At 37.7% G+C, this 69,210-nt stretch overlaps 1 non-coding gene and 2 pseudogenes across 2 annotated transcripts; 2 read left to right on the forward strand and 1 right to left on the reverse strand.

Moving 5' to 3' along the window:
* Positions 1–7,208: 7,208 nt before the first annotated feature.
* LOC143605439 (protein NRT1/ PTR FAMILY 5.5-like) lies at positions 7,209–29,235 on the reverse strand (annotated as a pseudogene).
* Positions 29,236–35,464: 6,229 nt separating this feature from the next.
* On the forward strand, positions 35,465–37,784 carry LOC143605440 (fluoride export protein 1-like; annotated as a pseudogene). Its single transcript, XR_013148536.1, has 6 exons — positions 35,465–35,860; positions 35,958–36,032; positions 36,111–36,209; positions 36,293–36,484; positions 36,955–37,368; positions 37,445–37,784. The product of XR_013148536.1 is annotated as a fluoride export protein 1-like (transcript).
* A 217-nt stretch (positions 37,785–38,001) lies between these two features.
* LOC143605442 (U4 spliceosomal RNA) lies at positions 38,002–38,154 on the forward strand. Its single transcript, XR_013148537.1, has one exon. It is a non-coding gene; the product is annotated as a U4 spliceosomal RNA (small nuclear RNA).
* The last annotated feature ends 31,056 nt before the right edge of the window (positions 38,155–69,210 follow it).

The following is a 69,210-nucleotide window of genomic DNA, read 5'->3' on the forward strand; positions in this document are numbered from 1 at the left end:
ATTGATTGTTTGATTTGACTAACTGCTTAAGTAGAACCAGCACAAATAGACTCATAAAGGGAAGCGAATAGGACACGGAAAGCAACGTGATCAGCTAGTCACAGCTGGCCACTGTTATTACCTGTTAGCCTTGCTATCCTTGTACTAAATAGTTCCTTGAGTGATGATGTTTGTGTTGTCCCTTTAAGAATACTGATGGCTGGAGCTGGAGAAGTTGTGGGAACTGGGGGTCGCACTGGACGTCGTGGCAGGCCTCGTCTTGTCCGGCAACCCTCGGTAGAAGAAGTTTCCCACACCGAAGATGAAGGGAGCGCCGCATGAGGAGACCAGAACAACAACGAAGAAGTTCAACTTAGCCCTGCAGTTCAAGCAGCCATTGTTCAAGCTGTAGTTGCTGCTGTGAAGAACCTGAATCCCGAAGGATCTGCTGGAAGCCGTGAACGAACCGTTGAAGGGGCAGGTGGGTAATAATAGAAAGGATGACGAGAGGGAAAGGGGTGACTCGAGTGAGGTAAAGTCTGTGAAAGATGATGATAGGAAGAGGGGCCGAGGCGGTTGCAACTATAAGTCCTTCAAAGGTTGTGACCCGCCTAAGCTGACTGGTTTAGGAGACGCAATCGCTACTCTTCAGTGGATAACCGCCATGGATAAGGTTATCCGCATTAGCGAGTGCCGTCCTGACCAAGCTGTCGGTTATGCCACTCAATCTTTTGAAGATGAGGCTATGTATTGGTGGGAGAGTGTGGAGCAGAGGAAGACCCGTGAAGAGATCAAGGCGATGAGTTGGAATGACCTAAAGGACATGGTGATGAAGAGGTTCTGCGCTGATACAGAAGTTGAAAGAGTGGAGATGAAGTTTCTGAATTTGAAAGCGGGAGAGATGACACAACGGGAGTATACTACTGAATTCAACCGCATGTCTAGGTTGGTACCTGACATGGTGAACACCGAGGCTAAAAGGATCAAGTGTTACGTAAGGGGACTTCCACGGAATGTTCGCACTTTGGTTAAGTCTAGTAAGCCCGCAACATTTGACTCGGCCGTGGAATTGGCCGAGATGATTTATGAGGACCTTGCCAACTGTGAAGGGGAGAAGATGGAACCGAAGAAAAAGAACCCAACCCCAGAACCAGAGGAAGCCAATGAGGTGGATCCACGCAAAAAGAAGGCAAGGCAAGAGGGGTTCACTGCTTGTGAAAAATGTGGGAAGAGACACCCCGGAGAGTGCAGAAAGGGATTAGGTATTTGCTACAGGTGTGGAAGAGCAGGACATTCCTCTTGGGAATGTAATGATTACCATAGGTGTCACAACTGTGGAGGACGTGGGCACCTAGCGAGGGATTGTAAGAAGCCAAAGGGGGGACATGAAGGAGAGAAGAGTGCTTGAGGTTAAACAGATTTCTCCGTATGCTTAGAGAAGCCATTCAAGAAGGCTAGATGCTAGCCATAAGTATTAAATCTATGTGTAACTTATTGATGACTCGATGCGTGTTGATTTATGTTGAAATTTAGACTGGTGTTTATTAATTATGGTACGAATTGTCTGAATGCATGTTAGTCATGATAAATTGACGTGTTGTGATAGAGTGTCGACTTAGGCTTTAGCATTAATATGATATAAGACAAAGCCTCTTAAAGATCGAAACGAGACTTGGTACATTGAGGGCGTCATGGACAAGCTACCTTAAATAGCTAATACACGTGACCACAATTCGATGACTGCAAAGTCGGAAGTAAGAAGGGTAACTCAGAAAACGAAGGCGATTCAATAAAGCGTGTAAATATAAGAAGTTTTCCTTTTATAGGGAATAAGTTAGGTTTCAGGGACGTAACCTCTTTAAGGAGGGAAGACTTGTAACATCCCGAAATTTCAAGATAATATTAATTATATTACTTAATAATAGAGGGAAAGTTTACTCGGGTTATCAGGAAATAAATAAAAGAATATGAGTTGGTATGGGTCGGGCTAGTGTCGGGTAATGGATGTGGGTTATGGACTTGGATTAATAGAGATGGGTTAAATGAGAATGGGCCTTAGGTCCATGGGATTTCAGGGATATAAATACCCTAACACCCCAAAATATCTTCATTTCTATCATTATCCAAACACACACACGCCCACACACACACGCCACAACTCCGCCGGCCGACCGAGCCAAGGGAAGAATCGGGCAGGACCGAGAGAGAGAGCGATTAGTGTGCTAGCAAGTTAAACAAGATCCAAACAAGCTCAAAAAGGTATGATTCTTGACCTTTAAGGTTTAAAGATCCAAGCTTTTTAGTGTATAAGCGACCAAAAATGGTCGGGAAGCGTAGTGGGTGATATTGAACCATAGCAAGGGTGTTAAAATCGCTCAAAATGCTGAAAAGAAACCGAACAGCGGCTGTCTGGGTAACTTCGCCTGCATCTGGGCAACTTCGCCTTCAACGCGATGAACTTCGCCTGCAAGCTAAGTTCGCCTGATGAACTTCGCCTGCAAGCTAAGTTCGCCTAATGGCAACTTCGCTGTAAAGTTAAGTTCGCCTAACGGGTAACTTCGCCTGAGGCCAAGTTCGCCTGATGACAACTTCGCCTGAAGCCAAGTTCGCCTGATGGCAACTTCGCTGTAAAGCTAAGTTCGCCTAGCTGGTAACTTCGCCTACAGCTAAGTTCGCCTAAGGTTAACTTCGCCTAGAGCTAAGTTTGATTAGAAAATAAATTAAAAAGCGATAAGTTAAGTAAGCCACTACTAGGCCACCAGATTAGATCAGGCGAGTATTGATACGTGTAACTTGTACAGTTAGCCGAGCTCTGATAGAGAAGGGATTTACAGCTATCAGAAAAAGAAGCAGAATTCAGGTGAGTTTCTAGCCCCATTTATGTGTTACGTTTTCGGGGCTGTGTGCATACTCAATATGTTTGTTAATACACTTATCCTAAGAGATAAGTGTATGCCTTATATGGATAATGTGAAATATATGAATGATTGCTTGATGGTACGTGAACGATCTTCGGATATTGCACGTACTGTCAGGTTGCAGCGCTAAGAATAAGGTAAGTATGTTATGTAGGTTTATGTGTATGAATATGATAGAGATAGTAGAAGAAAGAAATGATAACGTATGGTTGTATGGTTACGAAGAGGGTACCGAGCCCTAGTAATACTCGAGGAATGTAGGGCGTAATGCTCTTTATAACGTAAGATATGAAAGTAAGATAATACAAAAGAAAGTAAGAAAGTATGAACGAAAGGATATAATTTTATGTGTATGCCGTGTATGGTATATGTGATCGATATGAATGATTGCTTGACGGTACGTGAACGATCTTCGGATATTGCACGTATCGTCAAGGGAAGTGACTAGCTCCTTACATGGATATTAAATAATAAAGTATAGTGTTCCTTTTATGGAAGGTATAGTGTTCCTTTTATGGATAGTAAAGTGTTCCTTCTATGGATAGTATAGTGTTCCTCCTATGGAAATTATATATGATAGGGTAATGGTAATGGTTCTTTTAATAGATATTACGTGACGATCCTCCTATGGATATTTATACAAGGTTAAGGTAGTAATATGTGTCTTCGGATACGGGAAGTAATATATGAGAATAGATTGTATGTTGCCTGATTAACTAGAACTCACTCAGCGTAGCTGACTTTTAGTATGCACGCAGGTAAGCCGATTACAGAGCTAGCAAGAGGATAACTCATGGCATGGATTGAACGGCTGGCATCTGAAGAAAGAAGTAAAAATGTTTTGAATATAAAGTTTTGTGTTATGGTATCAAAGAAAAGATTTAATGTTTTGTAACAAATGATTGATGTTTTATATTCCGCGAAAAGTTTTAATAAACTCTGATTTGAAGGACTGTGTTTATGAGTAAATCCGACGTTAAAGTAGGGCTACCGGGTTCGGGGCCTTACATCCGGGATCTATTTTAATTTCACCCTTAAAACGTTTCTCTATAAAGTTTTAAAATTTTACCTTAAAACACACAAACGATTGAATTTTATATCCAAAACCTTTTGGGTAAGTTTGACCCGACCCTTATCTTTCACACCATTTAGGGACGACAATGAAACCTTAAGCCGATGGGAATACCCAAAAATTTTTAGTATATCTTAAGCATTATTATGTTTCTACAAATTACTTCCAAAATTTCTTTGTGGGTGGAAATTATTAATATTAACAGATTATTATGATCTATTTCAACCGCTGTTACAGTGTCTAAAATTATAATCAGAATGTCAAAATGAAGAAAGGTAAAAGAATGCTTCCGGAATATTTTGCGTGTTTGTTTTATAAATCTGTATTTTACACGGTTCCATTCATCTAGTTAAAACTCTTTATGCATTTTTATATAAAATTATATATTTTGTAACTGATTAAGATACCCAACACCCAAATACCCTATGGGTTTTGGGCCGGGTTTGGGACCAAGGCTGGCTATGAGGCATGGCCGAGTCCCTAGACTGGCCCTGGCCCAACACCCAGATAGATCCGATTTTTTTTTTAAATTATATTATATATTTTTTTGAAAAAAAATATATAATTTTAATGTTTAACCCAATTACTTAGATGTCAACTAATTTAAGGCCCAAACATTTTCGTCTTCGGCCAAAAATATTTCACTATTCTCGAGAAGACCCTGTTTGGGATGAGCAAGTTTGGAGCCGGGAATACCTAAACCTGTCCCAAACCCGATCATTGCCATCCCAAAATGTAATAAAACCGCGATAAAGCAAAGCCAAAGTAACGTAACAACAGAGCAATCAATCACCTCCGATCAAAGTTGCGATCCTAACGATGTGCACCATTGTTTCCTTGTTTTGATGAAGCTCACAGTTTCACCTGCACACATATAGTAAATTATATTACTAATTTAAAGATGAAATTAGAAGGGTTTTTTAAATAGTTGCAGAGAAAGTGGCGTGGAAGATGATAAAACACAAACATGAAAGTTACAATTTTTTATTTTTAAAAAAAGTTTTAGCTTTGAAGATGTTAACAAAAAGCAAATAGGATCGAGAGCTCAACACCTCAAACTAACTATCTTTTAATAATGCTTAGAAGAAGAAGAAGAAGTCTAATGATCTACACTATAAAACATTATTACATAAACAATAACTATACAACTACTTACTTTTGTAGAAATAGATGATGATTATAATAATAATAATAATAATAATAATAATAATGATAATGCCAGAGATCTTATAGAGAAAATAAGTGGTGATTTGATTCTCTTTTGAGTGTCAAAGAAGATGAAGTTGATGTTTTAAAGAAGATGAAGTTGATGGATATGTGGGTTGTTGTTCATGAACCCTAACTATTAAATGGGCCTTTTTTTTAAAGACATGTTACACGAACACACGATGCGTACCTATATGACTTTAACATGTATCAGGTATGGTGTTAATTGTTAACATGTTTCGTGTATTAAACATATAGACACAAATCGACCTGTTAATACCCATGAAACAGATAAAATATTGGTTACTTGTTAAGTACCCGTTTGTACCTGATTATATATTTTTATAAATAAAAATATAAAATAATATAATATGTTATATGGGTTAAATCTGTTGTGTATTTTTTTAGTTATAATTGTGTCTTTTGTTCATTTTCGTCATTATGTCTTTGATCTCGGCATTGTGTCTTTTCGTCATTTTTTTTGTATTTTTTTATTGAACAGGAATGATGGCGGAAATATTTTAGTTTTTTAAATTTTTTCGTTTTTTATTTATATTTTGAGTTATAATTTTTTTAAAAAGTTTATTTTTAAGGGTTTTTTATGTGGTCACAAATCCTTCTCACACTTCTCATTTTTGTCTCCCTTTGTATTTTAACTTTACCATAAGTTATATACCCTAAATAGTTTATGTGTTTGTGTCTTATCGTGTACGGGTATACACGATATGTCAGCGTTAATTCTTCCTAGTTGAACGAATAACTATTTGTGATGAGTAATTCGTTATATCAAAGTTTACTTTATTAAGACTATAATATAGAGTTTTCAGTGATTCAAGTTGTCGGACCTCCAACGTCACATTAAATTTTTAATGGTCGTGATATGGAGTTAACAACTTTTAGTTCACTTATGAGATTTCTTAACATCTAATGGCAAGTTGCATTATGCACCACAACGTGCTATGCCAATATTGTCGAGCTTGTTAATTTTTTATTATGACTCCTCTGTGAAGTTGTCTGCCTAGTTGTCCGTCTGACAATATAAAGATGTACACTGAAGTTGATTTCTTATCATTTTTGCATTTAGTAAAGTCATAGTCAGATTAGCCAATACTTCAAATTACCGGTTCTTATGTTTGCCAATTTTTAGTTGTATGTTTCTCGTAGATATCCAATACTCTTTGATGCTTTCCAATGATCTACGCCAATATTTAAATGATATTGGTCTAGCATTTCAACTAAGTATGCGATATTAGGACGAGTATAGACTTGAACATATATCACATTTCCAACTAAAGTAGTATAACGTATCAATCTCACTTGTTCTCTTTTTTAACCTTGTTATACTACCTTATGCATAAAGTGATTTTACATGGTGATAACCTTTCGATTAATAGTTCACCACAACAACTGTTGTATAACTCTTTACCTATAGTAAGTTAACACATTGGTTTTGTATCAATAATCTAGATCTATACAAGATCTAGTTTTATAAGTTTAAGCATTATATAAAACATAATCACAACTTTGATTAGGTTATATAAACCATAATTAATCTAATCAAATCTCAAAAATTAATAAATATAACTTATTTAATTTATCCCTAACTAATTTAATTAATTGACCCAATTCCATAACATAAAACCCGACACCGTCTTGTTTTCGAGAGGAATTTATATCCAACAGTGCTAAATGCAGGCAATGAGTATGTGTTAATTGGCGTTAAAGTTTTAGGACTTATTATTAAACAATTATTTTGTGAGTGCCCATCAGAACTAATAATTTAGCTTCTTGATCGTATGAAGATTACATTTTTTTAATTTTCTTTAATCGAAAGATCTCAACTTATATTAATGATGTAGTTTTCTTGTCCTCATAATGCCATCTATCACAATATATGGTCAATGGGCATCTATGAAGTTACACTATACTCAAAGTTGATACTATGATAATTCTATGACTAGACTATACTTGCATTAAATACTAAAGAGCATATATATCATCAAGCTCTATACAATAATCAAAAACTTTGACATCTAAACTAAGGCATTCTCCTGTAAATCTTCTACACCATCACCATTAGGGGATTCTTTGTAGTTGTAGAAACACGCGACGACGACGACGTACATGTAACATCACGGAAAATATCGGGTCAATAATGTCAAAATTCTAAAGTCAAAGGACTAATTCTGTCAATTTTCAAGCTCAAGGGTTAAAATTGTAAATTCTGTTTTCCTAACCCATCGCGATACGCGATGGATCAGAAGAGAGACCCATCGCGTAGCGCGTTGGGTTGTCTGACATATTTTGACACGTGTGCCACGTGGCACATGGTGGCACCGTCTGCCGCCACGTGTCGCCACGCGACACAACGCCTGCCACGTGTCGCCACACGTGGCAGGTCTACTATGTGACTGGCCCAGCCTACGTCGCAATACGCGACGGGCTAAGCCAAAGGCTGTCGCGTACCGCGACGGGCTTCAAAAATTGCCTATAAATAGAAGGCCACGGGTTCATGTCCATCACACCTCAATTCACACATACATATCTCTCTCTAGTCTCTCTCTAAAGCATATAAATCCGACCCTTGATACACCTCGAAACTCGTGCCCCGATTCCTCGTATTCCGTGCCATTATCTCAATATTCGTGCCACTACCCGACAAAGTTATATCAAGAAGGAGATACTATCCCGAAGTTCCGACGATTATCTCGAAGTACGTGCCATGAAGCATTAGTGTCTCGATTTGCGTGCTCAAGCGAAGTGTTGATCAAAGAGAGTCGAAAAGAGCAAAAGGAGTCGAAGTGCTGCTCAATTCCCTAGGGTTATTATAAGCCGACAAAGGTAGGAATAATGCCCGAATGAAATAATAATAAAATATTATAAAGGCTTAACACCCTAAGTCGAGATTATACTCAATACCTCGAGAATAAATGAAATTTATAACAAACAAAAGAAAGAAAGAGAAAAGAAACATATAAATATATGTGTGTTGTATAAATATTCTTTGTTATAGATATTATTTAAGTATAATGTGTATACTTAAATATTAAAGAAAAGAATACGTTTCTTAAAGATGAAGAAACGTAGGGTTTTATAAATAAACTAAAGGTTTATAAACTACTATTAAAACTAAAGGTTTTAAAGTAAAAGAGATTTACGAACTAAAGGTTCGTCGAGGTAAAGTTTATAAAACTAAGACTAAAGGTCTTAAGCCGAATTGAATATCCGACTAACAAAAGTTATACCCGTACTATAGGTGCGGGATAGCAAGGGAAAGACTCACGGACGGTGTTGGAAACCGATCCCAATCAAAAGGTGAATACGCCCCACTTTTACAAACTTGTTTTTAAACAATCAAACGTGTTATGTGTAAAACTTTACAAGATACTAAGTGTCTCTAAAAACATTGTAAATAAGAGTATAAGCCTAGCCCTCAGGCTGTAGTATACGTTTGTCTGGATCCTTACATATGTGGAATGTGGTGGGCACATCGCACCACGCTTGGTCACGACCTCCAGCCACGATGGGCCGGACCTAAGTTACGTTCGAGTGAGGCTGACCATGTGTATATTTATGGTACCTAAGTTATGTCGAAATGCTGCGGTGTTTTGCTGAGGTGACCTAGTGTAGAGACTCGAGTTTATAATGATGTTGTTTAACTTTATTATTCCTAAGCCAAGATGGGCCGAGACTTACGTGGTCTCGAGGGGTAATTAAGTAAAGAAAATATTTTAGCGTCAGCATATTCACCAGCATTCGTTGCTGACGTATTTTCTAATATTTTGCAGGTAACCAAGATTAGAGCTTGAAGGATGAAGGGCTCAAGAATCGGATGGCTCGGATATTTTGTTTAAATATTAAATATGACGTTTTTATAAAACTTATAAACAAGTAAAACTAAACGAGACTTTCGTCTCGTCTTTTGTAATGTAAATATTTATAATTTCGATCCTTATGTTTTTATAATACTTACGCTAAAAACCGTAACTTTGATTTATTTACAAAGTGTTGGTACCAACTATTAGACACACTCCTAGGCCTAAGATTTTAACATCCCAAAAGTTTTCATACCAATTTTGTCAATTTAGGAAGTTGAGGGACCATTTAGTCATTTAGCTAAAATAAATATATAAAACTCTCATGAAGCGACACATGTCCGATGACTAATCGCATAAAACCGACATGTGTCCAATGATTAATCATATGGAATGACATGTGTCGCCACATGTCAACATGAAGGACACGTGTCATCATAAGAATGAAAGGTGGCAAGAGACGGTCTCGACCGAGGGTGTGAGTTTCAACTATAAATAGTGGTCATATGTTGCTCATTTGTGACATCCCGAACACCAAACCACTCTCACTTTCTCGAAGTTTGTGCCACCGAGTTGGAGTCCCGACGCCACTATAGAGTTTTGACGTTTCATACCCCGACACCCTACGTATAGTCGAAGTAGTCCTCGTTCGTCCTTAAGCGTTATACTCATTTTAAGGTAACAGTTATGTTTAAGATATTTCAATTCATAGCTTAGATCTTAGTCGAGGGTATAGCCTAAACCTTGGAAAGTTTATAGACGTATTTAAACTTTTTATATATATAAAGGCTTACAAAAATAAACATTTCTTTATTATTAAGAAATATAAAGTTTTACATGCAAAGATTATTGTTAATTGATTTTCTTCTAGAAGAAGAAACATTAACTTTTATATAAAAGATATTTATAAATAATTAAAAAAGAGAAGCGTGACGGGCATGTAGTAACTGGAAGGGTGACAATACCGATAGTCGAGTTTCTTGTCTAGAGAAAGTAATTCGTATAAATCCCAATCAACCGCGGGACTCGTTTACTTTCCTGGAGAGCTTGATGAGATTGTTCGAACCTATTAGGCCAAAACATGCCACATCATACGTTATGCGAACTAAAATAGCATTTTGAATAAAAATGACTTTTATATCAAAATAAATGCTTATCAAGGTTTAAAGCTACAAATTAGACTAAAGGTCTAAAGCTAGATCAATTGATCTAGATATTCATACAAAGATATTCTCGTAACTACAAGTTCGAGATAACACGCGCAACATAAATCAGTAAAAACATTTTGAACATAATAAAGGTGAGTACATTAACTCCAAAACTAACGCGAAGGCGTTAAGCATTTTTACATATGATTTAAAAATCAAACACGTGGCTTGAATGGTTTTCAAAATGTTTGATGCGTAAAGGTAATCTAACGACATAGCATTCAGGCCATAAGTGCGCGTATAGTTGGATCCAATTTTATACACGTGTTGCGGATGAAAGGCCGTAACATGGCTAGTAAAGAGACTCAGTTGTAGGCATACGTAAAACTACGGTCAATCTTAGTAAAAAGACTAGTGTGCTCCGTGGTTGTACACTCGGGTGAAACAGTCCTGCTGAATGTGTAGATATACTAATACAAATAACGATTGAACGGGTTTTAAATTCTTGCCAACATTAAATACTTTGTGTCTGTTAATATTATTCACCAGCTTTTAGCTGACGTAGTATTTTAAATATTTTCAGGTAATCAGTAGTAAGTGATAAAGACAACAGAGTAATTGGGAGACAGCTCATTGGAGATATAGAATGATCTGTGGGCTCATTTTGTTAAACTCCTTATAAAATATGATTATGTTAAAATAAATGTTTTATATTGTCAAGGGTATTTAAATCCCTGTTTATATAAAGAAATATTTTGTCAAAAGAATTTTCCGCTGCAACAAAATAAACTCTGATATATTTTCTAAACCGATACCAACTATTGGTCATACGTCTAGGCCCATATGGCCGGGTGTGACAAAGATGGGGGTGTAACAGTAGACGACAAGATTGATCGCGTTTAAGACAGCCAACACCTAATAGTACTGATCCAGGCGGCTCTTGTTTAACGTATGCTGGAACCAGTTAGGCTTCCCGTTTCTCTCGCTCACCTTTCCCAAGACATATACCGCCAAACCACTAGCTATTCTTCCTAACCCCAACATGAAATTTGTAAAATTAGTCAAACAGGCGTGCAAAGATTCAGGGGCTTGGTGCTTAAAGAAACCAACAATACTGTTACTAGCAATCCTCTCAGCAGCTGCTAACAACATAAACTATGAAAGCAATGCAAATATACTCATTGGGATATTGTTCTCAGGGTCATCTAGCAAACCGTGATCATTGATTCGATGCAGCCTTCGGGTTTCCACTATGGCAGCAGTAATGCAGCATAATACTAAGAGAATCATACTCGTGCCAATCCCGATTGGTGGCGTGTACCTTTTTGTACGCATTGAAACGGGCGAATAGAAGTGTGAGAATATCAAGCTCGTTGCATTATGGAACAGGAAGAAGAATGAGATGGTGATCTGGATTCGTCCAAGTGATTCGCTTGTTCCAAATAAAAACTGGTTCCGTTCGAAAGCACCATTCCAACAACAATGAAAGTTAACCACATTGGTAGCATACGGATACCGATCTTGGTGTCTTCCACTTCTCGTACACTGCAAGTTTTCCATTTGTTAGGGCGTTGCCCGTCTGCTAACTTAATTGCAGCTTTGTCAAACCACCTACAATGGATTATATATCATTCATCATCAGAGGGTACACTCATAATACTTGACTATGGTAATAAAATGTACCAAAGGGTGCTGCAGCTCAACCAAAACCGATCCAATATTATATCACATAATTCTGACTAAAAATGACTCGTTTAAAAAATTGAATTACCTGACTCGTTTAACTCACCCATCTTCCCACTTCTACACATAATCCATTATTTTTTTTCCTAAAGACAGACTCACCCATAGGCCATAGCCATAGGAGTGTTATTGTGTTAAATGGGTTGTGTTCACTGGCTGACGGGTCAGACCCAACATGAACCCGAAAATTTGACGCGAACAAAATCATGTTAGACACATAAACTCAAATACAACATGAATAATCATGGGTTGACACGAACACAATCCGTCTAACATGATTTTATATTTTTCTGTATATATATATATATATATATAATTAATACTCTAAAAGTTCATATTTTCAAAACAAATTACGTTTAAATTATAAAGTTTGATTTCAATTTTCTCTTTAAGTTTAAACTTTTGGCATATAGTGCGCATACCTAAAGTAACCCAAAGCTACCACATTTAGCTAAATGTGATTGCAGGTTTGGTCCCAAAATCGCGAATTTCATGTTAGATTTGTGCTGTTTCACATATTTGGTAGCACGACCACTTGGGCAAAACACATATTAATTTTAGTGTTCACTTTTCAATGAGAGAGTTAGTCAGACCTGAGGGTGCTCGTGGAATGAGTACCGTCTTCATTAAAGAGGTCGTTAGGATTAGGGATCGGTTTTGAAAAGTTACGAGCAGTTGCCACGAAAACTCTGACTGAGGTTGGTTGTTAACAGACTCCCCTTCAGATCGTTACGTGTGTACTCTACACATCCTATAAGAAACCAAAGTGTTGCCACCACGAAACATATGGCTGGAATCCCAAACCGAAGTTCCCACCGCTTTATATATGGAAGTCCAATACCTGCAAACGCTGCTGCAATCATCACCAAAGTTAAACCAGGAATTTGGAAAAATATTTTATTTCCCTCTTCAATTTCCTTTCCCAGTATTGCTTCCATTCCATTCTCATTTTCATTAACATTTTCATTTTCCCTTAACATTTTGCTTTGTAATTGTAGCTTCAAAAAAGGAATCAATGTGACCAGATGACCGGCTAATCGTGATCACTGATTCGATGCAGTCTTCGGGTTTCCACTTTGGCAGCAATAATGCAGCATAATACTGAGAGAATCATACTCGTGCGAATCATACTTGTGCCAATCCCGATTGGTGGCTCGTACCTTTTCTAAAGGTCAATGAAACCAAATCCACTATTATCATAAATAGCATAGATTTATACCATGTGATGTGCTAAAAACAGTCAATAAAATATTAACTAAATTAAACAAGTAATAAAAACTAGACCTAAGACTCAACTAAACAAAACACCGGCAAGTGAACCGATCAATTTTACTAAAGCTAAGTAAGTCCGGAATATCGAACCCACAGGACTCTATAAATTACGTAAATTAACTAATTAGACTCGACTTACGACACGACTATTTACTATTAATGTTTTAAGGGGGGTTTTAAACTAATATTAAACTAAGATTAAACTAAGAAAATAAATAACAAGCAAACGAGAAACAAGCAATCAAACACAAGATCGAAACCAACAAGAGAAGGAATCTACCTAGGTAAGAATCCCATGCATCAACAATCATCAAGAAATGGACATATAACATGATTATGGAAACTGATTTCTAAACATATTCATCTAACAAACCCTAAGGACCATTGACCGAATCAAACGACACCCAAAAGATAATTATTAGATTATTAAGCAATCAGTATTATTGATTTCCGCAAAGTCATCAATTAGGGTTAATTCATAGTATCTAAAGCAAGCAATCTCATGAAACACTAAACCTTAGAAAACTTGATAAATTAAACATGACATCATGAACATGGATCAACACAATAAGCAAGAATATTGTCACTATCTATCCTAGCATGCAATTGACCAAGACACATGAACAACTCCTCACCTTACAGTTATTAGAATTTAGCAAAACATTCAAAATCCTAATCAACAATCAACAAGCTTCTATGATCTAACGGGCCCATTTAATCACAAAAATCAAAACACCAAGTAATGATTAAACATAAACCCTAAATCTAAAGAACACAATCAAAAGATAAAAGATCTATGTGAAGCAATAGTTAATAATCAACCAAGATAATAAATACTTATACGCATCATGAAAACAAAACCAAGTCTTTACTATTAATATAACGAAACCATAATCAAACAATTGTCCAAAGCAAGAATCAAGTCAAAAACATGTTCATCAAACCTAGGTAGACATGAAATCTAGCCTAGCATAGTCATAATCAAAGATAAATAACTAAAACCAAGAACAAAGATAAACATCATGAAAGATAATGAATAAGAATAAAGATAAAGAACGAGAGAACCCGTCTTAATCGACCTTGAACAATTGTAAGAAAGCTCGATGACCCACTTTGCTTCCTAGCTCCAAAACACCTTCAATATTAGCTCTAACCTCTCCAAAATCGGCTGCCAAAGTCCCTTCAATCGGCTAGGTCTACACCCATTATTTATTAAATGAGCTGGGCCTTGAAATTGCGAAGATGGGCTGACCAAGCGCCCCCCCCCCCCCCCCGAGCATGCCTTCGTGCGGCGCGGCATACTTCTGGAGTGACCAACGATTTTTTCTTGTTATTTATTGCTTAAATATGTTAGATCTTTTTCTTGACTTCCAAGTAACGATAGGAACCTTCTAGATCTTCCTTCCCTAGATCACCAAGCCACCATCTACATGAACATAAATCAAAACTCGTAAGTGAAGTAATCATGTAATCAATAACGAACACAACAACATAAACTTCGCATGAAAAGATAGAAAGAATTAAGTTTATCATGCAAAACACCAAAAAGAGCTAAAACACGATAAATATATAAAACTTGACTCAAAACCTTAAATAATAAAAGATTACAAAACTCGAACTTAAACGAACTTAAAACATTAAATAAACATAAATTTACAAGGGATTCGAGATGTATAAATATATGTATATTAAATATCCCCACACTTACTCTTTTTTCGTCCCTGAAAAATTCTGATGCAGTTGGATTAGAATCGGAAAATATAGTCTTACAAACATATAGGTTAATTTTTAAAAGCTCAAAAAACGCAAAAATCGTGATCACCGATATTGTTGTCCACTTAAACCCATGCCTTAATCTTTACCGTGACAAATAAGATCCGACAATAATAGTGCTCAGTGGTTTACACAATTAAGACCCGCTTATTTTCAGCTTTTACCGGACCAGACCACCCCAACTTGACTTAAACCTCAAAATTAGCAGATTTAAAACTTTTGTTGCTCTATTTTTTATGAATAGTTAAGGGTATTGTTTATCCACCTAAGCTTAAGCATCAAAGTTTACCAAGCAGCCATTAGATATGATTAAGGTTCAATTAATTTATAGCTAGTGTTCCCCCACAACATGACATACCCCCGTTATCAAGCAATACATCGAACCATTACCATAGGTGAGTATGTAAAATTTCATTTGTAGGGCTTACATGTGGCGTGTCCCTTGTGGTCCATTTCTTAATGGTAATGGGATGCGAACAAGGGGACCCCACATGATAGGGTTGAGCAAAAAACGGTTCGGAACCGCCAGAACCGAGGAACCGGAACCGAACCGATGCCTCAAAACCGCTAATGTGTGTACCGGTTTGGTTCTCGGTTCTCAGATTTTGCATTAAAGGGTTCCCGGTTCGGTTCCGGGTAAAACCGGCGGTTCTAGACTTGGAACCGAAGAACCTGAATATTCAAAACGTTTTAAATAAATTTATCAATCCCCATTTTTTATAAAATAACTTATTAACCGACATCCATTCAATCATTTTTAATTCAAATTTTCTTTCTTTACGTTCAAGACCTAGCAACCATAATCAATTTTGATTTTAGCTATCAAGCTAATTTAATATAAAATGATATGATCTACCATTAATCTATCGTTGCCATGATTTATTTAACTTCAACACTTAGATTTTAATAAAAAATATAACGGATGTTCATGTTGTAATCTAAATTAGTTTTACCGTGAAAGAAGACATACAATTGTATAAACTTGTTTTGAAATTTGCAAAGTTTGCATAAATCATTTGATAAATAAACGTTTGAACCGGTTCTAGCTAGAACCGGTTTTAGCGGTTCTAGCGGTTCTAGAACCGAACCAGTTTACTATATTAGGTTCCGGTTCCGGTTCTCTCTTTCACTCATTTTCGGTTCCGGTTCGGTTCTCGCGGTTCTGAACCGTTGCACAGCCGTACCACATGACTAAAAGCGTGGATGATCAAGTCTGTAATGCATTTGTACTTTTGTACTCTTTGTGATCATGTTTAAAGACTTATGTGGCAGAAATCTGCGGGTTTGCTATTTTTAGCTTTATTTTAAATATTCGCAACCCCATATGGAATTGTGAATACCCCGATGAATAATCGGCATACAGACCTATGGTCTCCGGACCCGGGGCATCCCATCAATACAAGATTTAAGGTTATAAAACCATACGCCAATGATGTGTAAAACACTAAAACTAGCAGTTTAAGATTTATATCACAGGTTACACGGCATACTCTAACGTTAAACCTACCAAGCATCATATGATAACGTATTCAAATTTTTTAAACTTCATAATATTTCCACTTTTTCATACCAAGAATTGAGGCTTGAGTATGGCTGACCTTTCATTACTTATTTTCCACGGACAAAAAGCTTTACCCACAAGAGATTTCCGACCCATTTTATCAAATTTGCCCTTTCATTTTCAAGGCTGAGCCTACCGACACATCCCAAGTTAAGTGCGCTTTCTTTTATTTATCTCATATTATTAGTAGTTTGAAAAACCAATTTCTGATAAATATCATCATCTCCCACTTTAACGCAAAAAACTAACTTCAAGGGACATTTTTAAAACATTTTTCAATTTTTTTTAATTTTTTTTTATTTTTCTTAAATTAAAGCAAAATTAAACTACGACTCAAATATCATATCCCCACACTTAAATTATGCGATGTCCTCAATGCAAGGATAAGGACGACTTAAAATAAAAATAAAATTAAAAATAAAGTCGGACTACAAAAAACTAAAAACTAAAAATTAAAAACAAAAGCAAAAGCAAAAGCAAAAGCAAAAGCAAAATAAAAAGTTAACAAGCTAGATAATGGAAAAGACTTAGCTGGTAATATGTGCATGAAATATGATGCAAAAATCTTCTTCCATGAATGCCCTCCAACTACGAACGTGCTCAACAAATAGTAACTCCTTCCCTCACACACGAACGTACACAGCCAAACGAAACAAACATATCTAAAAATGTATCTTATCATAATGATAGATATTAAGCAATTAAAGTGTTTCATATCAACCGACAAATAACACATGAATAATTAGCAACAAATAATAATAAAATAAAGTATACGGCTCAGCTGCTCCATCCCCACACTTATCTTTTTCAATATATTATTCCTTGGGGATCATCTCTCTAGCTCATTCAATCTCTCCTTTACCTAGCAAAACTCAAAAACACAAAACTAAGAAGAACTACAAAAAAACTACGTTAGTGACTCAAAGAAAAAGAAAATAGAAATAAAAATAAAATAAAATATACAAACTCTACACTTGAGTATTCACTCAAGAACCCATGTTGTGCGAATCACGTGGCGGACCTAAGTAGAGCTTCCTCCACCTCGGTAGAACTCTAATGCCCTCAAAGATATCGAATCATGATCCGACCATTCGTCAATCTTGGTCTTCTTCTTTCTAACCCCACGAACCCTTTTAAACTTACGCTTCCCACCACCTTTTACTCTAACACACGTCACTATTACCCGAGAACTAGAAACCGCTCGCCCCTTTTTCACACTCATACTCACCGAACGGGAATCGTCAATACGTGGATCCATTCCCGAGATAACTGATTCAATCGAATAAACTGGGTGACATGGATCAATAAGACCGTCTTGACCACTCAGATGTCTCATAGACTTTGCCAAATAAGTGGCACTATCATCGCCGGCTCTAAGAGTTATCTTGCCTTCAAACACATCGATGATTGCCCTAGCAGTACGTAAAAACGGACGACCCAAAATGATAGGAACTCTCTCGTCGGCCTCCATATCCAAAACAACAAAATCCGCGGGAAAAACCAAATTATCTACCTTCACGAGCAAATTCTCCACGACATCCCTTGGATACTTAACGAAACGATCGGCTAAAGACAACGTCATACAAGTAGGGGTGATCTCTCCTAGGCCTAGCTTTTCATATAAAAATACAACATGAGGCTTATGCTAGCTCCTAGATCGGCTAATGCTTGACACGTCGTCTCACTCCCGAAAAGACATGGAATGGTAAAAACACCGGGGTCGGGTAATTTCTCCGGTACTTTATTAAGGACTACTGCAGAACACTCCCCATTTAGCGGTACAGTCTATAGCTCCTCCAACTTATCCTTCCTTTTAAGAAGATCTTTCAAAAACTTGGCGTACTTAGGCATATGCTGGAGGACTTCGACGAACGGGAGATTGACATTCAATAGGCTAAATATATTGAGAAAATGCCCTTGATCCTTCGTATACTGTTGATGCTTTAGACGAGCGGGATGCGGGGCATAAGCAGGGTTAATGAGGTGTGGTGGTGGCCGAACTCCAACCGGCTTCTTCTTAACTAATGGCTCAATAATCGGTGTTGTAACTTGTGACTTACCCGGAGCCTCTACCTCTATCTTCTCATCTACCAATTCATCGTCCCCATTTTTCCCAATTTCTTTACTAACTACCTCCGGACCAAAAACCCTACCACTACGAGTGGAGATGGCTTTCAATTGAGCAGCCGGATTAGTTTGAGGGGTACCCGAAAACTGACCTGGAGGCCTTTCTTCCAAACAACGAGCAATATCACCAACAGTTCTTTGAATATCAAGAATAGCAGATTGTTGATTCCTAAAAAGTAGGTCGTGCTCAGAAAACTTCTTCCGTGTAGCTTGGTATCTCTCCAGGATTTGCTTCATCATCTATTCCAAACGTCCAATTCCACCGTTCGAATCCTGCACATTATTTTGAACATTAGTTCTATTGGTATTATTATCATTAAAGTACTGATCTTGTGCTGGAGCATAAGAATTTTGAAATCCGGGTGGTGCGCCTGACGGACGCCAGTTGGAACTATTCTGATTTGGGTTTTTGTAGGTGTTCCAACGTTGATTATTGTTGTTGTAATTGTTGGGGGAACCTATTCTGACCAGCAACAAAATCGACCTGTTGATTCATCACCGGGCACTCCAATGTGTCATGTCCACCTCTACAAAACTCACACCTGTCCACCTTGGCCTTCAGCTCCTTAACCTCTCGAGTTAGTGATTCCAAAGCAGCTGTCACACTAGTATCCAGATTAACCTGGTGTACACCTCGATCGGATGAGGATGTACTGCTAACGGGAGTGGAATTCCCGCGATGTGGCTCTTTGGCAAGGTTCGATTGAGCAAAGCTCTCAAACATCTCGTTTCGTAGTTCAACCCATTGTAAAATTTCTCCACGAGAGCCCATGGTGTGAGACCATTCTGTGAGCATCGAGCTAGCATGTTTTGAAAACGCTCCCAGGCAATACAATATTGCTCCCCCGGCTCCATGTGAAATGAGTGAATCTGATCGCGAAGAATAACCGCTTTAGCCAGTGGGAAGTATCTTTTGATAAAAGCTAAACGCAATGCTTCCCAAGTCGTGAACGTGCTAGGTGGCTGAGTGTCAAGCCAAGTAGCTGCTTTACCTGCAAGTGAAAACATAAACAAATGTAAGCAAATAGCATCTTCGGTAGCACCTTGTAAACTAAAAGTTTTAAGAACGCGGTAAAGTCGGTTAATGTGAGCCGGTGCATCCTCGTCATCACGCCCATTAAACTGATTGGTTTGAACGATGTTGTTCATGATGTATGACAGAATTTGCCACGAGTTGGGGTTGTTGATCTCGGGAATGACGATGCATGATTGATTTCCGCTTAAGCCATCGAAGGCTTGAGCAGAAATTGTCCTATTGTCGGCCATTGGGATGTCTGGTTGACTTTTCGAACTTTCTGGTGGTGAACTGTGCGGAGATGATTTTTGTGACGAACTAGCCTCTGACTTCAATGGAGAAAATTCAATATCGGCTAGTGGTGGTCCTTGCGAGTGAAGATGTGGCATAAACCTGAAAAACGCAAAAGACCGAGTAAGTAGACTTGAATACTTAAAAATAAACTAAAAATTAAATTAGACTCCTACGAATCAAACAAAAATAAAACAAATAGCACGTATGTAGCAGACAAGTCCAAGTAAAGCTAAAAACGCAATTGCTAAGAGTCCCCGAAAACGGCGCCAAAAACTTGATGTGCTAAAAACAGTCGATAAAATATTAACTAAATTAAACAAGTAATAAATACTAGACCTAAGACTCAACTAAACAAAAAACCGGCAAGTGAACCGGTCAATTGTACTAAAGCTAAGTAAGTCCGGAATATCGAACCCACGGGACTCTATAAATTACGTAAATTAACTAATTAGACTCGACTTACGACATGACTATTTATTATTAATGTTTTAAGGGGGGTTTTAAACTAATATTAAATTAAGATTAAACTAAGAAAATAAATAAACAAGCAAACGAGAAACAAGCAATTAAACACAAGATCGAAAACAACAAGAGAAGGAATCTACCTAAATAAGAATCCCATGCATCAACAATCATCAAGCAATGGACATATAACATGATTATGGAAACTGATTTCTAAACGTGTTCATCTAACAAACCCTAAGGACCATTGATCGAATCAAACGACATCCCAAAGATAATTATTAGATTATTAAGCAATCAGTATTATTGATTTCCGCAAAGTCATAAATTAGGGTTAATTCATAGTATCTAAAGCAAGCAATCTCACGAAACACTAAACCTTAGATAACTTGATAAATTAAACATGACATCATGAACATGGATCAACACAATAAACAAGAATATTGTCAATATCTATCCTAGCATGCAATTAAGCAAGACACTATGAACAACTCCTCACCTTACAGCTATTGGAATTTAGCAAAACATTCAAAATCCTAATCAGCAATCAACAAGCTTCTATGATCTAACGGGCCCTTTAAATCACAAAAATCAAAACACCAAGTAATGATTAAACATAAACCCTAAATCTAAAGAGCACAATCAAAAGATAAAAGATCTATGTGAAGAAATAGTTAATAATCAACCAAGATAATAAATACTTATACGCATCATGAAAACAAAACCTAGTCTTTACTGTTAATATAACGAAACCATAATCAAACAATTGTCCAAAGCAAGAATCAAGTCAAAAACATGTTCATCAAACCTAAGTAGACATGAAGTTTAGCCTAGCATAGTCATAATCAAAGATAGATAACTAAAACCAAGAACAAAGATAAACATCATGAAAGATAATGAACAAGAATAAAGATAAAGAACGAGAGAACCCGTCTTAATCGACCCTTGAACACTTGTATGAAAGCTCAATGACCCTCTTTGCTTCCTAGCTCCAAAATACCTTCAATATTAGCTCTAACCTCTCAAAGATCGGCTACCAAAGTCCCTTCAATCAGCTAGGTCTATCACCCATTATATATTAAACGAGCTGTGCCTTGAAATTGCAAAGATGGGCTGACCAAAGGGCCTAGGCGCCGCGCGGCCCCCCTTGAGCATGCCTTCGCGCGGCGCCGGCGTACTCTTGGAGTGGCCAACGATTTTTTCTTGTTATTTATTGCTTAAATATGTTAGATCTCTTTCTTGACTTCCAAGTAACGATAGGAACCTTCTAGATCTTCCTTTCCTTAATCACCAAGCCACCATCTACATGAACATAAATCAAAACTCGTAAGTGAAGCAATCATGTAATCAATAATGAACACAACGAACATAAACTTCGCATGAAAAGATAGAAAGAATTAAGTTTATCATGCAAAACACCAAAAAGAGCTAAAACACAATAAATATACAAAACTTAACTCAAAACCTTAAATAATAAAAGATTACAAAACTCGAACTTAAACGAACTTAAAACATTAAATAAACATAACTTTACAAGGGATTCGAGATGTATAAATATATGTATATCACCATGAATAACGATAGAAGACACCGTCATGATAATATTTTTGAAAGTAGTCTAATCCACTTGTTAGCATGAACATTCAAGATTTCATATCTGCAACAACAAAGAAAAAAAAACATAAATGACGATCTGCATTTTAAAATAAAACGCACTACTATCAAAGACTATATTTGAGCTTATAAATTTTCAATTAGATCAACCCCAAATAAACTAAGTCTACAAAAATTAGGAATGTTATGTTTTAGATCCGGCTTCTCCTTAGCTGTCTCAAGCCTAAACGTTAATCATATGGTTCATCCACACAAAAAGAGACATCAAATTTGAGGCATAAGGAAAAAACAGAAGAAAATGACATCTTAAAAATAACGCAATCCAAAAAATTAGATTCAATGCTTTTGTAGCTACCTATTAGTGCTTCCGGGAATTGCTTTGGGATGGGCGGAGCCATCTTTGTGACTATTATCAAGATTCTTACATGTTTGGGTATGTCTGGATGCCGCTGGAAACAAGAATGGGAAGATAAGATTGTTTGGATGAGGGTACATGAACATAACCTAAAACAACTAATGGGCCTACAATTACTAATGGGCCTCTAAAATAATTACACTAGGGGCGGGCTTCTTAAAATAATGGGGGTGACAGATAAAAACTTAACAATAGAATACCCAAAAATCATGTTAGACACATAAACTCAAATACAACATGAATAATCATGGGTTGACACGAACACAATCCGTCTAACATGTTTTTTTATTTTTCTGTATACATATATATATATATATTATATTGCATATAATTAATACTCTAAAAGTTCATATTTTCAAAACAAATTACGTTTAAATTATAAAGTTTGATTTCAATTTTCTCTTTAACTTTTATCTTTTGGCATATAGTACGCATACCTAAAGTAACCCGAAGCTACCCCATTTAGCTAAATCTGTTTGCAGGTTTGGTCCCAAAATCACGAATTTCATGTTAAATTTGTGTTGTGTCACATATTTGGTAACACGACCACTTGGGAAAAACACATATTAATTTCAGTGTGATGTGTTGTAAAACACACTTACTTTCCATATCTTTTAACATGTTTTACATACTTAATAGTTTAATTAATAAGAGTTATGGGTGGTTTTTGCATAATTTTACAAAGACTGAATGTTGATTGTAGGTTATGAAATTTGATGGAAAAAAGAGTTAAGTTTGAATACTCTAGGGGCTTATTTGTTCAAGATTGAATACTACAATTCAAGGCCCGACCCAAGCCCACAAGATACAAGCCTTACATGCATATTATATCAATTAAACAAAAGAAAAAAAAACCCTAACCTAATACCCTAACTGCCGATCGGAATCAGCAAGGAAGAAAAGAAAGAAAAAAGCTTTTGTGGCGGCTATGGAGGCTAAGGGAAGAAGAAGGAAGGTTCGGGATATCTTGGTACAACTGCTAGGCTTCTTATACAATCATAATCTTAGCCATAACATTGAGTATTCATCCATAAACTTTATCTTTTGTTCAAGAACCCTAACTTGTTGATTTGATCTTTTATGTTGGATTGTTTTTAACTTAAAGATTGACTTGTGTTTGATTGTTCTTGATTCTTGAATGAGTTTACTTATGTTTATGATGAGTTATATGATGTTTACTTTGATGTATAGCTGCTGTCCAAAAGTTATGTGTAGCTAATCTTGTTAGTTCTAGGTTAGATGATTATTGTTAGGTTTTAATGAGTAATATGGATTGCTGATTATCATGACTTGATTGTTAATGAAAATTTTGGTTTAACATTGAATTAATTAGGTTGTGTATAGTGGCTGTGAAATTATTGATTATACTCATATACCTCTTGCTTTGATTAATTGAATAAGTTTTGATTAATTGTTGCTTGTTAGAACTCTTTACTTTGTGTTTAGGGTTTGTTTGCGGGGTGATCAACCGTAGGGTTTAAGTGAGTGTATTAATTGAATATAATCAGCGGGTAACACCTTCTTAGAGACCGAGAGGTGATAGGAAGTAAGGTCGTCTCATAGCTTTTACTAGTTAAAATTAAGATCGCGCGAGAGCGGGTTTGGTTCTTATCGGGTTTGGGTTTTTGTGAGCGATTAGTTGATCTAGTTTAAGTTAAACTGAATTGTTCCTCTATCCTTGGTTGCGTAGTATTCGTTTCCATTAGGTTAGTGTGTCGGTGAGACCGAGAGGAGAGTCGGCATTAGAACACTTTAACAATTCGTTAACCGGTTTGTTCTTAAAATCAACTAAGTTTAAGTTAGAGATTGTTAGTGAGACTGAGAGGTGATCTAGCTCTTCTTGAGTGAACCTTAGTTGTGTCATCCTTAGGAACCGGTGTCGTGAGAATCCTCAATCCATTATCTTATAATACCTGCAATATGATTCTTACCTAGGTAGACGTTTTCTCCGATTGCAGTTAAGTTCCCAAGTTTTGTTAAACATTTTAGTAAAGTTAAGTTAAGTCTAGTTAATTTAATTAGTTGAAGTAATTTAGGTTAAGTAGTTAATTATCATTTAAAAATCATTTAAATATTATTGGGTGAGTCTTGGTTAGAGTTTAAATATCATTAACGTTTTCAAGTGTCCTTGTGTTCGATACTCGGATTTCCTTAGTGCTATACTATTAGTGATCGGTACACTTGCCGGTTTTGTGTGGTTTCTTTAGGATTTTAGTTTTATAAATTTAAAGTTTAGTTGTGAGAGCATCATTATACACACATCACAGCGTTCACTTTTCAATGAGAGAGTTAGTCAGACCTGAGGGTGCTCGTGGAATGAGTACCGTCTTCATTAAAGAGGTTGTTAGGATTAGGGATCGGTTTTGAAAAGTTATGAGCATTTTCCACGAAAACTCTGAGGTTGGTTGTTAACGGACTCCCCTTCGGATCGTTACGTGTGTACTCTACACATCCTGTAAGAAACCAAAGTGTTGCCACTACGAAACATATGGCTGGAATCCCAAACCGAAGTTCCCACCGCTTTATATATGGAAGTCCAATACCTACAAACACTGCTGCAATCATCACCATAGTTAAACCAGGGATTTGGAAAAATATTGTATTTCCCTCTTCAATTTCCTCTCCCAGTATAGCTTCCATTCCATTGTCATTTTCATTTTCCCTTAACATTTTGCTTTGTAATTGTAGCTTCAAAAAGGGAATCAAGGTGACCAGATGACCAGCTAATCGTGATCATTGATTCAATGCAGTCTTCGGGTTTCCACTTTGGCAGCAGTAATGCAGCATAATACTGAGAGAATCATACTCGTGCGAATCATACTCATGCCAATCCCGATTGGTGGCGCGTACCTTTTCTAAACGTCAATGAAACCAAATCCTGTATTATCATAAATAGCATAGATTTATGCCATGAATGACGATAGCAGACGCCATCATGATAATATTCATGAAAGTAGTCTAATCCACTTGTTAGCATGAACATTCAAGATTTCATATCTGAAACAACAAAGAAAAAAAAACATAAATGATGATCTGCATTTTAAAACAAAACGCACTACCATCAAAGACGATATCTGAGCTTATAAATTTTCAATTAAATCAACCCCAAATAAACTAAGTCTACAAAAGTTAGGAGTGTTTTGTTTTAGATCTGGCTTCTCATTAACTGTCACAAGCCTAAACGTTAATCATATGGTTCATCCACACAAAAAGAGACTTCAAATTTGAGGCATAAGGAAAAAACAGAAGAAAATGACATCTTAAAAATAATGCAATCCAAAAAATTAGATTCAATGCTTTTGTAGCTACCTATTAGTGCTTCCGGAAATTGCTTTGGGATGGGCGGAGCCATCTTTGTGACTATTATCAAGATTCTTACATGTTTTGGTATGTCTGGACGTCGCAGGAAACAAGAAGGGGAAGATAAGATACTTTGGATGAGGGTACAAGAACATAACCTAAAAAACTAATGGGCCTACAACTACTAATGGGCCTCTAAAATAATTATACTAGGGGCGGGCTTCTCAAAATAATGGGGTGATAGATAAAAACTTAACAATAGAATACCCAAAAATCATGTTAGACACATAAACTCAAATACAACATGAATAATCATGGGCTGACACGAACACAATCCGTCTAACATGATTTTTTTTATTTTTCTGTATATATATATATATATATTATTGCATATAATTAATACTCTAAAAGTTCATATTTTCAAAACAAATTACGTTTAAATTATAAAGTTTGATTTCAATTTTCTCTTTTAAGTTTTAACTTTTGACATATAGTACGCATACCTAAAGTAACCCGAAGCTACCCCATTTAGCTAAATGTGTTTGCAGGTTTGGTCCCAAAATCGCGAATTTCATGTTAGATTTGTGTTGTGCCACATATTTGATAACACGACCACTTGGGCAAAACACATATTAATTTCAGTGTTCACTTTTCAATGAGAGAGTTAGTCAGACCTGGGGTGCTCGTGGAATGAGTACCGTCTTCATTAAAGAGGTTGTTAGGATTAGGGATCGGTTTTGAAAAGTTACGAGCAGTTGCCACGAAAACTCTAAGGTTGGTTGTTAACGGACCCCCCCCCCCCCCCCCGGATCGTTACGTGTGTACTCTACACATCCTGTAAGAAACCAAAGTGTTTCCACCACGAAACATATGGCTGGAATCCCAAACCGAAGTTCCCACCGCTTTATATATGGAAGTCCAATACCTGCAAACGCTGCTGCAATCATCACCACAGTTAAACCAAGGATTTGGAAAAATATTTTATTTCCTTCTTCAATTTTAATCATCACCACAGTTAAACCAAGGATTTGGAAAAATATTTTATTTCCTTCTTCAATTTCCTCTCCCAGTATAGCTTCCATTCCATTGTCATTTTCATTAACATTTTCATTTTCCCTTAACATTTTGCTTTGTAATTGTAGCTTCAAAAAGGGAATCAATGTGACCAGATGACCGGCTAATCGTGATCATTGATTCGATGCAGTCTTCGGGTTTCCACTTTGGTAGCAGTAATGCAGCATAATACTGAGAGAATTATACTCGTGCGAATCATACTCGTGCCAATGTCGATTGGTGGCGCGTACCTTTTCTAAAGGTCAATGAAACCAAATCCAGTATTATCATAAATAGCATAGATTTATACCATGAATGACGATAGAAGACGCCATCATGATAATATTTATGAAAGTAGTCTAATCCACTTGTTAGCATAACATTCAAGATTTCATATCTGCACCAACAAAGAAAAAAAAAATGACGATCTGCATTTTAAAACAAAACGCACTACTATCAGAGACGATATTTGAGCTTATAAATTTTCAATTAGATCAACCCCAAATAAACTAAGTCTACAAAAATTAGGAGTGTTTTGTTTTAGATCCGGCTTCTCCTTAACAGTCTCAAGCCTAAAAGTTAATCATATGGTTCATCCACACAAAAGGAGACTTCAAATTTGAGGCATAAGGAAAAATGAGAAGAAAATGACATCTTAAAAATAAAGCAATCCAAAAAATTAGATTCAATGCTTTTGTAGCTACCTATTAGTGCATCCGGAAATTGCTTTGGGATGGGCGGAGCCATCTTTGTGACTATTATCAAGATTCTTACATTGAAGAGGTCGTTAGGATTGGGGATCGGTTTTGAAAAGTTACGAACGGTTGCCACGAAAACTCTGAGGGTGGTTGTTAACAAACTCCCCTTTGGATCATTAGGTGTGTACTCTCCCCATCCTGTAAGAAACCAAAGTGTAGCCACCACAAAACATATGGCTGGAATCCCAAACCGAAGTTCCCACCGGCCACCGCTTTATATATGGAAGTCCAATGCCTGCAACCTCTGCAGCAATCATCACCACAGTTAGACCCGGGATTTGGAAATATATTTTATTTACCTCTTCAATTTCCTCTCCCAATATAGCTTCCATTCCATTGTCATTTTCATTAACATTTTCATTTTCCCTTAGCATTTTGCTTTGTAATTGTAGCTTCAAAAAGGGCATCAGTGTGACCAGATGACCGGCTAATCCGAGCGCAATCAATGGTAAGGCTGTATAGAACAAGGCCTGTTGTGTGGCCCCAATACATTCCTTCTTGTAGTCTTTACATTGACCAAAAACAGGTGGTGTTGACATGGATAGTAATCCTAATCCCTGCATATATGCATGCATTTGTCAGTTTTGTATACTAACTTTACATACATGGGAACTAACTGAATGACTTACCACACTAGTGGAGATGCTTGAGACGACCAGCACATAAAAGTCACCCGTGAAGGCATCTGCGAAGAAAGCTAACCCAATGGACAAAGCCGGTATGCTTCCATACCAAATGTTTGTTATAGCAGCAGCATGTGTAGTGCTTAGAGTCCAAACATCTGTTAAGTAAGGCATCATAATGTACAGTGCAAAAGTAGCGAGCAAATCCGCGGATGTCAAAGCTGCAAAATCAACAACTAATTGTGTCAACTAAAACTTACATAATTGAAAAGGTTTACTCTTACACTTTATGTTATTTTAACTTGGATATTATTTTTTATTAGTTTGAAGACTTGAAGTTAAATTCAGACAGAAAATTTAAGACTTTTATTTTCATAGTCTTTGAAGTAGGGGTGAGCAATACCACTAATCATAACAATAACCGTAACCGATTCTTGGTTATGGTTAATCTGATAATCCTTTCAACATTTAACCGCAATATATCATATAAGTATTAAGCATGCCAGAAATTGGTTTGGTTCAGTTAACATTTGGTTATGTGACACCCTTAAGCATAATCATAACAGATATTTATCACTTAATCAAATGACAGTAACCATAACCGTCTGTTAATCATGGTTATCGGCTAATTCGGTTCGGTCTCGATCTGATTATCAGTTAATTTCGGTTAAAGGTTAAGACAAGATCACCCCTACTAGTTTTAAGCATGGTGATTTTAGCATGAAGGATTAATACTTGTACATGTTCCTTTGACTTTAAGGAACAAATTTAATTTTTTTTTTGGGTTCATATATACCAAAAGCGTATGGTTGGGCATTTTTAAATCGTGTCACGCCTTGATCAAATTTTTTCTTGTATAATAATATATCTCCGGGCTCTATTTCATCCTTTTAAAAACCGTGTCACTTAACAATTAGTTTTACTTTTTATTTTCAAAACCATTGTGAATAATAATAATAATAATAATAATAATAATAATAATAATAAACTCAATGTTGATATTACAAACTATTTGATCATGAGAATATGTGAATCGAAGATCATCTAGAATTAATCAATCACCTGCGATCCTAACGAAGTTCACCATTGTTTCCTTGATTTGAAGCTCACAGTTTCACCTGCATACATACATACATATTAGTATAGTAAATCACATTACTAATTTGAAGAAAAACTGGAATTTGAAGATGAAAAAGAGGGGTTTTTTTTTTAAACTAAAGATGAAATTAAAGGTTTCTGGTCAGGTGATGGGGAAGATGATAGTAAAAAACAAGCATGAAATTGTATGATCTTGTAACTTGTTGTTCAAAGAAACCCAACTAAATTGTATGAGCCCCACGTAAATAGGCTTTGTCCAACATTCTCACTCTTTTACGAATAATCACTCATGATGAGTAATTCGTTAAGTAATAGGACAAGTTAAACCCTCACCAAATTTTACATTAAAACTATTGTAGAGATGCTACCAAAAAATGCGGAAAATGCAACTCTTTAGATTCAACATTTTGTTAAAAAAAAGGTCGTATCATACTTTTTTTTTACGACCAACTAAGTAACGCCGGGTACTCCTTACGCGGCCCTCACTGGCTAAAGGTAGCCCGGGCCGGCCACGAGTCCAGACAGACAGATCCCCTAGCGGTCCACCTATTGAGGGATTTTTTGTAGGTTAAAAACCATCTCACCTAGTTTCGTTTTGAATATAAATTATCTGGTTTAGTGCTGAATTAGGCGGATTTGTATCCCGATACATTCTGCTGACGGAATTGTATGTAGGGTCACTAAATCATTTGTAGGCAATAGCGAATGGTTTTATCTGTATACATTCGAGAAATGTAACATTTCTATAAATTTGCAGCATAACATAATAGTTATTATCATATTTGTTCATTTATTGATGAAACTTTTATTGGAGTAATATTATGTACAAATGGTCAACAAAATTTTGCCTAAATTTCAAACAAAATTCATGTATGCAAAAAAGGTGTATAAAACTTCACGGTACAATCAATTACAATTCAATTGTGAAAAGTCACATTACTTCAATAAAATAATTCAAAATCAAATCAAACCATTTTCATAACAAGAACAATCTCATTTGTAACATGACCCAGGCATCCAGAAGGATATAACATTTTTGTTGAATTACTAATTTGCCCTGGTACTTAACGAAAGATTTAACTCCATCCATTGTTGGGACTTTTTAGGTTAGTTACACTATTGCAAACTAATAGGACCCGATTAGTATTATATACTGTAATATCTAGTGACCCAATTCATTATTCACATAGTATAAGGACTATTTGTGTAGTTTATTCTAAATGTTTTTTTAACACCAAGAACGAGCAACATCTACAAATAAAGGAATTTAGTCATTTACCATTGCACCAATCCATAATTTTGTTTGTAGGTGCACTCTAATTATATTTATAGGTTTACTATATTTCTTTTATATTTGTTCTATTAAAAATTCAAAATTAAATGAGTTCTCATGAACCCAAACCCGTTATACACTTATACAATACGTGTACATGGGCCCGGCACCTTTATGCATACGAGGAAACAAGCTCAAGTAATAGTTAAAACCGCTATGCGGATAGGCTAGTGACAAAAAATTTAATAAGATTAGATATGCATTATATCAAGGGTAAACATCATAATTACAAAATATTTTCTATTTTTTTTCATTAAAGTCATTAAAAACTTTCTTTTTTATGTTAAAAGTCTATTCATATGTTAAACTAATTTGAGGCATGTGTGGTACACTAATACGTGGGTAATACATGAAAATACAATACTATTAATATAGATTAAACAATAGATTGGACACTTACAAAATTTGATGAACATACAAATGTTATAAAGTTCAATTTTCAAATTTAAATTTCAGTGTATGTGTATATTTTAAATAACGTTTTTTATATAAAATAAAAGATTACTATAAATTTCAAATATTTGAAAAAAAAAAACGAAAGTAATTATTGAATAGAAAATGACACAAATGAATAAGAGGTGAGTTCTGTTTGCTTGAGTTTTGGTGGCATATTAATATTGTATACTTATTTACTTATAGTCATATACAGCTGCACGGGTCCACCTAATATATATGCTCATGGGTTTTTTAATAGGTCAGAGGTAATAAAACGAATAAATGAAAAGGGCATGGGGCTAGTGAGTAAAATATCTTACACCCGTTTTATGGTGTGGATGAAAAGTTAAAAACTGAGTGTTTTGTTTGGTATACACACATAGTATTATCTTCATTAAATTTATTATTATTATTATTATTATTATTATTATTATCTATGTCGAATAGACATTTAATAACGATTCCAAAATAAATAAAACAAAGAAATAGATCATGACATCTTGACATGCAACATGCTTCCTGAGCATATTATATATGTGTAGTACCGTAGGTAATTCAAATATTAATAATGGTACAGTATAATATTTAAGCTAGCTACAAGAAAATCTTCAAAATGATCATTTTAACCAAATAGGTGTCAAGACTAGCCATTTGTTTTGAAAATTCTTAAAATGGTCACTTCAAGAACCGTCGGCCACCCGTTTTCATCAATCAACTGCCCGATTTGTAACCCGATCAAATTCTTCCACTTGTTAACAAGATTGGGCATCCAACCGTATTTATAAAAATCCGACTTTTCAGATTGGCCACCGAACCGAACTTTAAACAGTCGGATTCGACGGAAATAGAACTTTAAACAATCGGACGGACTGTTTAATAACTCTTCGGTTTTGAGCAAAATCTGTCGGTTTTTTAGAAACGGTCGGACCCGACTTTTTATGGTGACACGTGTGTGGTTGTGGATAGTTACATAATCCGTTGGATAGCAGATTTTAATCAAGTTGTCAGGCTATTCTTGGATGGTTATTTTGTGTATTTTTAGAAATGGGGGGCTAGTCAAGGAACGCACTTGGATAAAAATAAAATGGTCATTTTTCATATAGGCTACTCGAATAAGCTGATCGGGTACATGAACTTTTTTGGAAACAAGTTATACGTCAGATTTTTCTATAATTTTAAAGAGTCCCCAGATAGTCATTTAAACAACCTTACGAGTATCGTCACTCAAAACATGATTTTGTTTTGCACAATAACAATAAAGGTAGGATTATTATTTACATGATGAATTTAGATTTTGTACCATCTCACCTGAGCATGTCTGAATTGCCATTTTGACGTCAACGGCATGACACCTACAAGTTATTCTATCAAGTAGTTTGCATGTCTTGCTTCATAAGAAAATAGAAATGCTGAAGAAACACTAATCGACCACGGGCAGATTACGGATAATCTGGGGGTTAAATAGATGTTTCCCACGAGGGTTAGGTCCGGCAAAGAAGGATGTTCTTCAGATGACCTGCAAAACAAACACCGTGAGCTCGTCACTGAGAAGGGGGGGTTCCTTCTTGTGACCACCCTCCGGCGTGAGAATCAGACTAGATTGCTCTGAATATAAGTGTATATTGAGAGAAATAGCTAGTGAAGGTAAAATACCAGATGATCCTACCGTTCCAAGGTGTTGGAGTATTTATAGCCGAAGGTAGGTTTCCAAGCAGGTACAGCCAGCTGTATAATATTCCTGTTCTACCAACTGTGGGTTACGCACGTGCCATGCTGGTTGGTGGGTAGGCAGCGGCTGATAGTGACAAGGCCGGCTGTGTACTGTTCCCTTTCCACCAACTGCAGACTATGTGCGTGCCACGACAAGGGTTGGTGAGTTGGCAGCGGCTAATAGTGACAAACAGTACTAGAGCATGCTCCTCCTCGTACTGTTGTCGGTGAGCTGTCACCCTGTGATTGGTTCATGGGTTGCTTTGGTCAGATCTTGTCTATTTTGTCCATACCTTGGCAGGTATAGTACAAAAGATCTTCCAGAAGCATACGGACTGGCTCATTTGGGCGGGAGTATTTCTGCCTTGCTCATTCCTTCAGGTGACACTGAATTATTTAGTGCCTTGTGCGTGTAGCCTTACTATTAGTGCGGGTAGCCTTCCCTGATGGCTTGTATCCGCAGCTGCGGGGACAGGCGGGATACTTCACCATTGGGAGGCTTTCCCTGCGGGAACAGCTGGCGTACTGCGCGTAAGGTCTTCATCTCTGAGCATGGTGGGTCCTGCGGAACCAGTTGGTCCTTGCGCAAACGTCCCTCTTCAAGGTGAGTCTTGCGGGTCCAACTGGGCTCTGCTGGGACCTACCTCTTCAAATGCTGAAAATTATAAAATCATATGGAGTGTCACCAAATTTATGAAGACGTACTATCATAAGTGTTGTTTTATATTAGATGCCATTTTAATGACATATTCAAGCTTCAAACATCACATAATTGTGGAATAGGAATACAATACATAGATCATCTAAACAAATATGTGCGAAAATCAAAACTAGTAGTTTATTTCAAGAGGCAAAAGTATAATTTTAATCATTTGTAAAATTAAATAAATGCCCTAAGACCATACAACATTCAGGAGTTAAAAGTGGAAGTTTAATACAACACAAATACCTTACAAAATCAATATATTTTCTGTTTTTTCTTAAAAAAAATAAAGTCTCTCAATTATTTTGCTACGTAGAAGTCTCTCAACATGTTAAATTTTGCTACGTAAAAGTCCCTCTACAAATTTATTAATTTTGTCATAAAACAACTTGAAACCGGTACGTAAGGATGGCTACATACCAATTGGCGACGTACCCTTAGGATTGGGGGTCTGTCATTCCTAGTGAAAAAAAAAATTCTAGCGCTATTATGATGTTAAAATTCTGATCAAGCCCTATGGATCTTTTTGTTTTTGAACGGTACACGTTCCATTAATGAAAACATAAAAAATGATCATAAAATAAAGTTCATCCGTGCGGTGGCATCGCTTGGTTCATTAAGAAGATCAAACGCATTAGAAGTAGATATTGTATCAACAATGCATGTTTCTTAGTTGGGCCAGCAGCAGGCCCAACAACTTTAGGTTTTAAAATTTTAGGCCCAGTCGAACCCATAATAAACTGGTCGACCCAACCCAAACACGACACAATTTAAGTGGGTTCCACACGACACAATGTGTACCCATGCCAAAAAACTAAAACAACTTAATAATCCTCGATATATTCTATCAAATTAGATTTGTTAGTTGATTGATTTTTGGCAATGAATGCCTTTATAGTTTTTTTTATTAACTGAATACGGAATACCTAGGGTTTGTTTGGTATTAGGTAATGGAATGAACAAGGGAAGGGAATGGAATGAAAAAAGAAATAAAATGAATCATTATTATTCTGTTGTCGTGTTTGGTTACCACATGTGAATGAAATGAATCATCACTTTATTATTACTTTTTTATTAAATAATGAACTATCAATCATAATATTTTTGTCAATTAATAAAACAGTAATAAGATAATGTGATATAGTAATAAAAATATAACAATAATTTAATAATAGCTATACTATAATAAAATAATAATGATGATGATAAAATAACAATAATAACAGTAAGAGTAGGAGTAGTAATAATAATAATAATAATAATGTCATTATTATTGAGCATTTTCCATTTCATTACTAGAATGAATGAAATAAAAAACCACATCTTACTAAAGAATGAAAAATGTTATATATGAAAGGAATTACATTCATTTGGCCAAATGATTCATATATTCCATTGACGAATGATAATCAAACATGTTTTATTTCATTCCTTTAGAATGATTAATTTCATTTTGTCTATTGTTACTTCATACCAAACGCTACCCTATTGTCATCCTATCATTAATATTAACACTAACTTATTAAGATTTTATTAAGGGGGTGTTTGGGATTCCTTATTTTCTTCAACTTATAACTTATAAACTTTTTGAAAAGTTAATAAGAGGTATTAGGTGTTTGGCAAACCATAAGACCTAATGGATTTTAACTTTTGGACAAGGCAAAATAAAGGGGTTTTGAAAAGTTAGGAATATGTAACTTATTAACTTAATGGGTTTGAATTATCTATTACATCCGTCTAACCTTTAAAACCCGTTACACTTCTTTTAAAAAAAATTGTCATTTTTAGTCATTTTGGTTTCCCCTAACATGTAAGCTAATCCGGACATTTTTTTGAAAACTTGTTTTAAAAATTTCATAAGTTTATAAGTTCTTTTAACAAAAAGTTCTTTTTCACTTAAATAAGCAAATCCCAAACACACCCTAAAAGCTACTAACTTAAATTTCTATATTTTAGCAGAGTATTAAGCAATTCTAATATTATGTAACATGTTACTATTTAACAGACATTTTTATAACTTACGTAAGCGAATGAGTGCCACATAAATCATATGGCTCCAAAATTTATTAGAAAACACAGATAAAACTCCAGCCAGCATAGACAACAACAGGCACCAATCATTGATTTTAATCCATAAATGCAGCATGTGACATAGCTAATAACTTATATGTTATATAAACTGTGGTTTATTTAAATTAATGTGTGTTGCAATAGGAGAAAGGTAAAATGAATGAATCAGAACACATAATAAGTGGATCTTTCAAACGGTTAGGATCGAGCGAGCATGAAATCGATGAAGACAATATCTCCGAGTCAGGAGACATTGGAGATAGAGCACTTTATAGTAAAAGTGGAAGTGAACAAGATATGGCTTTGCCTATTCTTAAACAGCATTCTTTTAAAAAATCACTACTTGAAAAAGACCATAATGAAGTAGGTTTTAATGTTTTATATGTGTTACTCAAACTGTTGGTTTTGTTGTACAGTTGTACCAACGCTTTAAGGGTAATTTGGTAATTTGTGTATGCAGGAACGAAACGAGTTGCCATGGTTCTTGACATATATGTCATCTCGTGTTCATCTTGCTGTACTCGGCATTCTTGGGGTAAACCACCTTAGTTTTATATGCAATTCATTCGGTTAATTAAAAATAATAATAATATTTGCTGTACATATTATGAAGGTATATACAAGGTACCTCCTAGAAAAATTATTTGGTCCTCAAGTGGTTGGTGCCACAAGTGATCATAGTTATATGTATATAGATCTTCCTCTCAATATGGTATTGTTATTTTACATTTCGTGTAACTTTTATGTAAAACTATCATACAAGTAGTTACTTTATTCTCGATCATGCTATTTAAGGTTGGTTCATTCTTGATGGGTTGGTTTGGAGTTGTGTTCAAAGGTGATATATCCAACTTCTCCCCCGAGTTAGCTGTCGGGCTGACAACGGGTTATTTGGGAAGTCTAACCACGTTTAGCGGTTGGAATCAAAAGATGCTTGAGCTTAGTGTTTATGGTTATTGGGTTTTCTGTGTTCTTGGGCTGTACTAGGTATGCCATTTCAACATAACATAAGGCTGTAAACGAGCCAAGCCAGGGGGGGGGGTTCGATTCGTTTATTTTAACGAGCTGACATGTTGAGGAGCTCGAGCTCAGCTAGTCAAAAGCTTCAACCAACTCATAGCTCTCGTTTAGTGTTTAATAAGATTTTGTAACATTTTGCAATATATGTAAAAATAAATACTTTTAATATTCACATTATAATGCAGAAACTATAATCTACAGAATTTATATATATATATACACACACACACACACACACACACACACATTAAAATTAAAATTTGGTTATGTTTTATATTTATTAAAATTTGGGCTTTAATTTAAATGAGTAAGCTAACAAGTGAGCCAATGAGTGAGGCTGTGAGCTTAACTTGGCTCAGGCTCGGTTCGTTTTCAAGCAAGCCTCAACCGCGAGCCATTTTTTAACAGATCGATGAACATAGCATGATTTCAACGAGGTTGGTCTTGCAGGTTTATTTCTTGTTGCCCATTCCTTCATATTCGGGGTGAAGACCGCTAAGGGTCTCAAATGGGCTTTTAACAGAACAAACCTAAGTTCCAAATGTCAAGTAAAATATAGCACCGCGAGTCAAATTATATTAATAGTGGTGATGGTAACCATACTCGCGTTGTTATGGGGTGCGAGTGTGACATTGTTGATAAGAGATTTTAACACTGATAGCGGTACAACCCACTTATGGCTCGGTTGCATTGTTGGACCAATCGGTGTATGGATCAGGTTCTATTTAGCACGACTCAACGGTCAAGGCTTAGGAAGAACACAAATGTTGAAATAGATGCCTTTTGGTACATTGATAGCTAATGTAGCCGCCGCGTGTATTATGGCAACATTTGCAACAATGAAGAAATATGTATGTTTTTGTTGCACCTTTAACATATTATTAGTTATCTTTCATGTTAATTTAATATATGTTTTGTGGTGTGTAGGTGAAGGATGAACATTTTGATATTGTGGCTACAGGCATACAGTTTGGTTTTTGTGGTTGTTTGAGTACTGTTTCAACTTTTATTTCTGAATTCGAAGCTATGAGAACGAGCATGCATCCGTGGCGAGCATATGCATACACCTTAACAACTATGATCGTCTTGTTTACATTAGGCACCCTTATTTTCTCAGTTCCGGTATGGACCGAACGTTGGTCATAGTTTGATTACCACTTATTTGCGTAACTTACATACTCAGCCATTTAGCTAAGCAAAGTTTTATTTTTAATCACTAATATATTTGGCTCTCATGACAAATAAGTTGTAATGCGAGCCAAACTAAGTCGAGCGCTTAATTTGCAGCCTAGCCAGCTAGCTTGGGGTTCTTTATTCATGAAATCAAATTTGAGATTGCTGATATTTAATAATATCATGGATAGAAACACAGATTGGATGAGTTCAATTTAATGACCATTGTCTAATTCCCACATCGGAGAAGTATATAAAATGGAAGAACGCATTGAATGTATAAGTTATGTGTTGGGTGTAATGTTAAGATTATCTTTGAGCTTGGGGCAATGACTCAGCTAATGAGGTAATAATCGAGGCGCGCCAATTGCTGGTTGAAAACTATTTTCAAATCCCCTCTTTGGCTTTGGGTTTCCCTTACCCATTGAGAATTTCTGGAAGGACACCCTTTCGAGAGTAAAGTCCTACAATCTCCTGTTTTAAACATTTTTTTATTATTTTTTTGTTAAAACTTAAATCGTATTAAATATTGACGTGACAACTTGTTACTCTATGAATGCCTATGGGATTAGGAGGATAAGTGTAACTAGTTTATTAATTTCTTGTAGTTGGGTTTTATTTAGGGTATTGACACTCTGTGAATGCATATGGTCTTAGAATTTGAAGGTGAGGTATCTAATAAACTATTTTAGAAAATTGTTGATACTTTGTATAAATGATTTCAGAGAGGGAGAGTGTTTGTTATATATTGTGAAATTGATGGATTTGCATTAACATACTTTGGAATTACATGAAGTTTACCCACTACATAATACTCTTGTATATATACTCTTCACAATTTAGAGACGAAGTACATTCAAAAGGGAAAAAAATACAATATAAAGTATGAAAGCAACTTAGAAAACGGATTACAAGTCAAATAAATAAAGTGCAAAAAACATGGAAGAAGTCGGATAGTTGAGGCCACGGTTCTTTCAAAACAGATTTAGGGAATGGTTAGGGAATCCGTCTATCGTCGCGGTTACATCACTGTTTGAGTTGTTGCTCACCTATATGAAATTCACCAAGAAAAATGTATGTCAAACTTATGACATGCCCGTCAATATTCAATAAAGAGTGTGGCTAATATCAATGACCCAACACATACAAAGAGCATGTGGTTTAGGACAAATTAAAAAGGACATAACTATTATCATGAAGAAAATGCAACCGCATTTCTCATATAAGAGACGAGTTACATTAAAGGTGACACAACAAGATACATCTCGCCAAATAAACTTTTTTTTGTTCCTTTAAAATGACAAAGTTATAATACTCTTAATATTCTCTCAAATCTCCTATAATAAATATATAAATAGACTTATAGTTTCAAGATCAAATATAAATACTTCTTAACATGAATACATTGACAACCAATTTGTTATAAGTATTTGCTTATTTGTATTTTGTTGTTATTAGTAGTTATTTTTTTCTTTTTTTGTTATAAATATTTGATGTTATTATTTATAAAACACTAGTTTTTATCCCCCGTATTACGGGGGTTGTTTTATATTTTTTGTTCTAATATTTATTTATTTTTTGGATTTATATATTTTTTATTGTGTGAAAGTTAATGATAAATAAACTTATGGTTTGATGATAAATTATTTCGCAGATAAATGAGATGTCATAACACGGTTTAAAAGCTATATGGTTTTGATAAGACCAAAGACCCATTTATTTTTTACTATAAAGTTGGTTTTTTAATTATAAATAATATTTATGAAAGTTAATAATATACTTATGGTTTGATAAGACCCAAGACCCGTTTATTTTTTTACTATCAAATTGGTTTTTTAATTTAAATAATATATATATATATATATATATATTAAAATAAATAAGATATTAACTTTTATTATATCCTATTTTATAGGATTTTTACATCAATAATTTGGTGAGAATATTTTTTTTATTTAATAAGATGTTATAACTCATTTAAGGAATATCTGGGTTTGGTAAGACCCATACCATGAATTCGGGTCAAATGCATGAGAATCCTTCATTTAAAAATCAAGCAAATCTGGTGACTCAAAAAAAGGGGTGCGATCACATCGCGACACGTATGAATTTTATGTCTTCGTTTATATATATAACTGGTTTGATCCCCCGTATTACGAGGGGGCTGTTTTATATTGTTTGTTCTAATATTTATTTATTTTTTGAATTTATATTTTTTTATTGTATGAAAGTTAATAATATACTTATATTTTGATGATAAATTGTTTCACAAATAAATGAGATGTTATAACCCGGTTTAAAAGCTATATGGTTTTGATGAGACCCAAGACCCGTTTATTTTCTTTTACTGTAAAATTGGTTTTTTTAATTATAAATAATATTTATGAAAGTTAATAATATACTTATGGTATGATGAGACCCAAGAAAAATTAACGGTTGTACTTATAAGGATCTCTTGGCTTATAAGCCAACTAATTTTTCTGGAAAGGAAGGATTTATTACAGCACCGCGCTGGTCAGAAAAGACAGAAGTTGTTATAAAAATTAATAAATGTGCTGAAGAAGTTAAAATATTGTATTATTCTAATCTCTTTATAATGAAGCATTTTACTAGTGGACCAGAATTCTCCACGAGATAATGTCTCCAAATCTTGAAATAACTGCTCCCAGTTCCAAATCATGAGTTGTGTAATTTTTCTCGTGCACTTTGAGTTGACGTGAAGCATAGGTGATGTGTCGTTTGAGTCAATCAAAAACCTAATTATTCTAAATAGTTAGAGCAAGTAGGGTATCGTATCACAAGGAATATGTGGTCAATGCAATTCGTGTAACAGATTTAATATTATGAAGTGACTGGTTTTTAGTGCTGATCACACAAGCAATTTTTAGTAAATATAGAGAACTAAGCAATGAACAAGTAAACGGATTTCAAACAATTAACAAAGCAAATCACACCCGGGAATTCAAGTAAGCAACCAAACAGTATCTCATGCAACCTAACAGATTTATCATTAACGATTAACTGAAAACTGATCAATCAGACAAAACCTTAGACGTCAACAATCACTTTACACACGACACTGGTTATCAAACGGTCCTTGCCAGTGTGACTCAGTTAAGGGTAATTGTACGTTTTATCGTATTCAATCTAACCAAACAGTTATATGACTAATTATCTAGCAACTGGTAACAGATCGTTCAGACCAACGTAAACCTAAACCGACCGAACACACAGAAATACTAAACATCAATAATCATATATCAATCTTTCAATAACAAGACATAAGTATTCTTAATCACATGAGAAAAACTGTAAAAGGTTACAAACTATACATCACGGGTGCGATTCTAGGAGATTAGCCGAGCCGCGACATCATCGAATCTTCAGTACGGATGATATAGATCATAGATATGGTCTTGACACGAACTATGTGACAATCGTTAATTTCAGGTTAACTCCGTTAACTCAACTCCGTCAATTCAAACTTAAGATCACTGAATCTATAACGCACACCTCATTACATTTAAACTAGGGTTTAAATGACGCTTAACGCTTACTACATGTGTAGTCTTTCGGGAATTGCAGCGAAACGTAAACGAGTTGACGCAAACGATTGGTGAATAAACGAAAAACGTCAAAACAATAATTATGTGATAATTAGTGTTAGACTTATGTGTTATGTGATAATATTGGTTAAAACACTAACTCAAGATGTAAACAAGTTAGTTTAAACTTGATAAGTAATACTTAGAAGTGGAGGGGCCAAGGTGTAACATATTATTATTTATAATATGTTAACCCTAACTCTTTCCTCCTCCCCACACAATCCGATCGGCCCCCCCTTGGCTCCCTTGGCTGCCGTCGACATACACACACATACATACAATCAATTTCAAGCTTTTGATTGAAGATTAATGTGCTAGGAAGGTATAAACGACTATCCTATGCATCCTTTATACTTAATCTTGACTTTTATTGGGTTAATTACAAACCCTAGATTCCGATTTTTACATGTTATTGTGTTCATATGAGCTTGTTTGATTTGATGATGTATTGATGATGAATTGATAACTAGAATTGATATTGCTACATGTTAATTGTTGTGTCTTTGACTTGAGTTCAAACAAAAACCCTAATCATGTATGTAATGTGTAATTTATGTGCATGGATAGTGATTATGGAGTCTAGAGTGTTATATGAATGAATTATGGTTCATAGATAGTTAATATGTTGAGTTTGGATGCAAACAGTTTCTGGACAGATTGTGTTATTGATGTTTAATTGACTGTAACGGGGTGTAAAGGTGAAAATTGGTTGAGATTATTGATACTACAGTAAACTAGGTTGAGTCTAGTTTCTAAAGAATATAAATTTTCAATTTTTGGACGTGTAAAAGTTAACTTTTATGATTTTACAAAAACGTTGTGCAAAGCTGAGTTGTTAGACCTGCTGTTAGGTTGTTTTGTAAATATTATATCTCATGAACTACGAGACCAATTGGGTTGGTTCCACTTCTGGAAGTTGACTTATTGAGTTAGGAACCTAACCCAAGTGGTCTTGCATTTATTGGATTTTTCGTTTAACGGGAATTTCAAATAACATTCTATTGCGCATAAATTTGACTGTTATGAGTTTGCTGTAATGTTTTGATTATTATGAGAAATCTATGTGGAATAAAAATAAAATAAAATATGTTCTGGAAACCTAAGACATATATTTTTTTGTGATGATTTTTGGTAAATTAATTGTGATGCTATGATCAGTGGAATAGACTAGTTTTTCAAGTAGAATTCTGTCGTTAAGAAACTAGTTGCTGAGCTTTGTGAAAGTTGCATGAAACAACGTGATTGCTAATTGATTGTCATGATTTGACCAAATTGCCCTCATGGGGAATAATTGCTAGTTAATTGTTATGTGTTGACCAAATTGCCCTTACGGGGAGTAATTGCTAGTGATGTACATTATGAATACATGACACGTAAATAATTGCTTACACATGTAACGTATCACAACTACACTTGTTAAAGTCACACACGATTCACAAACGAAACATGAAACATGTTGTGTGCATAGGTATTATGTGCCGGGTCTAGAGACTCGATAAATTTCCGACACTTAGAAAAATCTCTTTGTTTTTTTAGAACGCTAGAGAGAGTTTTTCTGTGACGCGCAGCTTGGTGAATTATTTTGGGAATACTTCGCAAACAGTGAGTTTCACTTTCCCCCTTTTAAACTGTTTTCAAACGCTTTTCAATTAGGGGAGATAACATACTCCGAAAACGCATTTAAGATTTTGTTAATATAGATTATATATCACTTGTAAAGACTAAGTGGCAAACGCAATAACTAAAGTCCTTCATTCACATCGAACCGTTTAATATTGGATAATAGCGAGTCATTGTTGAGTAGTACTACTGGGTTTGACAAACCCCACCCAACGCTAAACTCGACGGGAGGTCGAGTGGGTGTAATCTTGGCTAAACACATATCATGGTTAGGAATGGCAACGGGGCGGGTTTGGGGCGGGTTTTGCTTAACCCGAACCCGAACCCGAAACCAAAAACCATCCCCGTACCCGCCCCATTACCCGTCGGGTTTAATTCGGGGATTCCCCGTTTGGTTTTTTGTACCCCCCCGACCCGCCCCGTCCCCGAACCCGAAAACCCGAAACCGATCCGACCCGACCCGAAATTGGTTCATCACATAACTGAACATTTATCGAAATAAATGTGAAACAAAATCAGATCTAACAATTGCAATTACAAAATCAAAGTGTGAAAATCAGATCTACCTCCGTCCGAAGAACAGATCAGAGCTGGATTCACGGCCGCGTCGGCCGGAGAGAAGTCGGCCGGAGAGCTGGATTGCCGGAGAGCTGGATTCACGGCCGCGTCGGCCGGAGAGAAGTGGGCCGGAGAGCTGGATTGCCGGAGAGCTGGATTCACGGCCGCGTCGGCCGGAGAGAAGTGTGAATCACACAATCGGGGGCGGCGGGGCAATATGCAGATATGTAATTGAAACTGGATGTAGGTTTTTAATATATTTATATATATATATATATTATTTATATTTATATTTATATTTATATATATTATATCGGGGCGGGTCGGGGCGGGGGTACCTGAACCCAAACCCGAACCCGAACCCGAAACAATCCCCGAAACAATCTCCGAAACCCGACCCGAAACCGAAAAAACAAAACCCGACCCGACCCGAAATAAGCCGGTTTTCGGGTTTCCCCGTCGGATTCGGGGATTTTTGCCATCCCTAATCATGGTCGGGATAGACCTGGTGGCAAGGCAAATGATAAACAGTCAGCTTCGGTGTCGAACACTTAGTGATACTTGTTTTATAGGCTAGTTACCTATAGATATATAATTGACATAACACTATCTGGTAACGCAAAACGCTGTAACGCAAAACGCTATAACGCAAAACGCTGAACGCAAACGCTAAACGCTTTATTTTATATAAACTTGTGAACTCACCAACCTTGTGTTGACACTTTTAGTATGTTATTCTCAGGTAGCCGAGGCGGGCGCGCGGTTTAGGATCATGCATTGCTTGAAACACTTTTAATAATGCAAACTTATTTTAAACTGTTATCATTGGGTTTTAAGTCGTCCTGCGTGACGCAACATTGGTTTCTATGGTTTTTACGCTTCCGCATTTAATTACTCGTAAACGTTTTCATGGTTTTGAAACTTTGTTTTATGGTTTGATTATAACTAATGAATCCGATCCTGTTAGTTCACACCCTCCGACGGTAAAACTCCGTTACTGGATTTTGAGGGTGTGACAAACTAGGATGGTGGAAATCGCCTATAGGACTGCTGGGAATCGCCTCTTGGTTCTAAAAACGGAGTTAGGGTTTCCTATGATGGAAGATATGATATTAACCAAAAAATCGCGTCTGCACACCCGTCGCGGTACGCGACGGGGTCTTCTAAGGCCTATCGCGTACCGCGATTGACCATTGGTCAACACATCATTTTATCTCCCATCGCGGTACGCGATGGGGACTTCAGCACACCCATCGCGTACCGCGATGGGTCTCTGACACAGCAACCTTCACTTCTTGTATCGTTTTTCGTGCTGGACATCCCGGGTCTTCATTCCGTGTCACAACAGATCCACAATGAGTACTTTAACGCCTTTGACCTGAAATCCAATAATACACGTATGAAGTATCGATAGTTCTAGAATAAACAGTTAAAACTAAATAATAAACGAACTAAAACATAAACAAATTAACCGACCATCACATCCCCACACTTATCTTTTGCTTGCCCTCAAGCAAAACTCTAAAGCAAACATCGACCTCCATCATAGGTATGTAGATTATCGCCATTGATACTAGTAAGGTTTAAGGTCATACCTAGTTTCCCAGACTGACACTGTTTTAGATTGACATCTCACAAATACGGTTAAATGCTATAATAAAAACAATAGAGCCGCCCAGACAGGTGTACTTTGTTTCCGGTTAAGGCACATATGCTCATACCACTCGTAATATAACATCTCTCCTCTCGGTTTAATATATGGACTGGCAAAAGATGTGCCAGTATCGCTCAGCTCTCAATATCACTCAGAAATACCTATTAATCCATCAAGCTGCTTTGGCACAAATGCAAATCAAGAGGTCTTTAAAGGGTTGTAACGGGGCCAGGTGTAAGGGTATGGAAGGGAAATATTTAAGTAGCTCAAACGATCCGACCCGGCTTATTACAAAACATCTAATTAAACGAAACTATTGTACAACTAAATGACTGATTATATACATCTAAATAAGCAAACTAACAATATACAGAACATCTAAATAAGCAAACTACAAAGAACTGATTTCACATTTTTTTTGGTACTAAAACGAACTTCAACGAACTATAGAATACATAACTGAATATAAACAGACATCTTTTTTGTCTTTTTCTCATTTTTTAAGCATAATAACGTGATGCTTTAACAATGAGATAAATACAAATACAAAACAAAAGCAAATACAATTACAGTTACAAATAAACCTAGTAAGCCGGATCGTCTCGTAACATAATGTCGGGGTTAAACAAACGAAAAATAAGTCCAAGAAATGTTTTCTAAGGGACCCAACCCCCCGCCCCTCACATTAACCACACCTTACATGTGTACTAATGAGGCCCCAACCCCCCAGTACCCACACTCGCACTCATCCAGACGAGGCTTAACCTAATTGCCTCTATCACTTTTGCATTTTGCCAACTGTGATCCCGTAAGCCATGAATATCAGTGAAAGCACTCAAATGACATGTGTGTACTATATATTATATGTGTATTATATATATTTGGTCAACTCACACACGTACCGGAGGAATAGGGTTGACGATATAAACATGTGTACTTGTCCCCATGACTCGTTATTCCCGCCTAAACGACCCCATTTTCAACTTCTAGTTATAAAAACATTTGTGAGTAAGACTAATGAGACGCTGAAAAACCAACCAAGACCAGAAACCTATGACTTGGCATTAATGGCAATAATTAACAGTTTACAACTTTGGTTTCTGAACACTCTTCGAGGTACTATCGGGCTAAAAATTTTCAAATTTCCCCCATCCCCACACTTGAGGTTTACATTGTCCTCAATGTAAGAATACTTAACATTGGCCTCAAAGTTAGAAATGATAGAACGAATAATAAACATTTGTGGGATGGGGTTGAAATTGAGTTTTGACTATTAAGCAATTTTAAAATTTCGGAGCTCATGTGAGGCGGTTCTACTAACAATTATACAATTACACTTTTAACGTTTAAAGCAATAAAAACAAAATAAATTATGAAACTGAAATCACCTGATATCAACGTGACTAGAGAAGGACCAGTCGGCTCGTGAACTCTCGTAACACTCGTATACTCTCATCTCATCCAATTACCAAACTGACAATCGAACCTTCAAAATATCGAGATGTGTATAAGCAAGCTTCTCACAAGTGTAAGACATAGGTCTTTTAAGAGTTTCGAAAATGAATAATTGTTAATTTTATTAAAACAATTACCGAGCCAAATTAATTCGTTTCACAATAAATTATGTTAAATTAGTTAAAAGACCTAACTCACTTTCGTATGAATCACGATTGCATTTAGCGTATGCAACAAGCCCTGTAAACCTCCCGGTAGCCCGGGAGGACGAGTGGGGTCTCGTGAAGGTTTATAGTGAACTACACCCACAAAGTTCGGTTACAACAAAATATACAGATAAAATCAAACACAGTAGCCATCAAAAGATATATGAACATATAAGCCCAACCAGTTACCCAAATATGATTCCTCCAAAAAAATAATATAATAATATACAGACCATGATACTAATAAAAACAAAATAAAGTGAAAAGGGGTAACCAAAAACTACTGTGCTGGTGGATCATCAGTTGCCTCGTCCTGCGGGTCTACAGGCTGCTCCTCTATAGTAGTCAAAGAATTTGGAAGCGGTACCTGCAAAGCAGTAAATAATAATCGAAAGTAATCATCATAACGGGCCCGTTGTGTCACCTGCTCCTGATGTATCTCCGACTGCCGCTGATAAATCATATCCAATGTGACTGGCTGTTGCGGCTGTGAAGATGATGATGCAGATGCCTGTCTCAACGGATGCTGCTGCTGAGGTCGCTCAATGTGTGGAGTCGGACGACGCTGGCGGCGTGTCGGAATACCCCTCTGAAGAGAAACAGCAGCCTCTGATCCCTCAGATGGTGGTGCCTGTGGCCCCGTCGGACCGGGACTAAAGCTACTGGATCATGCTTGTCAATGATCCCGGCCCAACGTGCCTCCTGTAGTCCGAAAGCACCTATATCTGGCCCCCGCGTAGAGTATCTCGTCGGATGACGCTCAAATACCCCAAGTCGCTCAGCGATCCTCGTAATATACGGCCCCAAATGTAAGCGTGCCGAGGATCCCTGAAGTCTGCTACCCCGAGCGAATGACGTGAGCAGGAGCATCACCACATTGGTTAGGCGCTGGCCAAGAATAGAATATAAACACAACAAATTTAAGTTGCTGCACTTCTCGTGGCCCGAATGTCGGCCGACGAGACTACAAGCAACGATCCTGTGAATGTAGCGATGGACGGGGTCCCGAATAGACGACTCCACCACAGAACTGGAGTGGGCCCCGTCGGCAATCTCCACCCATTACTGGCCAAGCTGGGCCTCCGTGATCCAGTGCTCACGAGGGTCCTGAGCTTGTATCGTGTAACCACGTATGCTCTGGAGGAAGGCAGGCGCCTGAACCTCGTCGGCCGTATAAAATCCAGTGGCCACGGCGAAGTCTGGGACAGCCATCTCATAAAGCTGTCGTCCCAGCGAAATGATACTGCGCGTGGCTCACTGAACTCCGTGAGCGTGAAGTCAAATGTCGAATAAAACTCACTTGTGAGCTCGACATACGGAATCGAGTCACACACAAGCGCATCTGCCCACGGAGCAGTCAATAAATCATGTACCTGGTAGTAAATCCCCAACTAACGCAGCAATGTCCAATCAAATGAATGGTGGTGAAGAAGCTGCATCTGTCGGATCCGCTGTAGTCTCGTATACTCGTCTGTAGGTACGTAAAATCAGAGAACCTGATGCGCAATGTGTGCATCCCCCATAATATCTGCTGGTTCAATGCCCACTACAATCTGCACCTCATCACTATCGTAGCAGATGACACGAGGGTCGGCCCTCCGCCTCTTGCGGCGTGTGCGCGAGGACTCTGCTGCATCAGCCATATCTGCAAACTCAAGCAAACAAGTTAGATATTCTAATATGGCGACGACCGTATAGCATTTTGGTCGCGGTCGTCCCATATAATAAAATAATATTAAAATATTAATAAAAAATAAAAATAAAAATAAATAAAGACGAAAAAATCGGGGACACCCTATGCGTATTTCTATAAACCAGATTAACCCGTCCGAATGAAGATTGAGTACGGGCAGGTAATCAATTAACCATTCAAACTGTCAAGGTATCCCCGAGACTCGATTAACAAAACACAAACAAACGTGACACGACACGACTCGATTAACTAAACACAACCAAACAAAACAAAAGGCAAACTGACATACTTAACACGAACTAAATGTCTCGAAAAACGTGCAAAGAAAACAAGTAATAAATCGATTCGGGTTTTGAAAAAAAATATTTTAAAAATATATTCACATAAATGGTTTAATATCGAACAAACACTATCACTTATTTTATGACAAAATAATGATTTTAAATGTGAATATCAAACTCGACTCGTCATATTTGAACAATCCCGATTAATCAAACTAATAACCAACCCGATCAACCCGTAAATCGTAATCCCCAATAAACAAATAATAAACCAATTAATTGTCCCGACCCGACAATAACCCGACAACCCCACTAAACCCCGATAATTCCGCAAACCGAATATCGATGAAATAAAACAATAATATTACAATACATACCTCAGAATCGACGAAAGAATCGATTAATACTGACGGTGGTGGTTGGTAGGTGACAGCGATAGCGGTGGAGATAGGTGACAGCAATAGCGGTGGTGGTGTGGTTACAGTGGTGGTTGTGGTGGGTCAGCGGCAGTGAGAGGGTGGTGGGTGGCAGAAGTGGTGGTCGGAGATGGGAGGATGGTGATTGTGGTGGTGGCTGGACAGAGATGGAGTTTGCCGGAGGAGGTGTGGTGTGGTGGCGGAGATTGTGGGTTGGACGGAGATGATGACGGCGTGGAGATGGTGTTGGTGGTGTTCGCCGTAAAAACGAAGAAGAAGTGAGGGAGAAGAAGATCGGACAAGAAGAAGGAAGGAGAAGGAAGAAGAAGATGTTTATAAAGGACCTCGGTTGGCGGAGCTCCAGAACCCATCGCGTACCGCGATGGGTCAAAAAGAGGACGAGTGCGTACCGCCGCCCAAAAAGGGAAAATTAGGGTTTTAACCCCATCGCGTACCGCGATGGGGTTAAAGTGGACTGGGAGCGTACCGCGATGGGACCAAAAGTCAGATTTGAAATTTTTCGAAAACGCACCTGTTTTGGCATCCCGACAGCACCCCACCCTGGGCACGTTTAAAACTCAAAATGCCTTTACATACCTGGAGTGACGTGTGCTAAACCCATGCTACCGAATTTCTCTAATTTGCCATTCTTCAACGAGCTTCCCTACACTTAGCGTTTACTGCACAAAACTCGAGACGACACTAAGTACAAGACTCAATAAAATAAAATAAAACTGGAAAGACACTTACAAACCCCGGGTTGCCTCCCGTAAGCTCTGAATTTAAAGTCTACATCTCGACAGTACCTCGAACTCAGTTATCTTCATAAACCAGTGAAGTTAAAATAAAATTCACCGATTCCTCATCCAGCTCGTGTATGTCCTTCATCTCCAAATATGGCTTCAGTCTATAGCCATTTACCACTTGCCTCAAATGATCATCAAAGTCTTCAATCTCGTACTGACCATGATTTCCAACCCTTGCAATCAAATACGGACCCGTCCACTTACTTTTCAAGTTACCCGGGAAAATTTTCATCCTCGTGTTGTACAACCACACTCGTTGACCAACTTCAAAATTCTTCAACCGAATGTTGGCATCATGAACTTTCTTCATTTTTGCCTTGTAAGCGGACGCGCAATCGTATGCCTCGTCTCTCAATTCCTCAATCTCGCACAAAGCCAATTTTCTCGCTTCACCTGCATCATCATAATCCATATTAACCTGTTTAGTAGCCCAAAACGCTCTTTGTGCGATTTCAACCGGTAAATGGCAATCCTCTCCATACACAAGTCTATAAGAAGTGGTTCCAATTGGCGTTTTATAAGCGGGTCGGTAGGCCCATAGAGCATCGGTCAACTTAGTTGACCAATCCTTTCGGTCCGCCCGAACGGTTTTCAATAAAATCTGTTTGATTTGCTTATTGGAAACCTCAACCTGTCCACTCGTTTGTGGATGGTAAGGAGTTGCAATCCTATAATCAACACCACGAATTTAAAATTCTTAAAATGAGATCCCCCCATCACTTATGATGGTTCGGGGGACTCCAAATCTCAAAAAAATATTACTTTGAACGAAATTGCAAATGACTATGTGATCATTTGTCCTAGTGGCTATCGCTTCAACCCATTTATAAACGTAATCGACGGCCACTAAGATATACAAATTACCGTGGGAATTCGGAAACGGGCCCATGAAGTCGATCCCCCAAACATCAAAAATGTCAACAACTAGGATCGGATTCAAGGGCATTTCGTCCCGCTTAGAAATACTCCCAAGTTGTTGACACTTTAAACAGTATGTCGCAAAATCGTGAGCATCCTTAAACAATGAAGGCCAAAAGAAACCACTCGTTAAAACTTTTCGAGCGGTTTTCTGGCCACTGAAATGACCACCACACGCAGGCGAATGTGCGTGTTCCAACACTGATTTGGCATCCTCCTCGGGTATGCATCGTCTGATCATCTGATCTGCACCAATTTTAAACAAATCAGGATCATCCCAGATGTACTGTTTAGCTTGGGACATCAACTGTTTCTTCTTTCTCCTTGGCCAATGCTCTGGTAAATCACCTGCAACTTTAAAATTAACAATATGAGCAAACCAAGGATTTTGTGAAACTGCCAGGATATGCTCATCCGGGAAAGACTCGTTAATGGGCCCATCAGTGTTCCCATTTTCCACCATAATTCGGGACAAGTGATATGCAACAACATTTTCACTCCCTTTCTTGTCCCCAATCTCTAAATCAAATTCATGCAACAGCAAAACCCATCTGATAAGCCTCGGTTTTGCATCCTTTTCATGGATGATTTTATCTAGATGACTTTACTACCCCAAATATAAGACCGGAATTTATCTAGAGCATATACTACTGCTAGTAACTCCTTCTCGGTTGTGGTATAATTTAATTGAGCATCAGAGAGGGTTTTACTTGCATAGTATATAGCAACGGGTTTCTTGTCAACCCGTTGACCCAAAACAGCCCCGTCCGCGTAATCACTTGCATCACACATTATTTCAAAAGGTAAACTCCAATCGGGTGATTGCAAGATCGGGGCTTCAACTAATTTTAATTTCAAAATGTCAAAAGCCTTAGCACATTCATCATTAAAGTCAAACGGGGCATCCTTAAGCAATAAATTACATAACGGTTTGGTAATGTCACTAAAACTCTTAATAAACCGTCTATAAAACCCGGCATGCCCCAGAAATGATCTAATGCCTTTGACATTGGTGGGATGAGGTAGAGTTGAAATGACTTGGACTTTAGCTCGATCCACCTCAATCCCCCGACTCGAAACGACGTGGCCCAAAACAATTTCCTCTTGGACCATAAAGTGGCTATTTTCCCAACTAAGAACCAAGTTCGTTTCGACACATCTTTTCAAAACTCTTTCGAGTTGGTTTAAACATGACTCGAAAGATGTGCCGAAAATCAAAAAATCATCCATGAAAATTTCCAAAGACACCCCCACCATATCTGAAAAGATACTCATCATGCACCTATGAAAGGTGGCAGGGGCGTTACATAACCCGAATGGCATTCGCCTAAACGCGAATGTGCCATACGGGCACGTAAACGTGGTCTTTTCCTGATCTTCAGGATGAATAGCTATCTGGTTGTAACCGGAATACCCGTCTAAAAAGCAATAAAATTTTTGACCAGATAGCTTTTCGACAATTTGATCGATAAACGGAAGCGGAAAGTGATCTTTTGATGTTGCCGCGTTCAGTTTACGATAATCAATACAAATGCGCCACCCGGTTACCGGCCGGGTGGCAACCTCGTTACCTGAGTCGCCCTTAACGACTTGGATGCCAGCTTTTTTCGGTACTGTCTGTGTCGGGCTCACCCACGTGCTGTCTGATATGGCAAAGATAATGCCAGCATCTAACCATTTCAGCACCTCCTTCTTCACCATTTTCTTCATATTTGGGTTCAACCTCCGCTAAGCATTATGTGCGGGTTTGACAGCCGGATCAGTTAAAATTTTGTGCATCACAATTGAGGGACTGATTCCCTTCAAATCCGCTATCGTCCACCCGATTGCTTCTTTATTCGCAACCAGCACCTCCATCAAAGCATTTTCCTGTTCAGCAGATAAGTTAGAAGCTATAATAACAGGCAATGTATTATTCTTACCAAGAAAAGCATATTTTAAATACTTTGGGAGCTCTTTCAGCTTGACTTTCGGTGCTTCCAGCATTGACGGCTTCAACCCGGTATCAATCTTCTCGGGAAGCGGTTCCACCAGAACTGACCATGGTGGACGGTCTCCTCTCACAGCTGCGATCTCCATTTGTTTCTCTTCCTCTTCCAGCAACTTGTCTGTTTCCACCTGTAACCTGTCAAACAAAAAACACGTATCCGCTGTGCCATCCGAACTAACGACAGAGTCGTATAACGGAATGCACTCGTCAATGACATCGGCCATAAAGCACTCGTGATCGACCGGAGAGTTATCTCCAAGTGTGAAAACATTAATTCTCAGCTTACGGTTACCGAATGCTATGTCAACAGTACCATTTCTACAATTAATGTTGGCATTTGCGGTAGCCAAAAATGGTCTACCAAGGATAACCGTAGGCTGTTTAGTCCTCTCACCCAAAACATAATCCAGAACTAAAAAGTCAACTGAAAAGTAAAAGTCTTCCACCTTGACAATAACGTCTGTCAATATTCCTCAGGGCAGTTTCGGTGTCTGGTCAGCCAAGACAACTGTGGTGGCAGCCGCACGAAGCGGGCCAAAATCGTACTGGTCATATAAACTGTCCGGGAGAATACTGATGTTAGCTCCAAGATCTAGAAGCGCCCGAGTCATTTTAAAATCACCCACTTGAATGGGTATAATGGGCTTTCCCGGATCTTGTAGCTTGGGTAGAAGTGCACCCGAAAGAATTGCACTCACATTGTCGGTAAAATCAATATGTTTAGGAATCTTATGACTCCTTTTCTGTGTGCACAATTCTTTTAAATACTTAGCATAGGCGGGAATTTGTTTTATGGCATCTAAAAGAGGAATGTTAATTTTGACTTGTTTAAACGTTTCCCACATTTCTTCTTATTGCGGGCCTCGTTTTGATGCCATCTTCTCCTTTAATGGCGCCAACAAAGCATCGGGATATGGAACAGTTTTAACCTTTTCCTTATCCTTGGAGTTGTTGGTATCATCCTTCAGAACCGATTTATTATTTTTAGTTTCACTTTTGTTAGTTTTATTTAATTCAATCGGTTCCGGCTCGTCATCACTGACGAGATTTTCATCAATCTCTTCCACCATCCCATCAACCAACGGTGGTGGACCCCCAACCTTGTTATCATATTTCTTACCATTACGTAAAATACTTACCTGGTTGATGTGCTTTTTCGAACTGGAACTGTGATGATTCGGGTTGACTGTGGTGTCACTCGGAAGTTGGCCCGCATTCTTTTGTAATTTCGCCATGTCTGAAGCGAGCTGACCAATTTGCTTCATCATTTCCTCCGATGATTTATCCCGTAACTCGAACTGTTGTTTCGTCTCGGCCTTCTGATCAGTCATGGCTTTCAATAATGCATCCAACTTCGAGTGTACTGACTCGTCCGAATTACCCGAGGACCGTTTCTGTAGATCCTGATTACCCGAAATATTTCCCCCCGGTTACCGTCTCTGTTATACCCCCAATTCTGATTACTCGAGCCCTGCTGATAACCGCTCTAGCGGTAATTACCCTGCGATCTGTTCTGACTCGATCCCTGAAAGTTCGGGTTCAACTGAGAAGACGCGTTACCGTAACGAAAATTCGGGTGGTTCCTCAGGCCCGGGTGATATGTGTTAGAATTGAGCCCTTGGCCTTTGGAATCCCCGTAAGCATAATTAACTTCCTCGGTGTCATCCTCCTCATCATCATCATAATACTCGGGGCAATTTTCTGCCTTATGCCCGAGTTCACCACAGTCTTCACAAACCTGGAAATTCACTCCAACTTTTCCGACTTCTTTCTTCTTACCCTTTCTGTACCCAGCCAGTTCATGTTCTAATTCAACAATTCTTTCAGACTCACTCGTGACTGACTTAACCGATCTGGACGAATTACCCCATCTTCTTCTTTCAACTGCTGCTTCTGCCTTGGAATCTTCACACATGAACTCTAAATATTCCCAATCATCTTCCTCCGGCTGATTCAACAACTGACTATTACACGAGGCCTTAAGATGCTTTCGGTCCTCGTACGTCAAACCATCAACAAAGCACTTTACCAGTTCCCACAGTTCGATATTGTGATGTGGGCATTTTCTGATCATATCCTTATACCTGGTAAAAGCTTCATGGAATAACTCACCCGGTAACTGTGAAAAGTGAAGAATGTCTGAACGAGCCTCGGTAGTCTTCGACTGTGAATAAAACTCGTTTAGGAAGCCTTGTTGCATCTCGGCCCAGTTTCTGATACTGCGTGTTGGTAACGAGTTAAACCACAGTTTCGCTTTGTCTTTTAATGAGAATTGGAATAACCGCAACCGGACTTCATCCTGATCGAGCGTACCATCACCAATAGACCCGCAAACAGCCGAAAAATCGATTAAGTGCGAATACGGGTCTCCTGAAGCCATCCCGTTGAAATGAGGAACGATGTTGATGTAGGATGGCCGGGACTTAAAAGTTTGATGTCCCTGCACTCGTTCCTGTGGAACCAACGGGGATGCTCCATCTGAGATAGTGATGTACATAGAAATATACATCTTTTCGGCATCAAATAATCTCTAAAAACTGCAATTTCTATCCAATAACATAGCATAAAAGGCTACTTATCATAATAAAACATAATTTCAGGTGAAACCAAACCCCAAACGAAGAAACGAGCAAAAAGACAAAGAAAAACAGAAGAAAACACAAGAAAACAAAGAAACACGCCCCCGTGTCTCAAGAAACACGCCCCCATGCTTCTGACACAAGAAAAGACAAAATCTGAGAAACAAAAACACGGGGCCGTGCTCAGCATGCACGGGGCCATGGACGGAAATGCATAAAAGAAAAGAAGAATTGAGCACATGTCACTAAAAACCACGGGGCAGTGCCTGCTAACCACAGGGCCGTTGCCACCTCACACAAAGACAAAACAAATCTGGCACGTGTCATAAATGTACACGAGGTCGTGCTCATCATGCACGGGGCCGTGCCACATCATCCAGATTGCCTATAAATAGTAGCTCATGTTGCATTCATCAAGTGTGCCTTGAAAAGAATCCTCTCCGGTTTTCACTTATAAAAACACACACTAACACTCACCATGAAGATCTAGTGAAGAGTTTGAAGGTTTGGAGGTCATCACCACTAATCATCATCATCATCAACCATCATTACCATCATTAAGAAGAAAGATTCATCTACATTTGGTTAGATTGTTCCAAGTTTAATCATGTATTTGTTATTATCAATCATCTTAATATTTATCATTATGCTCATTATGAGCGAAACTCCTTTTACCATCTAAAATCTATGAAGAAGCTTTGTTTTACTTGATAATTAATCAAGACATGTGATGTAGTCTAGTAAAGTACATGGTTATATTACAATTATCTTTTGATGAGAAATGTTTCACCATCTTAAATCACTAATTCAAAGTTGGTGGTTGTCAATCTCATTGGAAATCGTTCATGATCGATTCATGTTCTTGAAATATAGAAATACTTTGATACATTATCGAAACATGGATCCTTATATTGTACTTAGAAATGATGAGATATAAGTTATGGTGTATTTTTCTAAACCTTGGTAATCCGAAAATGGCTTTGCTTAGGATATCAAATTAGTTAAAGAAACCACATATTAACGGAATGTGTAATTATAACCTACTTAAATCAACCAATGGGAGGTTGTGTGATGAACTACAACCACCCGAAGTTGTTAGAATTGGTATTCGAGAAATTGAAGTCAATCATAATCTTTCTACTTTACGAAACTACTTGCCAACTTAAATTGACATCATTGAGATGGTATGACATTAGGAAAGGGTGGACTTTAAAATGCGCATACCATCTCCTTAGTGCCAAAGATGCTCACTTAAGGTTTAAGGAGCTATCTATCATATATTACTACGGCAAGTTTATCACATGTCTACATATTAATTATCAATGCTAAAATGGAGTGGATTCTTGATCTTAGATGGTAACCTTCGCATAATTAAACAACTCGTTGGAATTTCTTGTCTTGGTCACCTATATATTATATATATAAGTATTTACATTTTATAAAAAGCTTAAAAATTAACCCCAAAATGACTAAAACCTCCGATTGAAATAAAACAACGATTTATTATTAAAAACATTTGTGTCCATGGATCGATACTTGGTTTTTACCAATACTATTCCACATATACGATAGGTACACTTGCCTATTTTGTGTGTGTTTAGTCTTTGTAGAAATCACTTTTATAAATTTAAAACACGATCTTGTGCAAAAGCAAATCATTCCATCCATCATATTTTATACTACTACACGCGCACACGCATCAAAGTTTTTGGCGCCGTTGCCGGGGACACGGTACGTCTCTAAGAACGATCCAAGTTTTAATTTAATCATTGTCTATAATTGTACAAAGTTTTAACTTCTATTTTATTTTGTTTTACCTTTATTTTTTTTATTAAATACTAAAATATATAATTTTTTGGCTAGCCTACTTTTTATCTTTATTTACCTTACCTTACTTTAGCTTAATTAATATAAACCTTAGTTTAGTTTAGTTTAAAAATAACATAGCATAACTCGTAGTTTAATATTAGTCTAACTTAGACTAACTTTAGCTAACTTTTACTCTAGTGTTTACTTTTGATTTATACCCATGAATGTCCTCTACTTCTGAGCCTGATCTTGTTTCTCCAATTTCTGAACCGGAACGACTCTTTCGTCGACGAACTCGTAAACGGACTACAGAAACCGTAGAAGCAATCAAAGACGAATCAGTAGACGCCACCACATCAGGAGAAAATCAAACCGAAGAAATGATGGCGGCCCTAAACAATGAGCCGAACATGAGCCAATATGCCAAGCCATCTCTCGAGGCTACGGCAATGGAGTGGCTCCACCCGAAATCACTGAAAATTTCGAAATCAAATCTAGCACCATTCATATGGTGGAAAATTCAGTTCAATTTCATGGTCTCCTCGACGAAGATCCTCTTTCTCACATATCTCGATTCTTACGAATCTGCGGAACCTTTAAAATCCAAAACTGTTCGGAAGATCAAATCACACTCAAACTCTTTCCTTTCTCTCTGAGGGGCCAAGCCCTAGAATGGATAGAATCTCTTTCCTCTGGTTCCATAACCACTTGGGACCAGATGGTTGAACAGTTCCTCCTCAAATATTTTCCGCCCTATAAAACTGCCAAATACCGAGCCAGCATTACCGGATTCCGGACTGATGATGATGAGTCGTTACACGCAGCATGGGAAAGATACAAAAGTCTTCTGAGAAGATGTCCACACCATGGACTGAGCGTATCGTTACAAGTACAAACTTTCTTTGATGCCCAATCCAGTCAAAACAAACATGCCATCGACCAAATCGCTGGTGGAGACCTGGGATCCAAATCACCTAACGAAGCATTTGAAGTTCTGGAGAAGGCCGCAAAGAAGAGTTTCGCTTACAACCCACCAAGATCTACACCTACCCATAAAGGAATACACCATGTTGATTCCAACACTCTTGTCACAACACAGCTTGAAGCTCTTTCTAAAAAATTCAAACAACTTCAAGCCGAGCTATCAAAAACCAGACTCACCTGTGACACTTGTGGAGGAAATCATAAGACGAATGACTGTAAACAAGTCATATGGCCATGGAAGAAGTCGATTTCATCGCTTTACAGAACAACGCTTTCAGCAACAACTACAATCCAGGATGGAGAAACCACCCGAATTTCAGCTGGAAAGACGGAGGTAACACTCAACCTTTATCCGGATTCGAAAAGAGACCAATAAATCAATCCTTCCAGTCTAAACCTCAATACCAAGATCAAAGTTCTACTAGCAATCAAAACCCAAGCTACTCTAAGATCGAAGAAATGTTAATCCAACTAATGACCAAAACAAATGAAGCAGAAAAGAAAGCCGACTCCAGAGCTGTTGATATCAGCAGAGTATTATTAAAACATGAAGCCGATCTCAAAAGTCAACAAGCATCACTTCAGAACCTTGAAACCCAAATCGGACAAATTGCCTGACAATTATCCGAAAGACCACCTGGCACTCTTCCAAGCAACACAATTACCAACCCAAATGCAACAGCTAACGCCGTTACATTCCGGAGCGGTACGACCACTGTTGTCTCACCAACTTCAGAACCAGTTATGGAAAAGAAGTCTCCTGATGAAACGCAAGAAAGGCTGACCCCAACAAGCATAATCCAGCCTAAGGAGCCAGTCCAAACCTATGTTCCACCTATTCCATACCCTGGAAGACTGAAGCAGGAGCGATTGGAAGCCCAGTATGGGAAGTTTCTATAACTCTTTAAACAACTCCATATCAACATCCCTTTTGTCGAAGCTATTGCTCAGATGCCAAAATATACCAAGTTTCTCAAAGAAGTGCTAACAAACAAAAGGAAGCTGGAGGAGCTCTGGCATGTCACCCTAGGTGAAGAATGTTCGGCTTTCCTCCAAAGCAAGCTACCGACAAAGATGACCGATCCAGGGAGCTTTACTATCCCTTGTCTCATAGGAAATTTATCTGTTAGCAATGCCCTGGCTGACCTAGGAGCTAGTATTAATTTAATGCCTTATGCGGTTTTTGCAAAACTAGGGATAAGAGAACCAAAGCCCACCCGCATGAGCATTCAGTTAGCCGACCGATTCGTTAAATATCCTCGGGGCATTGTTGAAAACATGCTTGTCAAAATTGACAAGTTTGTTTTCCCAGTAGATTTTGTGATTCTAGACATGGAGGAAGATAAAAGTGTACCTCTAATTCTATGAAGACCCTTCTTAGCCACCGCAAAAGGCTATCATTGATGTTTGCACCGGTAAACTCACTCTCAGGGTCAATGAAGAGGCAATCACTTTTGACATAGGAAAATCTATGCAATATCCGCAACAACACGATGACACCTTATATTGTGTTGACATCATAGACTCCATCGTAAGTTGCTATATGCGAGATTCTTCTATCAATACTCCCTTAGAAACACAAGTCTTAGACAAAACACTCAACAAACCCATTTTAAAGAACGAAAATTTCAATAATAACCACCAAGAAGAATCAGAAATAATATGCGAAATCATTGAAAACAATGAAAAATCAAAACCATCAATCGAAGAACCACCAGCCTAGAGTTAAAAGAGCTACCAAAACATCTCGAATACGCCTTTCTAGAGAAAGATTCTCAACTCCCAGTAATTATTTCATCTCACATTTCCAAAGAAGAGAAAGACGAACTTCTTAAGGTTCTCAAAAACCATAAGAAGGCTATCGCATGGAAGATCATGGATATCAAGGGCATCAGTCTTTCTTTCTGTACTCACAAAATCCTTATGGAAGAAGAATACAAACCTGTGGTCCAACATCAAAGACGTCTCAATGCCAACATGCAAGATGTGGTGAAGAAGGAAGTAATCAAATTACTTGATGCCGGATTAATCTACCCGATCTCAGATTCACCTTGGGTTAGTCCTGTTCAGGTAGTACCCAAGAAGGGAGGAATGACGGTCGTAATGAATGAGAAGGATGAGTTGATACCAATGAGGACCATCACAGGCTGGCGAGTTTCCATTGATTACCGGAAGCTTAATGATGCCACGAGAAAAGATCATTTTCCACTTCCTTTCATAGACCAAATGCTCGAACAATTATCTGGAAAAATGTTCTATTGTTTTCTTGATGGATTCTCCGGATACTTTCAGATTCCCATTGCTCCTGAAGATCAGGAGAAAACTACTTTTACATGTCCGTACGGAACCTTCGCTTACCGAAGAATGCCATTGGACTATGTAATGCTCCAGCCACCTTCCAACGTTGCATGGTGGCCATCTTTCATGAAATGATCGAAAACTCTATGGAAGTTTTCATGGACGACTTCTCAGTCTTTGGAGACTCCTTCGATCATTGCCTGAAAAACCTAGATAAAATGTTAGCTAGGTTTGAAGAAGTAAACTTAGTACTCAACTGGGAAAAATGCCACTTTATGGTAAAGGAAGGCATTGTTTTAGGACACAAGATTTCTCAAAACGGACTAGAAGTTGATAGAGCCAAAATAGAAACCATATCCAAACTTCCGCCGCCAACTTCAGTCAAAGTCATTAGAAGTTTTCTAGGTCACGCAGGCTTCTACCGCCGCTTCATAAAAGACTTCTCAAAAATTTCAAGACCTATGACCAAACTTCTGGAGAAAGACGCACCATTTGTCTTCTCCGAGGAATGTATTGAATCATTCAATACATTAAAAGACAAACTTGTCAACGCACCAATCATGACCACAGCCGATTGGACCCTTCCATTCAAAATCATGTGTGATGCAAGTGACTTTGTAGTTGGAGCCGTACTCGGACAACGCAAAGAAAAACACTTTCACCCAATTTACTATGCTAGTAAAACTCTTAACGATGCACAAGAAAATTATACCACAACAGAAAAAGAGTTACTAGCAGTAGTATTTGCCTTTGAAAAATTTAGATCCTACTTAGTTCTTTCCAAAACCATAGTTTACACAGATCATGCCGCAATACGATACCTATGCAACAAACAAGATGCCAAACCTAGACTCATCCGGTGGATCCTACTACTCCAATAATTCGACATCGAAGTTAAAGACAAGAAAGGAGCAAAAAATGTAGCCGCATACCATCTTTCACGTTCAGAATGTCAAACTTCCGAAGAACTTCACAAAGAAATTATCAATGATAATTTCCCACATGAAGTCCTCATGCACATTCAAGAAGTGATAGAAGAAAAGGACGAAAGTCCTTGGTATGCCGACTTGGCAAATTACTTAGCTTGTAGGATCCTCAGAAAAGGACTCACCCATCAACAGCGGAAGAAATTCTTCTCCGATCTTAAGTTTTACTTCTGGGAAGATCCATATGTGTTTAGGATAGGTGCGAATCAAGTCATTCGTAGGTGCGTAGCAGGCAAGGAAGCCTTAGACATTCTCAAACACTGCCATGAAGGACCAACAGGCGGACACCACGGTACCGCCACCACGATCAGAAAAGTGTTTGATGCAGGATTTTTCTGGCCCACTATATACAAAGATACACATACTTTGATCCAAGCATGCGATGCTTGTCAAAGAGCCGGAAACACTTCAGCCAAAAATGAGATGGCTCAAAAAGGCATTCGAATTTGTAAAATCTTTGATGTATGGGGGATAGATTTCATGGGGCCATTTCCTAACTCATTCGGAAATAAATACTTCCTTGTAGCAGTCGACTACGTATCTAAATGGGTAGAAGCACAAGCTCTTCCCACCAACGATGCTCGAGTAGTTGTACAATTTCTGAAAAAGTTATTCTCAAGATTCAGAACGCCAAAAGCCCTCATCAGCGACAGAGGTACTCACTTCTGTAACACCCTGATGAACAAGGTCTTAGCACGATATGGGGTTCACCACCGACTGGCAACACCATATCACCCACAGACCAGTGGACAGGTGGAAGTCTCGAATCGAGGAATTAAGAGAATTCTGGAAAGAAGTGTGGGGATGAATCGCAAAAATTGGGCAGAAAAGTTAGATGACGCAATGTGGGCCCTTAGGACGGCCTACAAAACTCCCATAGGAACGACACCCTTCAAGATCGTTTACGGGAAGGCATGTCATCTACCAGTAGAATTAAAACACAAAGCCTACGGGGCCCTTAGAGCAGTGAATTTTGATCTAACGTCCGCCAGAGCAAACCGGGAAGATCAAATTCGTGAGCTCGAGGAACTGAGAACAATGGCCTATAAAAATTCATGGTCCTACAAGAAAAAGACTAAATGCATACACGACGCTCATTTAAAAGGAAACAAAAAAATTTCAAGCCGGCGATCGTGTACTGTTATACAACGCTCGTTTACATCTTTTCCCAGGAAAACTGAAATCCCGATGGACAGGTCCATACGTGGTTGAAACAGTTTTTGACTATGGAACCATCGAAATTTCAAATTCAAACGGCCAGAAGTTCAAGGTAAATGGACATCGATTAAAGCCATATATCGACGGTCCACTTAAAGAAGTGTTGGAGGTATTAACCCTCCAAACTTCTTGATTAAGAAATTAAGGAAATAAGGTCTGGCCAAGACCTTTGCAAAACTAGGCCCTGTAAATAGTTAAATTTTTAAACCTAAAAAAATAATAATAATTTTTTAAAAACCACGGGGGCGTGCTCTCAAAAGCACGGCCCCGTGCCTAAAAATGTGGGCCGGCATCTACGCTGCAAAAATCTCAGTCAGACTGGTTTGTAACAGAATTGTCAGAACAGAAGCACGATATCGTGCTCGGTTTCCTGTTTGGTTATAAAAGGCACCTTGTGTCATTGCATTTCTTGCATAAACCAAAACCAAAACCAAAACCTCTGAAAATTCAGCATGCCAATTGAGTTGAATGAAGCAATTCCCGTTTCCCGACATCCGAAAAACGATGCCCACCATGTTTCCAAAACCGAGCTTCTCTTGAAACTTCAAGAACTCACCGAAATGAATCTACTTGCGGAGATGCGTCTCGTGCAACTCACCGAATCGGTGGAAAACATGAAAATGGAACTCCGAGACATCAACGAGCAACTCCAGTTTCAAGTTCTCGGTTTCACGTATTTTCCACCACCAGGACCATTCGGAGGAGGAGAGCCTTTCGGGGAACTCTAGGAAACGTAATTTTATGCTTTTATGTGTAAACAAGTGCATTAAGCACAATGTGTTAGGACTTCGGGCTTAACCCGACTATTTTGTTTTCTTAGGAAACCCGGGCTTATCCCGGAAATGTTCTAGTATCTTTATTTAATGAAAAGTAGTGTTTTAGGTGACCAAACTTCCAAATTATCACAATAAACGTCATTCTAAAAATTCCGGATCTTAAATCGCGTTGAAAATTTAAAAGAAAAAAAATCACTGTGACAAAATGCACGGGCCGTGCTTTCCTAAGCACGAGGCCGTGGTCACCCTAGAATCTTCAGCATGATACGCGCTGACTCCGTACAATTTTCTGACTCAGAAACTTTTATTCCTCTAGCAGCACGGGGCCGTGCTTCCAAAAACACGGGGCCGTGTTCAACTTTCCAGTATCTATATAATGCATGCATAAATTCACTATTCCATTCACACCAAACAAAAACTACCTAAATGGAAGGAAAACGGGTTGAATGGAGGCCAGTGAAGAAGGGGAAACAACATGAATCTTCCTTCCTCGAGGAACAAATCATGAAAGTCCAATGCATCATAAGAGATCAAGTTGAGAGCAACATGCAAACCGAGGCTCGAGTAGTCGAGTTGATTAACAAAGTCGACCTGCTTAGGTTCAAGAACTTCCATGTTGTGGATGGCCACCACAAGGATGTGACTTCCAAACTTAACTTTCTCAACCGAGAAATCTTCACGCTCAACAAAAAGCTTGACAAACTTTTGGAAGCCAAACGAGCACCACCACACATCCAAGACTTGTTCGGGAGTGTGGCCGTTGAAGTTCTGACTTTGTTTCATGTTTAAGTTGTTCCCGCTAGTGCTATGTGTTAGGACCCGAGAATTGTTGTACTTTTCATTTCATCTATCTTTAATTATGTTTTTAGTTTTATGTTTTTAATGAAAATTAGGATGTTTAAATTGCCAAGTTTAAAATAACCAGAAAATAAAAACCCAGTTAAAAACAAACCAGCTCGACAAATAAACAAAACAGTACTGTCTGCACTAAGCAGCACGGTACCGTGCTTCTAAAAGCACGGGGCCGTGTTTTTGGTGTCAGGGCAGTTACGAGTTTTAACTTGATAAAATAACTTTCTCACACAACCAACCCTATTTTCACTGCATTCTGAACCGAAAACCACCGACCTTCAACTGTTTTGCTAATTTCTTCATCAATTCGTCAATTCTAAACCTAAAGTATGTTAATTTAACAATTGTATTGTCCAAATTCGTCATTCTAGGTTTAGATGAACCCTAAATTTGTTCAAATCGACCAAATCGGGTCAAAACCCGAAGAGGGTATGGGTTATTATGCTTGTTTATGATTAATAGATTGTTGAATGATTGATAGTTAGGGTTTAATTGAAAGAAACAATTCGGATTTTTGGGTTTTGACATAAATACCCAACTTACCATTAAACCCAATTGATAAAACCGGTTAGAAACGAGGGTTCGAGTCTGAGTAAGTTAAAAATCGATATTAAAAAAAATGAGTCGTGCACAAAACAACACGAGTCGTGGTCAACCAAAAGTCAAACATCAAGGGAACTGAACCAGAAGCAGCAGCACGGTACCGTGCTTCTGAAAGCACGCCGCCGTGCTTTGCTCTATGTTTCAGCAAATTGAAATTTTTTCATAAGTTTTGACTAATTCAAGTGTAAAATTGCAGATGGCCGAGTATGAGGAAGAGTTTCATGCATTCCTAGTCTTTGGAAACCGGAAGACAAGGGACCGATCTGCAAACGAAAGATTAACTTACCTCAATAACAAATATCCTGAAGCTCCCTTCCATGCATGCGAAGAAACCCTCAGACAAGTTAACCAATGGGACCGCTATCAGAACATTGTCACGGGACCTTGGAGACGGGTTTTTAGCCAAACGGGGGATTCAGTGACAGAACTTACAAAGGAGTTCCTAGCCTCATTCAACATGAAGAAGAAAAAGTTCGACATGTGGGATACCAAGGCAATCGAGTTTCGATGTGGGGGTGTTTGGCATACAACTTCCGTCACCCAACTAGGAGTTGATTTGGGTATTTAAACGGCCGAGTAAACTGACACAAACATCTGGTTCGAGGCCAAAACAACCTTTACAGATGAGGGTGAAGATGATGAAGTTGAAGCAGAAGCCATTAGGGAAGAAGTTTGGGAACAACTGAGTTATGGAACAACAAGGTATAGGCCAAGCGTCTCTAAAAGCACAGCACTGCGTGACCCGCTCATGAGGTACATCCACCGTTTGCTGAGTCATACCGTCACAGCTCGAGGACAAAGCGAATGGGTTGTCAACCTAAAGGATCTTTGGGCATTGTATTGCATGAAAAACGAAATACCATGCAATATCACTATGCTATTCTGCAAGCTTTTCATGTCAAATGCCACTGCCAGAGGAAATTCCCCAATTTTCGGTGGTCCCTTGATCTACAACCTCTACAGGTCCTATAGTGCAGACACAGAAGGAACCCTGAGCCCAGACTCGATAGCTCTCAACCTTGATTACTGTGAGAGCATGCAGATGGTTCAGCAAATCAGCCCGGGTGTGTGGAGATTTTGTGACAAGAAAAACCAGGTTTGGGACCCAGAAGACCCGTCAGAGATGATGATACAGGATGTGCATGAAAGACGACAATCACCGCCTAGACAACAACGCCGACGAACTTACCATCAGAGTGGAGGCCCATCTTCATCAGGGGCCGACCCAAGTTCGTCACACGATAGCCGATACTCTTTCGAGGGTATTTATGGACTTATTGATCAGTTCTCAGCTAACACTACCGCCTCATTTAACAGGATTACAGAGCAGATGGCTGCATCAGATGCACAGCGAGCAGCCGAATATGCAGAGACGAGGCGAGAGATTGATCGTTTGGGCTATCGCATGGACAGACAGTGGGGGCCATTTGACCCGGACACGGGTAAATGATGACTGGCGGCACAGGTAGTTTGGGCATGGGCACGGGCACAGGTTGGCAGTATTTTATGAACTTAGTATGTGTGTTTAAACTATTTACTTTTCGTCGTACTTATTTATTTTATGTTGGTTTGGATACTTTTATGGACGTGAGTGCCAAAGACATTATGTTAGGACTAATTTAGCCCGATAGGGCAAGGGATGGATGATTCCATACCCAATTTTCAGCAGTTTATGCTTGGTTGTTTGTGGATGTTTGCAGTTTTATATTATACAGGTACAAAAACAGGAAAACGGGCGAAAAACAGGGGACGCTCTGTCGAAATTTCGTTAACCCGTAGGGAAGTAACTCTCCATTTTTACCCAGAATACTTAATTAGAATTTTTATATTTTCATAAATCTTGTCACATTGAGGACAATGTGAGATTCAAGTGTGGGGAGGGGAATTACTTGACCAATTGTTTGTCCAACTAATTATAAAAATTCTCTAAAACAAATATTTTTGCAGCAAACAAAGATTACTTAAAAACCTAAAGAGAAAACCAAGAAAATTTTTTGCAAACAACCAATCATTACATAAAAGTGAAAAGGTAAGAAAAAGTTTTGGTAATATTGAGAATAAATTTATACAAAATATGGCGTTAATACCCAATTCCCCCGTTACTGTGAGATAAACCTTATGCCATATAAATATTTTTTTGGAAGCTTTGAGTGAGTCATATGTTTCATGTGATTTAGAACTTGTCGCAATTATTCATTTCAAGACCGCATGAAGCGTTGTATAAGGATGAAGGTAATATCTACACAATTCCATCAAACCCAAAACCCAAGAATCCGATCACCTTATCCACTTTCACCGGTAAAATACAACACTGGTCTTTTACCGGCAGACCCTAAAGAACTAGAAATGCATTCTTTTGACTTCAATTTCCTTTGCTGCATACATTTCACAAAACCTAGGTTGCCTCCAGAACTTAGGGAGAGAATCTTTCTCTTTAGCAATGAGGTGAGGAAAAAGTGGCGCCAAAACGAACAAAGGCCACCATTCTGTGGAATTTCCAAAAACGCAATGAAGAGAAGAGCAAAAAGATATGAACGATGTTTAGGTTGCGGAAACTGGTCCCACGAAGGAAGATGTAGAAAAAGTGAAACTCAGTCTAAACATGAATATACTGAGCTAATGAGGGTGGGGGCTATTAGGCTCAAAGCCGAACGATCCATTAGAGTTGGAAGTTATATTCAGAATAGAATTGAGGAATAATTAATCCACATCCTCGATAAAACCGGTCTTGACGATCTGACCTTAAAAGAGTCATTAGGTATGTAAAAAAAACTCTCGAAGAAAAAGAGCTAACCATTGAAGACATCTCAAAATTCCCGACAAACAGCGGAAGTTGTATTTACCATTAAACCTTGAACCACCACAAAATACCAATCCCTACTCATACTAAACCGGAACCCCTTTTTACCTTCTGATCTATGCAACCCTTCAAAAGGTGGAGATTTAAACTTGTTACAAGCTTATTTATCACAGGTTGCATTTTGACTAAGAGTGTTCACATACATACATCACAGGTATGATCAGATATAAAACCGAGTTTGAGTGAACATTGCGAGAACGTGATGTTTTGCATAAACAGAAGCTCATAAAAACAAAAGTTCTCTCTTATTTATCACTAACATAAAGATTGGTTATTTTGTTTCATCTTCTTGGAGCTCACTTAAGGAATAGCTATAATCTAAATTTGCTGTTTTTAGAGAACATCTATAAGGCGATTGCTTGAGGACAAGCAATGTTCAAGTGTGGGGATGTTTGATGTATATAGAAATATACATATTTTCGGCATCAAATAATCTCTAAAAACTGCAATTTCTATCCAATAACATAGCATAAAAGGCTACTTATCATAATAAAACATAATTTCAGGTGAAACCAAACCCCAAACGAAGAAACGAGCAAAAAAGACGAAGAAAAACAGAAGAAAACACAAGAAAACAAAGAAACACGCCCCCGTGTCTCAAGAAACACGCCCCCATGCTTCTGACAAAAGAAAAGACAAAATCTGAGAAACAAAAACAAGGGGCCGTGCTCAGCATGCACGGGGCCGTGGACGGAAATGCAGAAAAGACAAGAAGAATTGAGCACATGTCACTAAAAACCACGGGGCCGTGCCTGCTAACCACGGGGCCGTTGCCACCTCACACAAAAGACAAAACAAATCTGGCACATGTCATAAATGTACACGGGGTCGTGCTCATCATGCACGGGGCCGTGCCACATCATCCAGATTGCCTATAAATAGTAGCTCATGTTGCATTCATCAAGTGTGCCTTGAAAAGAATCCTCTCCGGTTTTCACTTATAAAAACACACACTAACACTCACCTTGAAGATCTAGTGAAGAGTTTGAAGGTTTGGAGGTCATCACCACTAATCATCATCATCAACCATCATTACCATCATTAAGAAGAAAGATTCATCTACATTTGGTTAGATTGTTCCAAGTTTAATCATGTATTTGTTATTATCAATCATCTTAATATTTATCATTATGCTCATTATGAGCGAAACTCCTTTTACCATCTAAAATCTATGAAGAAGCTTTGTTTTACTTGATAATTAATCAAGACATGTGATGTAGTCTAGTAAAGTACATGGTTATATTACAATTATCTTTTGATGAGAAATGTTTCACCATCTTAAATCACTAATTCAAAGTTGGTGGTTGTCAATCTCATTGGAAATCGTTCATGATCGATTCATGTTCTTGAAAT

The sequence above is a fragment of the Bidens hawaiensis genome, unplaced genomic scaffold (assembly GCF_021521415.1).
Source record: "Bidens hawaiensis isolate Kalapana, Puna unplaced genomic scaffold, B.hawaiensis_p1.1 tig00069390_1, whole genome shotgun sequence".
In the NCBI taxonomy this organism is placed as follows: Eukaryota; Viridiplantae; Streptophyta; class Magnoliopsida; order Asterales; family Asteraceae; genus Bidens; species Bidens hawaiensis.